Below are 72,089 nucleotides of genomic sequence, written 5' to 3' on the forward strand. Positions count from 1 at the left end.
ATATCGCAGACTGTAAGGTGATTTAGTGTCTAGATCAGTGTTTCTCAACCTTGGCAACTTGAAGATGTCCGGACTTCAACTCCCAGAATTCCCCAGCCAGCATTTGCTGGCTGGGGAATTCTGGGAGTTGAAGTCCGGACATCTTCAAGTTGCCAAGGTTGAGAAACACTGGTCTAGATAGTCCTCAACTTACAACCATTCAGTTAGTGACCATTCAAAGTTACAACAGCACTGAAAAAAGTGATTTATGACCATTTTCACACTTAACGACCATTGCAGCATCCCCATGGCCACTTCATCATAATTCGGCTGCTTGCCAACCGGTTCATAATTATGACCATTACTGTGTCCCGGGGTCACGTGGTTCCCCTTTTGCCACCTTTTGACAAGCAAAATCAATGGGGGAGTCAGATTCACTTAGCAGCCATGTTAATAGTTTAACAACTGCAGTGATTTAATGAACAACTCTGGCAAGAAAAGTCATAAAATGGGGCAGAACTCACTTAACAGTTGCCTTACTCAGCAATGCGAATTTTGAGCTCAACTGCTGTTGTAAGTCAAGGATTACCTGCACATATTCTCTCATTTCCAACCCTACATCTATAAGAAAGGGACCTGACCATTAGGAAACTCACTCATGTGCCCTTTGTAGCAGGGATGAAATTCAGCAGGTTCTGACTTCAGACAGGTTCTGGAGAACCGGTAGCGGAAAATTTGAGTAGTTTGGAAAACCGGCAAATACCACCTCTAGCTGGACCCAGATTAGGGAGGGAGTGGGGTGGGAATGAAGATTTTGCAGTATCCTTCCCCCTGTAGTGGGGAGGAAATGCGGATTTTGCAGTATCCTTCCCCTGAAAAGGAGAGGGAATGGGGATTTTGCAGTACAGTATCCTTCCCCTGGAGTGGAGAGGGAATGGGGATTTTGCAGTATCCTTTCCCTGGAGTGGGGAGGGAATGGGGATTTTGCAGTATCCTTCCCCTGGAGTGGAGAGGGAATGGGGATTTTGCAGTATCCTTCCTCTGGGGTAGAAAGGGAATGGGGATTTTGCAGTATCTTTTCCCTGGAGTGGGGAGGGAATGGAGATTTTGCAGTATCCTTCCCCTGGATGGGGAGAGAATGGAGATTTTGCAGTATCCTTCCACCTGGAGTGGGGAGGGAATGGAGATTTTGCAGTATCCTTCCCCTGCCACATCCACCAAGCCACACCCACAGAACCGATAGTAAAAAATATTGAATTTCACCACGTCTTTGCAGGCCTCGAGGGGCACATAACTACCTCCACCAAATGAAGATAGAGGTGAAGGATATCAGGAAGCAGAGAAGATGTCAGGCCCCAGCTGATGCCCCCACAGAACAGGCCAGGTGAACTCCATTGGCAGCAAATTCTCCATTCATACATTCAATAGTGTTTCTCCACCTTGAAAACTCTAGGATGTGTGAGCTTTAACTTGCAAAATTCCGCAGCTAGGTGCTGATCACCTTAGAAAAGGTACTAAAATTTAGTGGGTCATGTGAGTGACCCAATTTATGAAAATCAAGAGAAAGGACTGCGAGATCAAGATAAGCTTTATTTTGGCCAAAAGGTCCAGATAGAGGTAACAATTTCTAACATTTCGACAAAAACTTATAGAAAAGACAGTTTCTTATATATCTTTCTAAGAGCAACGTACACAGAAATGCTTAACTTCACTTCTTATTGGTTACCTTGAGGAAAAAGCCTTGTAAGTAGATAGGGTCTTACTTCTCCTTTTGTCTTGGGCCATAGGTACTGACTACGTGTCTCTAAGCGAATTTTAACCAAACCTTGTGGTTTTGTTATTGAACTCTGCAGTTAGGCACTCACTTCCTGTTCTTTTGCAAGCTGCAACTCTGCCTATGTGGCCTTTTAATAAAGAAGCAAAGGGGCCCCGAGAGGCTGTCCAGCCTGACCCAGTAAGTTCGCTCTTAATGCCCAAATCTCATTTTACTTCCTACTTTATCATGAACCTAAGTTGAGGATTATTTGTAACTAGAATTCTTAAATTCCTACTGTCCATAATAGTTACTTTGCTAGAATTACAGAATTTCAGAATTCTGAGTAAATGTTGTACTAAGTCCACACATCTTAAAGTTATGGAGCTTGAAAAAACACTGATGTAGATAATGGTAGACTTTACAAGACCTCTGGCTGACCAAGAATTTTTCTAATTTTATTTTTCCCACCTCTTTAAAAGATCTATCTCCTGCTCAGAATTCACGGAGGGAACTAGTGTCTTCTACTTGTTTTACTATGCCATTTCTAAATAAACAGAAAGCAGGAGAAGTAAGATTTATCCGGCCTACTAAATCTATACGTTAATATGACTGAAGGAGAAAGATAACAGAATATCATAATTGGAAGGGATCTTGGAGGTCTTCTAATCCTAACTTCCGCCAAGTGATGGCAAACCTATTGTACGTGTGCCACAGGGGACATGCGGAGCCATCTCTGCAGGCACATGAGCCCATCACCCAGGTCAGGTGCACTGCGCATGGACACGTGCCTCCCGCTATCCAGCTGATTTTCGGGTCTCTGCTGGGAGACCTGCACACATGCATGGGGGGGGAGGCTCCCCCATTGCACCGCATTTTTGGTTCCAGGAGGCTTCAGGGTGTGACCCCCAACCCCCATTTGGTGCTTGCAAGCCTCCCTGAAGATCCTGGGAACAAAAATGAGGGGGGGGGCACCCGAGGAAAAAACGGTTTTCCATCACTGCCCTACATCATTTCAGACAAATGGCTGTCCAACATCTTCTTAAAGACTTCCAGTGTTGGGGCATTCACAACTTCTGGAGGCAGGTTTTTCTACTGATTTTGGTAATTGTTCTAACTGTCAGGAAATTTCTCCTCAGTTCTAAGTTGCTTCTCTCCTTGATTAGTTTCCACCTGTTCTGTAGGGAGAATGAGGCAGATAGGAACGGAGGCAAGGCAGGTTGAAGCTAACACAGCCTTTATTTACAGTATAACAAGGCAAAATGAAGGCAAACCTCGAAATGGAAAACAGCAACATTTGACAGCTGACAGCCCTTTTTATACTAGAGCTGTCAGGCGCTGAACCAATAGAATGCCTGCATTCTCCCGCCAGCTGGCTGCTCGCGTCTCAACCAATCAGGGGCCGGCAATGATAGTCAATGGCATCGTAGCCTCGAGGACTTAATACTTAATTGCTTCTTTTTCCTGCCTTCAGGCACCGTGAAGAATAGGATGACACCCCCCCCCTTCTTTGGGGCAGTCCCTGAGATATTGGAACACTGCTATCGTGAAAACTCAGTTCGCTCCGTAAAACTTTGTAGATGAAAAAGAACTGAACATCAGGTTTCTCTGATGTATCTTGCATCAGAGGCAGTCCTCATTTAACCATCTAGCACAGTGTTTCTCAACCTTGGCAACTTGAAGATGTCTGGACTTCAACTCCCAGTTGTGAATGCTGGCTGGGGAATTCTGGGAGTTGAAGTCCAGACATCTTCAAGTTGCCAAGGTTGAGAAACACTGGGCTAGCAACAGTTTGAAGTTATGACAAACTCACCAAATTTGGTTCAAACAGCACACATGTACGGCCCATATTGGTCACATGGTCACAATTTGGCAGAATTAAGAGGCAATCCCATTCCCCCCCTTCACATATACACTCACATCCTGTTCCTTCCCTCCCTCCCTCATGTTTTTATTATAATTGTATCAGTACAGGGACTTCTATTTTTATTGTTTTTGATATATTTATATGTGACGATTTTAATGTTTTACGTTGCAAGCCATCTGGGGTCATTTCATTACAAAGATAGGCAGCAAATAAATTTAATAATAAATAATAATTCCCTCAACAGCACTGAGAAAATCCTCAAATTTCTCGGTGCTAGGATCTCCGTTCTGTAGAATCTCTTTCACCTTAAACTAATAAATGGTACAATTGCAAAAAAAGAAGTACAAAAAGAAATAAAGTAATTATAGTGTAAGCGCCATCCTATTTAAAATTCTTTTACACCAAACAAACAGATGGTCACTTGGGAACCATCTCACTTTTATAGACAATGTGTTCATGTGATCTCATTTTGCCACCTTTTTCGCCAGTCTCTGATTTTTTCAGCCAATTTCCAGCAACAATACCCATAGGAATGCAGAGATTCACTTTATGACCAAAATTCAATTTTGCAACCACTGAATTCAGTTAACAACCACTGCAGAACAAGGTCGTAAACTTGGGTCAGTCAGGCGGGTGCCTCAGTTGATGAACATAACGATTTGCGACAGGAATTCCAACCTAGTTGTAAATTTTGGACTACTCGTATCTCAATGATAGCATCATACTGCTGAGTAACTCCAGCAGTGGCATCTGCAAGGGAGGTCAAATCAGGCCAGATGGCCCTTACAGCATAGCAATGGAGCCCCCCCACACATGTGCAAAAGGGGCTGGGCTTTAATTATGATGCCACAGCTGCCATCTTATCTGTTTTGACCCCTTTGCTAGCAAAGGCTTGTTGGAAGAAATGTCCAACTGGGTTCAGTTCCAAGTGGGGGAAAAGACACTGGATTCATGAAGGCTGCTTGGAAAGATGGTTTTAATGGTGGACAGGACCACATGGTTTGAGGTGCTGGGGGAAAAGGCACAAGGCGAGTGGGGAGGGAGAGATATTAATACCCTCTCTTCAGTGTTGGCTTTCAAAAATTTTTAGAACCTCTTCTGTAGGTGTGGCCTGCTTTGTGGGAGTGGCTTGCCGGCCATGTGACTGGCTGGGAGTGGCTTGCCAGCCATGTGACTGGGTGGGAGTGGCTTGCCAGCCATGTGACTGGGTGGGCATGGCCAACTTGTAAAATGTGGTGAAACTCACTTAACAACGCTCTTGCTTAGCAACCAAAATGTTAGCTCAGAAACTCTGGCATTTGAAGCACGCAAGTCTTAAAGTTGTCAAGTTCAAGACCCCTAACCCCTTGCACCCCTAACCCTTTAGGAAAAAAAACCCAGGGGTATTCAAAATTGACAGATTTAAGACTTGTGGACTTCAACTCCCAGAATTCCTCCTCTCGCTCTTCATCTTGATGATGTGCGGACGGTTGGTGGGGAGGGAGCTGGAACCGGTTCTAAACGGCACTGTAGATTTGTGGAACCTCTTCTATAGAAGAGGTTAGAACTGGCAGGAACCCACCCCTGCCTCTGTTGGGCTTTTAATTTAAGATTGTATTCTGATTGGTTGTCAGACTCCCATGGGGCCATGCAGGGGCAACTCTGCAGGCTGTGTTTTGGGTTCCAGGTTTGGTTGAGCCTTGATGGGTGATGATGTAATGAAAGAGCTTTGGGATTCCTCCTATGCCTCTGCCTGAAGGAAGTAGATCTTTGTTATGTAGAATAGACTGGCCCAGGCCTTAATGGCCCATTGACAAAGATGGGGGGAGGCTGAGTTTCTGCCACTCATTTAGGGGAAATATTCTTCCCTTTTAATATTTCCTAAGATATTTCATTTTCCTAGGAGAGGGGTGGGTGCTAACTTCCTACAGGCTTAGTGTCAGCCTTGTGAGGCAGTCCAGACAAGAAGCATACCCAGGACAGAAGTGAGTTCCTACCAGTTCAAGCCAGTTCGGCTGAGTAAGTAGTAACTTGGCCAGCCATGCCCCGAACTGGTTCTATCAGTGGTGCCATAAGCACCGCCATATTGTGTTTTTTTTTTTAACCACTGTGCATGTACACGTGCTTTCCCCGAAGCGCATCGCTTTGAGCAAACCAGAAGTAACTGAAGTCGGAACCCATCCCTAACCCAAGAGTACCAGCTGTAACTTTATTCTAAGGTAACTGTCAGCCTGCAGCCGATTCCTTTTGGGATCTTTGGCCTGCCACACTAACATTCTTTTATATTATGCTGTTTCATTAGTGGAGTATTGCGAAGGGGAATAGTAAGGAGTAGAATGTGATGTTGCCAAAATAAAATTCCTTTCTAGAAAGCCAAGGTCATCCTTTGTCTCTCTACCGCTGCACCTGACTGGAACTGGATGGGTGGAACTGCCAGCATGGCAGTGGGAGATTGGACCATGGGATGGGCTTGTGGATATGGGGGCAAGATCTTGAACTTTCAACTGGGTGGGGAAAACTGGGAAGCTTTCAGATTTGGGTTTCCCCAGATGAGCCAACATGGCTCTCTTAATAAATTGAAACTTTGAGGAATCCTTTGCCTTGGACTCTGATTTAATTTTGGATGCTATTTGGAACCCTGACTTTAACATTTACAAAATCTTGCAGGTCTGAAAATACACTTTTACAGCCTGAGGAACTAGAGAGGATTCCTTCTGCGATGTTTACACAGAAGGACCCCCTCATCTGCCCCTTCTTACATCTGTCCCCTTTGTCTGTGACTCTTCCTCTTGTCCCATGATGTCATTCCCACCTGCCATTACACATAGGGTGTAAAAAGTCTCTTCACTATCCTCTGTGGACTTTTTTAGAAGCTTTTGCACTGAATTCTCTACCAAGTCCCCAGGGAGAGCAATTCATCAATGTGTTTATGCTGAGAGGTTATTTTTATGGCTATAACCATCAAGAAGGGACTTAAGGGTTGAAACAACAAGGCCTTTCATGGTTTTTTTTCTCCTTCATTCCATCTTGGATCCCCAGCCAAGCATCTAAGGATATAAAGCAAATAGGAATCCTTTTTCCTCAATTTTTTCTTTTGCCAATAACCTGAACATAGACATGGCTCCTCCTAGTGTTCACAACTGCTCACTACAGCTTTCTTTTCGAAATAAAGGTTAGGGACTGTAAGGCTAAAACATATAAAGAACGGTTGCTGGAATTGGGTATGTCTAGTTTAACTAAAAGAAGGACTAGGGGTCACATGATAACAGTGTTCCAATATCTCAGGGGTTGCCACAAAGAAGAGGGAGTCAAGCTATTCTCCAAAGCACCTGAGGACAGGACAAGAAGCAATGGGTGGAAACTATTTCAAGGAGAGAAGCAACCTAGAATTAAGGAGAAATTTCCTGACAGTTAGAACAATTAAGACCTCCAAGGTCCCTTCCAACTCTGTTTCTATTCTGTTTCTATTCCGTTCCATTCCATTCCATTCTATTCTACTCTATTCTATTCTGTATTTAGGTAAAACATTTGTCAGGCCACCCACCTTAAATATTTAACCTTGGGAGGCTGGCAACAATCCACAAATGTACAGAGGGAAATCTCAGTTTAAATTACCATAATTGTCAGGTCTTTGAGATAAACCCCTCAAGAAGACTAGAAGTGAGCTATATATATATATTTTGCAACCTCAGCAACTTTAAAAGGGAAAACTTCAACCCCCAGAATTTCCTAGCCAATATGTTGGATGGGGATTTCTGGGAGTTGAAGTCCACCCATTTTTCAATGTTCTCTTAGTGAATACACATGAACCCATTCTCCTACACATTCTCCCAACATTTGGACATAGTATCTGTATGATTTCCTGTCTGCGCAAATGCTAATAGATGATCTGGTCTCCACATCTCATGGGGTTCTGGAGTTCCTGCTCTGACGTCTTGTGAAAGACAGGAGAGATGAAATACAAAAGCGGAAATATTGCAAGGGTTAGACCCTGCATACTATTGACATCTCAACAACCATAACTAGAAACAGCCTTGTAGTTCTTGAATTAATCACTGGAATTTAGTGCTTAATGCCATTTGTTCTATGTTAAAACAAGCCTTTTAACTAGGAAAAGGGATACATATGTACATACGTACGTACGTATGTATATATTTTCAGGGAAACGGGACACACATGCATGCAGTGTGAGCAATGCACGCATGCGTACTTACCGCCTGCGACACTCCATGATGCCTCTGCGATGCTCCAGCTGCTCGGTGGAATGTTGTGCAAGCATCGTACATTCCGTGCGTGTGAGCAGAAGCCCCAAACAGCTCAAATACCAGTAAGGAGAGTAGGCGGCCGGTGGGCCCTCCGAACCACCGTGCCAGAACGGTACCTGGTGCTCCTAGCTGGCACCGGTACGCCCGTACTGGGGTGTACTGCCTGCAACCCACCACTGACACACACACACACACACACACACACCAGGGACGTGCAGTCAGGGGAGGCAGGGGAGATGCGAATCTTTTAGAAAGGCAGAAGGGTATCAAACAAATTTGTATGGGCAGGAAAGAAGCCGAGGGTAAAGATGAAAATAATGCAAGATGTACGTGAGAGAGGAGGCTTGAAACTACCTAACTTAAAACTATATTATGATGCAGTGGCACAATCTGTAATTAGTGACTCATTTAACTAATGATAGAATATTGAATATTGAGGGACACGATCTGGTATATGGTTGGCATGCTTACCTGTTATTCAACAACAAATTGGATAAGAATTTTAAAAGTCATATTTTAAGAAATGCTTTACTGCGGGTCTGGAAAAAATACCAATATGAATTAAATGACAAGATACCCATGTGGGCAATTCCTAGACACACAATTGAAAATATGAATATAGCACAAAAACAGGATAGAATTACTTACAGACAGCTTCTTATTTCGGAAAGGGGGGTACTACAATTAAAATCTTTAGAGGTATTAAAAGAGGAGAAGGTAGTTCAGACATGGTTCCAGTATGGGCAATTACAGGCTAGGTGGAAAATAGATCAAAAAATTGGTTTTATTCAAGTTGAGGATAATCTGTTTAAACAAATAAGAGATCAAAGTTTAATGCATATAAAGAGGATATATAATGTATTAATACAGATGGATTCGGAAACAGAATTAGTTAAAGATTGTATGATAAAGTGGGCTCAAAACATTGAAGAACCAATAATGCTGGATACATGGGAAAGAATCTGGGTAAGAAATGTGAAATTTACACAAGCTCAAAACCTGAGAGAAAATTTTTATAAGATGTTCTATAGATGGCATTTAGATCCTAAAAAGCTGGCTTCTATGTATCCGAACTTACAGCCTAAATGTTGGAGATGTGGCTCTCTCGATGCTACATATCATCATATATGGTGGACCTGCCAAAAGGTTAAGGCATTTTGGATAAAAATATGGTGGATTATGCAAAATATCTTTAAAAGAAGGATAAAGTTTACTCCTCAGCTATTCTTACTAGGTATAGGTACTGACTTTACAGTGGTAGAGACTAACTTGATTCTGCACCTAATAACGGCAGCAAGACTGTTGGTGGCGCAATACTGAAAGAAGGAAGACTTGCCTACAACTCAAGAATGGACATTGAAAGTTACAAACTTAGCCGAGATGGCTAAAATATCGGCATATCTTAAAGATCACTCAAATGAGAGATATAAACAAGACTGGAAAAAATGGATTGACTATATACAAAATAAATATGGGACCAAGAAATTCCAGTTAGCCTATGCTTAAGATCAGAAATGGTTTAAATTGTTTAAAGTTGGTTCAGCAAGAAGAAGCTAAGGTCAATGTAGAATGTTATTAATTTTTTTTATTTCTTTTTTTTTTCTCAATAGATTTTAGACTGTGTTTGTTAGAAATCCATTCCGTGTACGGGTTCTGGGAAGTCGGGGGGGGAAGGTGGAGGGGGGTTGGGGGAGAGGGTGGAGGGAGGGAGGGGTATATATTAGGCTAGACAAGAATTTGGTGGTAAACTAGAATTATTTTGATATACAAGAAATTGTACTTTGATGTCTTACTGATTGAGGAATGATGAAATGTTTGCCTTAAAAGAATAAAACTTTTGAAACAGGGGAGGCAGGGGAGGGGCGTGGCGGCGGAGTGCAGCAGCGACAGGGCAGTGGGGTCGGAGGAGGTGGGGGGCAAGGTAGCGGAGCGTGGCAGCGGCAGAGACGTTCTCACCGCTGTGTCCGACAGGTCAGGTATCTCGCGTTTATGTCACCATAAATGTGAGACGCCTGGCTTGCCGGACACAATGGTGGGGTCAGAGGAGGCGGGGGCGAGGCAGCGGAGCGCGGCAGCGGCAGGGACGTTCTCGCCGCTGTGTCCAACAGGCGTCTCATGTTTATGTCCACCATAAATGCGAGACACCTGGCCTGTGGGACACAGCGGCGGTGACGTTGCTTCTTGCCGCTGCCACACTCTTGCCTCACCAACCATAATCCTCACCGCACGTCACTGACACACAAACACACCACCCTGTTTCCCTGAAAATAGGACTTCCCTGGATAATAAACCTAATTGGACTTTTGAGCGCATGTGGTAAAATTAGCCCACCCCAAAAAATAAGCCCTCCCCAAAAATATTGCAACACAGCAGCAGCCATGAGATGATCATGCTCACCGCCTCCTGCACCTCAAAAATAATAAGACGTTTGTGTGTGTGTGTGTGTGTGTGTGTGTGTGTGTGTGTGTGTGTTTGTGTGTGTGTTATGTCAAAGCACCTGGTATGTCCAAATATGGGAGGGAGCATACTGCTTCCCTTTTGCCTTTCAGCTCCACCCTAGGAGCTAACAACCAACTTCCCTTTCTGGACGTCCTAATCTACAAAAATACATTGGTAATTAATACGTTTGTGAGAGTGTGTAATTCAGTTTTCAGATGGTCTTTGTCGGCTAGGCATTTGGTTCTGGAGGTGAGGGTCTTGGCTACGGAGTTGATCTGTGCAGGATGGTGATGGGATTGTGCGTTTAAGTAGCGGTTGGTGTGTGTTTTTTTCCGGTAGATGGTGTGTACTGGGGAGCCATTGGGTTTTTTGTAGATTAGGACATCCAGAAAGGGAAGTTGGTTGTTAGCTTCTATTTCCATAGTAAATTGTATTTTGGGGTGTAGGCTGTTGAGTTGTGTGAGGAAGTTGTCCAGTTTTTCCCGCCCATTTGGCCCATGTGGCCAAATTATGAAAGTGTCATCTACATATCTAAGCCAGAGTTTGGGTTTGTGTTCAGATTTATCTAAGGTTGGTTTGGTTTCAAAATGTTCCACGTATAGGTTTGCGATGACGGGTGAGAGGGGTGATCCCATAGGTGCTCCTTCTATCTGTTTGTATCTTTGTCCATTGTGGATAAAGTATGTGTTGGATAGGCAGTGGTTGGTCAGATCTAGGATGTGCTTGGGGGGGTTGATTTGTTTTGGATAGCTCTCAAGGCTTCTTTAATAGGCACTTGGGTGAAGAGGGATATGACATCGAAGCTCACGAGTAGGTTTTGTTTCTTTATTGTTTCTATGAAGTGGAGTGAGTTTTGTACATGTGAGGTGATGGATTCTGTGTAGGGTTAGAGTTCTTTGGCAAGAAATTTGGCTAGATTCTGTAGAGGTGAGCCTATGGAGCTGACTATAGGTCTGAGTGGTGTTCCTTCTTTGTGTATCTTGGGGAGGCCATAGAGCTTGGGGCATCTGGATGATTTCTCCCTGGGGATGATTCTTTGCTGGATCTCTTCATTGATTTATTTTGCATTTGGTGGTTTTTTCCAGGTAGGTGGCGGGATCTGTGTTTAGAGATTTGTAAGCGGGGTCTTGGAGTAGGTTGGATAGTTTGGCTTGGTAGTCAGATGTGTTCATCACCACTGTGGCGTTACCTTTGTCTGCTGGGAGAATGATTATGTTGTTCTCTTTCCTCAAGTTGGTGAGTGCTTTTTGTTCTTCTTTATGTAAGTTGCTTCTGGGTGGATTGCTGGAGCAGAGGACGTTGGTGACTTCAAGTCTGATTTTATTGGCTTCATCTGGGTTGATTTTGGTTAGGGTAGCTTCAACTCTGCATATGATGTTTTCAGTGGGGAGGTGCTTAGGGGCGACTGCAAAGTTGAATCTTTTGGAAAGGACATTGGTTTCTGCTATGGTGAGGGTCCTGTCTGATATGTTGTGTACTGTTTGTTTCATGAGTTGCTGTGGAGGTGGGTTGGGCTTCTGGTGTTTTTCTAGTCTGAGGAGTTTGTTGGTGTGTGTGTCTGTCTTGTGGGAGGTTTCTGTTTCGGCTCTCCAGAGGGCTAGTTGTTTAGATTTGTCCCAGAGTGCTGGGTGGATTTTGTTGCTGAGTTTGAGGTGAAGAGTGAGCAGGTCCCTGTTGGTTTGGTCTAGTAGGAATCTTTTCCTGTGGAGTTCATTTCTGATTAGGGCTAATTCAGTTCTTTTCAGGATCCTTTTGGCGGCTGAGGTTTTAGAATGTAATTTTAGTTGGAAGCATGTGGGGATCACGTTTCTGCCTCGGCAGTTGCGTAGGAATGTGAGGTCACATAAGATGGTGGCTCTTTGGACTTTGAGTTTCTTGTAGGTCCTGAAGGATCCTGAAAAGGATCCTGAAAAAGATATATATGCTGGTCTTGTTGTAGTTGGGTCTTTTCCCATGTAAGATTGAGATTGTCTTGGCAACGTTTCGGCTAGGTCTCACTCGCCATCCTCAGGCTGGTGTTTTTGGCTTAAAGCGTGTCCGGAGCTGCCGTCTTTCTATAAATCTTGGTGGGTGGGTGCGTGTAGTGCTGGCGTTTTTCAGTAAGTGGATTGATTGGATATGTGGCTGTATCATGATTGGTAGATTGGTGTTGATTGGTGCTGGCTGTTGGTCTGTTGTTGTTTTGTGTTGTAACGGCCTGGGTGGTGGGTGGGGCTCATTTGTTTACCAGGGCTGGTTTCCAGATGTCTGGTAGGTGGGAGGTATCGTTACGTTTATTCATTTGTGGGGGTGTTTCCCTATTTCGATAGCTATATATATTTCCCCCAACAGACTGCCTTGAAAATAATTGACAGGTATTTTTAAAAAATGAGTCAGTAAAGGTCACTCATAAATGAGGGTACAGGGAGAACAGTAAAGAGTTGATAGGTGGATTCCCTTGTACCCCAATTCTGTGAACAGCAGAAACACAGCACAGTACAAAATAGATTTTTTTTAAAGAAATTAGTTAAAAATAAGCAATTCATACCTACATAAAATGGTTTTTTCAAGACATCTTGAGAGGGGACACTTCAATGAACAGAATTCCAAAATACCAATACCAATCAATTTATCCAAAAGGTTCAAATGACAAGTTTTTAAAATTAGAAACAGCAAAACAAAAACAAAAAAAATCGCAGCAGTAACTTTGCAAACTCTTTAAATCTGCTGCTATATTGTCACAAAAAGTAGGCTTAAGGAAGGGTCACTTGGTCACTGAAAACTCTTCCCTAGCAGCGTTCCACCTTCCTAGACCATATTTCTCCAAAGCCAGAAAAATCCAACTTAGAGAAGTTAAAAAGGAGAATCTCTGATAGCAGAAAAGTTATATCTCTTTCTGCCCTGCCTTGTCCTCAAACTAGCCACTGTAGATATATTCTTGACAATGGGAGGGGGAAATCTCTACTTTCAGATGAAGGCAAAAAGAAATCACCAGGAGGGTTGAGGAAAGGCAGATATGTTCTCTCTCACTTTCGATTTCTTGGTAGGAATTTAGCCAACCAGTCAAAGGCAGGCAATTTTCTCTGACTGGGGGATTTTTTTAAAAATCCCATTTTTGTGGAGAGATTAAGTGACCATGTAGATCTTCTCCAGGAAGATCTGTCCCCAGCTTGGTTCTTCAGTCCTTTCAATGGTGTGCCTATCATCATTGCAACTGAGTCTACCCGCCCTGCTGCTGGTCATCCTCTTCTCTTACCTTCTACCTTTCCAAGAACTTCACAGAGCCAGGTCTTTGCATAATGAAATTTAGGGAAAGCAAATCTCTAAAAATGAAGCTGAATAATATTGGTTTAACCCCAAGCAGATAATAGTCTTGACTTGCCTTCTGAGATCAACTAAGATCAAACATACGAAGAACGGTTGCAGGAACTGTGTATGTCTAGTTTAATAGAAAAAAGGACTAGGGGAGACATGATAGCAGTCTTCCAATATCTCAGGGGTTGCCACAAAGAAGAGGGAGTCAAACTATTCTCCAAAGTAACTGAAGGGCAGGACAAGAAGCAATGGGTGGAAACTAATCAAGGAGAGAAGCAACTTAGAACTGAGGAGAAATTTCCTGACAGTTAGAACAATTCATCAGTGGAACAGAAGTTGCCTCCAGAAGTTGTGAATGCCCCAACACTGGAAGTCTTTAAGAAGATGTTGGATAGCCATTTGTCTGAAATGGTATAGGATTTCCTGCCTAGGCAGGGGGTTGGACTAGAAGACCTCCAAGGTCCCTTCCAACTCTGCTATTGTATTATTGTATTGTAAGATCTCCTCACTGCTGACAGCTAACTGAACTAAGTCAATGACTAACAATCACTTTTGATATTTGGCACATAATAACAATAATTTCTACTTAAATACTGACACACTAAGATTTTCCCAACTAAAATCAATGTGAAAAGTATCGCAATACCAAAATTCAATATTTAATACCTGTTATTTGTATAGAAAAGTGAGGTTGGTGTAATAAAAATGAATATTACAGGTTAAGGAATACAACACTATATTTCAGAATAAAATACCAGTATCGAAAGCCAATGAATAAGTAAATTCAATTTTTTGAACAAACTAATTTTAGGCACAAGATGGCAGCAAAGGCCAAATTGGGTGTCCTTAACATCAAACTGTTCAGTGACTAAAAAGTGTTTAAGTTGATTCCCTCCCCCCTCCCCCCCCGTGAATATTGCACATTAATTTTATGTTTGTATTGTGATATTCTTTGCACATTCATTTTCTTAGTTTATTATAGATAATGTTTTCCTAGCACTGTAGCAATTTAAGTTTTTTTTTTTTCCCAGAAAGGAAAAGAAAGATTATTTGTGAGGTTCTCCATAGCTTTTCCTCATAGGAATTTAGCTTCCTGTATGTCTCCCATCTGTTGACAGTATATGTATTCTGAAGATTTTTAGTACTCCTGGATATTGTTCCAGAATGAAGTGCTCTGTACCTCATATGAGCTCAGTAATTCTCAACTATTAATCAAAACAGCGCATTTTTTCCAAGCCTTTTCGAGCCTGAAACAAAGGTGCCAATTCTTTAAAACCTGTCTTAGCCTGAATTAATGGATTCCTGAAAACTAAGGATTAAATGTGTCAACTCAACTCAAACGATTCCTTATGTATTGTGCAACAATAATCATGTGCCAAGTGTGTCTGTGAGGGGAAATATAGTTAGGATAAACTAGTAAAGGTAAGGGAATAAGAAATGATACTAAATTATATCTGGGTTGGCGGAAGTACCATCTCAACATAAACTGAGATTTAAAATAGAAACACCAATAATAGTAGAAGAAGAAAGGGGAAAAGGGGGTGAGATTGAAAGGAAGATGGGGGAAAGAAGAAAGAGGTAAGAAGAGGAGGAGAAAGGGGAAGAGGAAGAGTAGGAATAGGAGAAAGGTACGGGAAGAAGGAAGGGGAAGGAGAGGAGGAAGGAGGAATGTAGAGAAGGGAGAGAGGGAGAAAGGAAAGGGAAAGGAAAGGAAGATGGAAGGGCAAGAAAAGGAAGGAGAGAGGGTAGGAAGGGAAAAAGGAAGAGTAGGAGCGAAAAAGAGGCAAGGGAAGAAGGAAGGGGAAGGAGAGGAGGAAGGAAGAAAGTAGAGAAGGGAGAGAGGGAGAAAGGAAAGGGAAAGGAAAGGAAGATGGAAGGGCAAGAAAAGGAAGGAGAGAGGGTAGGAAGGGAAAAAGGAAGAGTAGGAGCGAAAAAGAGGCAAGGGAAGAAGGAAGGGGAAGGAGAGGAGGAAGGAAGAAAGTAGAGAAGGGAGAGAGGGTGAAAAGAAAGAGGTAAGGAGAGGAGGATGGAAAGGAGAGAAAGAGGGGGAGAGAGGGTAGGAAGGGGATGAGGAAGAGCAGGAGTAGGAGAAAGGTACAGGAAGAAGGAAGGGAAAGGAGAGCAGGAAGGAGGAAAGTAGAAAAGGAAGGGAGGGAGAAAGGAAAGGGAAAGGAAAGGAAGATGGAAGGGCAAGAAAAGGAAGGAGAGAGGGTAGGAAGGGAAAGAGGAAGAGTAGGAGTAAAGGAGAGGTAAGGGAAGAAGGAAGGGGAAGGAGAGGAGGAAGGAAGTAGAGAAGGGAGAGAGGGTGAAAAGAAAGAGGTAAGGAGAGGAGGATGGAAAGGAGAGAAAGAGGGGGAGAGAGGGTAGGAAGGGGATGAGGAAGAGCAGGAGTAGGAGAAAGGTATAGGAAGAAGGAAGGGAAAGGAAGGCAGGAAGGAAGAAAGTAGAGAAGGGAGGAAGGGAGAAAAGAAAGGGAAAATAAGGTGGTGTTATAACAGGAGGAAGGGATGGTAAACAAAGCAACCCAAACTGTTTATTACCTATTAAATGAAATAATAAATGTATAAGAATGATAAATGTTAAAACACCTGTAACCAAATGACATGCTATATGTGATGATGGTTTTTTTTCTTCTCTGTTTTGTTTCTTGTTCTTTTTTTTCTCTCCATTGTTGTGGGTATGTGTTATTTATGTAACAAAAAATAAATAAAATAATTTTTTAAAAAAAATAATCATGTGCCATCCAGTAGCAAGAAAACAGATTATTGAATCCAATGTTTGGTTACTTAGAATACAATAGAATAACAGAGTTGGAAGGGATCTTGGAGGTCTTCTAGTCCAACCCCCTGCCTAGGCAGGAAACCCTACACCACTTCAGACAAATGGTTATCCAATCTCTTCTTTAAAACGTCCAGAGTTGGGGCATTCACAACTTCTGGAGGCAAGCTGTTCCACTGATTAATTGTTTCTAACTGTCAGGAAAGTTCTCCTGAGTTCTAGTTTGCTTCCTTCCTTGATTAGTTTCCATCTGTGCTTCTTGTCCTGCCTTCAGGTGCTTTGGAGAATAGCTTGACCCTCTCATCTGCTATCCTGTCACCCTGGGTCCTTTTCTCTACCCAGTTCCCTCTTCCCACAGAGAAACCCTACAGAGTCTTTTCTTGAGTCATCTCAACTTTTAAGATTCTTAAACTTCAAGATGTGTGGACTTCAACTCCCAGAATTCCACAGCTAGCATTGCTGCACCAGAAACCCTAGTGGCTTTTAAGTGGCCAAAATTGAGAAGCCATGATCCAATCTGGCTTGGTGCAACTGATGGCAGATCCTTCTGTTTAAAGACTGCCCAGCCTTTAATGAGATTTTGTTTCATTTTTAGGCCTTTGTGACTATTTGAAGAACTTATTAGAATCACCCAATCATTTTTCTCAGACTAGACTATTAGTTATTGGTATTACTATATTCTTTAAAATACATGGATGTTAGCAAAAGTAGAGGTGTGAGACATTTTGATTAGTGTTCAATTCCTTGTCGTTTTGACCAATTACTTATCAAGCACAGAGAAAAGTTTGCAGGTTTCAGCATTTCTATGTAATACAATATTCATTGTCAGTAGAACATTTTTGCTCCTTCTGTCTTTCTGAAATGAGCCAACTAGATCTCCATATTATGATATAGATTGACACAATAATCAGATTATAATTAGGCTTTGTAGCTGTCGTTTCCTAGTCTCCTATTTCTAATGCAGACAAAACTGAATGTTGCGATAAAATTGCAATAAAATTACAAACGTCAGTTTACAAGTAATCCTTGATTTACAGTCATAAATTTAATGACCATTCAAAATTACAAAGGCACTGGAAAAAGTGATTTACAACTGGCCATCATACTTAGTACCTTTGCAGCATTACTACAGCCACATGATCAAAATTTGGGCACTTAGCGACTGTCATGATGGTTGCGGCATCCCAGGGTCATGTGATCATCATTTGTGACCTTCCCAGTTGGCAAAGTCACTGGGGGAAGCTGGATTCATGATTAAAGACCACACAATTCACTTAAACCTTTGGCAAAAAAGGTAATAAAATAGGTTGTGACTCACTTAATTAAACTTGGGTCCCAATAGTGGTCATAAGTCAATACTACCTGTACTGCATTTTTTAAAAATGCAATGCTGAAATAGTCCATTACGAATTTATACACGCACAGAAAGCTGACAGCGATTAGAAAATGTCTTACCATCCACTGTAACCCTAATTGTCAGATTAAATATGTTCTGTTTAAAAAAGTCATCACACATCTTACTTCAGAAGCCTGTAGCAAACTGGCTGTTGCAGTAAATGAATGTAGCATATGGCACCACCGCCATGCATAGTATCTGCGTGGGTAAAAGGACCGATTAGGCTGGTGTTCTTCAGAGTTAGGGAAAATAAACTGCCTGCTGCCAGTTTCATTTAAAACTAAGCATTAAACATGCTGTTTTGTGACTAGCAACTCAACAGGGCTTGTAAAGTGCCCAAGAGCAAAATGTATACATTTATTTCTATTAACAGCCTTAAGAGATTGGATTTTTTTACAAGCTGAAGTTTCTGAACAAGCTCCAAGTGCTAATCCAAAAGCAATATAGCCGCCCAGAGTCCCTAGGGAGTGGGTGGCATACAAATGTAATAAATAAATAAATAAATCCTGCAATCCAGTGGTGGGATACAACCGGTACACCCCGGTACAGGCATACCGGTGCCTGCTGGAAGCACTGGGTACCGGTCAGGTACGGTGCTCCAGAGGGCCACCTGCCCGCCCGCGCTCCTTACCTGTGTTTGAGCTGTTCGGGGCTTGCATGCACAGAATGTATGGCACCTGTGCGATGCTCCACCGAAACAGCTGGAGTGTCATGGAGGCATTGCAGAGCATTGCGAGCGGTAAGTACATATGTACTGTGTGTGTGTGCACGCATGCTCCGGGCGTTCATATGGTGGACTCCCAGCCCCGTTGTACCGTACCAGTTGCAAAGGGATCCGGAACCCACCACTGCTGCAGTCCCACCCCATAACTGGGTGGCCTCTGATCCTTAAAAGCAATATAGCCATTCCAACATTTTCTCCTGCTTCCCGAGTGTCTATCAGTTGTGCTTCTGTCAAAATCAACAGAGGCCTCTGGGAGCCAATATTTTAAGAAGCCACTGGGGGCAAATCGCTTTCCTAACATGTTAAAAAGCCTGAAAATAATTGCTATGGCATCTGTAGAGTTTCTCAGTCATCCAGGTCATGGTTGTCCCAAAGATGCTATTTCAGGAGGCAACTGGACTGTTTTTTTCTTTTGAAAACATTTCATTTCTCATCCAAGAAGCTTCTTCAGCTCTGACAGAATAGTGAGGAATGGAAGGATTTATATTCCTTGCAGACAGCTGTTAATTTGCATCCTTTTAGAGGGTCGTTGAAGCAAGGTGGTTTACCTGTGTCCTCAGGGTCACCTGAGTGGCGCTCCGGGTTCCTGTAGTCTGCAAGAAAGTCCAGCTGCCTCCTGAAAAAGCAGCCTTGGGACCACCATGACCTGGATGACTGAGAATCTCTACAGACCTTTAGCTATACTATTTGGGATGAAGACCCTTGGAATGGTGTGTGAGTGGGAATGATTTCCAGAGGAAAAATTAGCAGACTACAGCAACCAGGAGCACCACTCAGGTGATCCTGAAGACACAGATAAATCTTCAAGGATTTCCACAACCCTCTCAAAGGATGCAAATGACCAGCTGTCATTTGTCATTTATACAAAGAACCTTCCAATAGACTAGCCCCAAGATAAACTTGTGGGGGGAGGACAGGACGAGAGCAGTCACCATTTCTCCTGGCTATCATTGTTCATATACACACACAAAGGGACCCCCATCCAGGGAAAGTTCAGCTTCTCTGCATTTCTGTCCATCTCCAAAATCTTGAGCTCAGAAAATCCTGTGGGTAGGCAATACCAAGATCCCACCCTATTCTTATCAAATTGTGTATACAGTGCATGACTCCTACCACGTCAGCATGGTTGTCAAAGATTCATAAGTGGTTACTTTTGAATTTAGTGTGTGACAGTAATTCCACTTTCTACCTTTAGCCCTTGGGAAGCCATGAGCAAAGGCACACAGGCTCTCTGCAATGTGCCACCAACAGAGCGTGAATATTCGCAAACTAAACTTCTCTCCTAGCGTCCTATTTTTCTTCCCCCACCACATTGGTTATTGTGGTCAGCTTCTAATCCCTTGTCTCCAGTCAAAAGGCTGGTCTTCACCTTCATTCCTCCCTGAAGAGATTCCTACATAAAACTTCCTGACAAGACAATGTCCTTCTTTTGCTTCAGAACTTGACCAAGATTGCTGGGAAGTTCTTGATGGAAAGTGCATCTTTTTGGGTCAGCTGCTGATTTTTCAGCCTGAGCAAAAAGGAAAAATGTTTTTTGTGGTGTAAACGAGAGGAAGGATACAATATGGGCAAGTGAGTGAGGAGGCTTGGCTCTGCAGGGTGTGTCTCTTCTGCCTGGGAAGAAGGTTCTGCCTCTGGTTATGGGTTAGGTAACACTGCCATGGCCCATCTTTCTAGAGGAATGAAACTCTGGGCCAGAGTCCCCATCTAAAGAGAAGGTTCTCCATCTATGCAATATACTCACCTGCAATTTGGGCTTAATAATGGTGGTGGTGATGAAAAAACCAGAAAAGCAAACCAGTTCCAATAGAGGCAACTGATAGCCATAGAAACTTTGACACATTAAATAGCAGTCCTGCTTCCTTTCAAGGAGACAGAATATAATCAGTGTTATGATTTAAAAATGAGTTTTATTAAAAAAAAGAAAAAAAAAAGAAGGAAAAATTTATTTTTAGCTTGCAAATCAGCTGCCAATCTTGAGAGGTGTGAGCCTATACATTTCAACCTACAAGAGGTTGTAAAGCCTGCCACCTTTAAAAAAAAACACCTCATTTGGCTGCCACAGCTTTAATTTTTTTTTAAAGCACACATGACCAAAGATACTGATGTAATTTGGTATTTTCATTTCCTTGAAAACATGTATGGTCCCAGAATGAGAAACGTTACCTAACTTAACTGATGGAAATTAAAGTACTGTCTTCAAAATTACATAAGTTTTCAGTAAATAATGGTAAATTGCTAAATCATTCTTATCAGATTCAACCAGTCACCAGATGTTTTGGTAGATTTTCTATGTGAAGACATGGTGCCATACATGCAATGGTGGGTTGCAGGCAGTATGCCCTGGTATGGGCATACCGGATCCTGCCTGGAGCATCAGGTACCATTCCAGTACGGTGCTCCGAAAGGCCCACCTGTGCTCCTTTCCTATGCTTTATGCTTTTGGGTGCTTCCGCATACGCACATGTGCGATGCTCCGTGGAACAGCTGGAGCGTCACAGAGGCTTGCGGAAGTGTTGGAACGGAATCCGGAACCCACCACTGCATACATGGCTCTTTTCTAAGAGCCACATTTAGAAATATACAATTATTTCAGCCTATGTAAATTGCTAGTACTTCCTAAGTACTTTTAAATACAAAGGCACCAAATTACTTAGAACTATGAGAAATCTGTTGTCAATTCAAAGATAATCAATAGAGACTCATGTGTTACCATAATTGCAAACATGAAAAATATATTTTAAAAAGAAAGCCAAACACATAGAAATGATTTTAACATTTTATCTATTCAACAAGTCTTTAAAACCAGATAAAATTGCAAGCTAACTGGAACTTATGCAAACTTGCTGAAATAGCTACATTTGAATTACTCCTAAAATGATGAATATCCAATTTAAAATTAAATGGATTAAATTAACAATAGATTAACAATAACATTTTAAGACTGACACTTGAATGAAATAACTGCCTCCATAAATTCCATTTTGCATATTTATTCCATAAAAATTACAAATGAAGTATATATATCACTGCAGAATATGAGTGAATTCAATCTAACTGCGGCAGGAACACACATAACATTAATAAACTGCTTAAAATACGCAGATTTTAATATTCAAACACATCTGGTAAAATAAATGGAAGAATATCTTACACCACTTGAGAGAACAGAGTGTTTACTCTTACCAGAAAGTGCTATAATTGCACAACATTTAAAAAATAAAAACAACCACTAAATTTTAAGGAAACATCATTTAAAACTACGTTTATTTTAAACATGAGATAGTATTAATAAAACAGCATAATAAAATAAGTACAAAATCTTTGCTTCCTTAATTTAAACATGCCACAAGCCCTTCTTCCTTTACATTTTAATTATGATTTTGGTTGAATACTGCAGATTATTAAAACTTAAAAAAATTAGGAAACTATTTTGCAATATAAAAAGTAATCTCTCTGGTCTACCTTATAGTATAAAACATAGTTAGTTTAATAATAAAAGATGACACATCCTAAACAGATGCAGTAAAATTTTCCTTTCCTGCTTCAACTGTTCTTCACTCTTCAGCAAAACAAGAGAAAACAAGAATTCAACAAAGTCCTGATTAAATAATCCACAGGCTGGAAAAGCTCAGACGAAGGCTTCAAAAAATTTGAAGCAAAATAAGGCATTTTACTTAGAGTCAAGTAAATTTATATGTAGATTTAGTTAAGGGAAAAATTCACTGTCAAAATAGATGCTAGAGAGAGATGATAGAGATAGACAGACAGATTACAGATACATAGATATATAATGAATAAACTTGTTAAACAAGCCTCAGGTATGTGAGGCAAATAATTTATTTCTGGCAACATCAAGTTATGATAGAAGTACATAATTTCAGTATTCGTCTCATGACAAACCATCATTTTGATATAATCATGCTTCGTCACATATGCCATTATGTTATGTAATAACATAAACCAATTTGGTCTAGTGGTTAAGACACCAGGCTAGAAACCAGGAGACTGTGAGTTCTACTTCTGCTTTAGCCATCAAGGTTGGCAGGGTGACTTTGGGCCAATCACTAGGAGAGTGGGTTCTAGTCCCGTCCTAGGCACGAAAACGCCTGGGTGATTTTGGGCCAGTCAGCCAAATCCACCTCATAGGGTTATTACTATGGGGAAAAGAATAGGAGGAATGAGTATTATGTAGATCTTTGGGATGCCTTGGGCAGGTGGGCCTGATTCTGTGCTAGGCCTCCAAGGGTCTCCTCCACCCCAGAGATCCTGTGCCCCACCTAATGACCTGCACATTCATTTAATAGCTCCATCACGGAGAGCAGGGATTTGCTTAATGGCCATTGTGGTATGAGATCCTAATGGCAGGCTCCATTATGGTGGTATCTCAAGGATTACCTGTAATGCATTATAATTTCCAGTCTGCATATATCTATTTTATACAATACCCATTACGACAAACACCGAAAACCAAACCTATTTAATTGAGCTTGGTGTTCTTGCAGAAATCAGTGTAATATTTAAAGAGAGAAGTGGCATACAAAAGGATATGAATCATAATCCAGTGTTTGAGTGAGGACTCCAGTCAGAACAAATTCTGCACCATGAACATCTGCAAAATATCAAAAGAACATACAAATATGATGGATATTAATATAAAATTTTAATCAGTTAGGGAAACCTAGCAGCTGGATCCCAATAAAAGATGGCTAAAAGGCAGATGGTGCATTTGACCAGATTAAATCAGTGGCAAGTCATATCCTGGGCATCTGCCAGATGCACCCAAGCAGTGCCTCGGTTAACAAATAAATATACCACACCTAAGAATTCTCTTGGTTTCAAGTCATAAAATGACCTTGCACAAAAGTCAAATGTTTTTTTCCTATTCAAACTACCTTAGTAGTCTGTTTAATGACTAACAATAGTATTAGCCTTTCCTAACAGTAGGTTTTAAATGGTGACTGTTAAACTTTCATATAATTGTCAATAACAGCATGTTTGGCAACTCATTTCAACTTTTTATTTTCTATTCTGTTACATTAATCCATCTCCCTTTCACACTAATATGTGTAATGGCATTTAATTTTGTTGTACAAGGTGACATGATAAAGTAAACTTAAGCTCAACTTGGAACAAAATAGTACTTACTATATTTGATACTCAGTAACTGTCTAGAGATGCTGGGAATCAGGCAGCATATAAATTTAATAATGATAATCATCCTTAATATTAAAAAAATGTTTGTTATTTCTAATTATTAACAGTGCAAAGAAATATAATTAAATTATAATTTGCAACATTTTCAGAATAAGAAAATGACAAAAAAAGAAATATTTCATTACAGAATGCACGAAAATAGAATACAGTTCCTGACTTACAAGCACAACTGAGCCCAAAATGTCCATTAATAAGTAAGGTAGTTTAGTGAGCTTTGCTCCATTTTACAACATTTCTTGCAACAGCTGTTAAGTGAATCACTGCAGCTAAGTTAGTAACATAGATGAATCTAGCTTCCAAATAGATTTTGCTTGTCAGAAGGTCACAAAAAGTGATGATATGACCACAGGACCCTACAACCATCATAAATATGTGTCAGTTGCCAAGCGTCCAGATTTTAATCACATGACCATGGGGATGCTGCAACATTTCTGAATTTGAAAATGGTTCTAAGTTATTTTTTCCAGTGCCACTGTAATTTAGAACAATCACTAAATGAATGGTTGTAAGTCTAGGACTACCTGTATTTTATCTGGCCAGAAGGAATTTGCCAAAGTAAGACTGAAATGGAAATACTGTCTGCAGGTACTGTAATATTTTTTTCCTATCAAATTTTTTTTCCAGCAATCTCTTTAAAATCATCCCAATAGTCAATTGTTATGTAGGCTGCCAATCCTATCTATTCTTGCTGCCCTGAAATGAAAAATAGCAGTACCAAAATTGTTCCAAGCATCGACTGTTTCTTATGGCCAGAACAATTTATCCCAAAATTGTCCTTTTGGATCACAGCCAACTGTAATGTTCAAATGAAACTGCATTCAGGCTTGAAATAAAACACAAATAAATAGGTAATATTAAAAAAGAAAGACAAAGGCACAATTATTATCTAATCCATTTCAAAAAGATGTTCTGGCTGTTAATATTGATTACTGCATTAATATTTAGATGTTGTATTTATACTGAATATTTAGGTGTTGTATTTATACTTTTGAAAATAAATAAGACAAATTAAGAGCAGATTCATGTAAATTCATGAAGTGGCATGTGGCTTGGGGCAACTGTAAAAAAATTAAGAACTGTGTGATAAGCAATATATTCATCTCTACATCCTAACCACTAAGTATGCCTTTATTTATTTATGAAATCTAGATGCTGCCTGAATCCGAAGCGACTCTGGCAGCTTACATTAATAGCAAACAAAATTTGTTGCATGCTCCTGCCAACACTCTGGTCACATCCTAAAACCAAAGGGCAGCTGAGGCTTGGGACAGAATTGTGCCTGAGGGGCTTCTCATGACCAGATTCACATGGAGGAGGAGATGCAAGGTTCTGAAAAGGATAATAAACACTTTGAGCACTGCTGGAGAAAAAAGAGGAATGAAGCCAACGAGACACAATTCAGAGCTGCTACCTCTTGGCAATAACAGCAGCAAAATACCATTATTTATCAGCCCTTATTGCGTCCCATAGTGTCACTTGGTGGCTCTGTTCGGGATCACCCGGTCCTTCCTGGAACATGAAGGCTCAGGTGATCATCTTCAGAGTCACGTGAAGGAATTTGATGGACAGATCGCGAAGATTCATTCCCAGTTGAAACCTAAGCGTGGTGCAGCTCGGCGTGAGATGCCTAAGGAAAGGTCTTACATGGTTTATCTGGGAACAGTTCAATTCTGTTGAACCTGACGAAATGGACACCTTCCTCAATACTATCAGTGCAACCACCTGCCAATTAGATCCCTGTCCCTCTCCTGGTCGGTGAAATCCTCCAGAACAGCAACAGCCAGGTAAGTTCAGGTAATGATAGAGGAAGGCACATTTTCAGGACCTTTTAAGGAAGTATTGGTTGCCCCCTCCTCAAAAAAAAAAAAATCAATGATTGATTCTACCTGTCTGGACAATTTTCGTATAGTTTCCCATTCTCCCTTTTAGGGAAGGTGGTAGAAAAGGTGATTTGCTTGGCAGCTTCAGAGGGTCCTGGATGAAATGAATTATCTCGACCTCTTCCAGTTAGGTTTTGGACCTGGGTATGGGGCAGGAAAAGCAAGAGCGGGATGGAGATAGTACATTCATCATTGCTCTCCTTGACCTCTTAATGATTTTCTATACCATTGACCATAGTATCCTTTGAGGCCAGCTGTGGGATTTGGGGTTGGGCTGCGTAGTTTTCACTGATTTGGCTTCTTCCTCCAAAGCCAGTCCCAATCGGTGTTGCTAGGGAGAGAGAGATCCAGTCCACAGGGCTTGGTACTCTCTCCACTCTTTTTCAACATCTACATGAAGCCCTTGGGTGAGGTCTTTCACCATCATGGGGTGAGGTACTAACAGTTTGCTGATGATATTCAAATTTCCATCTCCATCCCAGGAGACCCAAGCACTGTCTTGAGGCTGAGAGGGTGTGGATGAAGGAAAACAGAATAGAACTGGAAGGGACCCTGGAGGACACTCTAGTCCAGCCCCCTGCTCAAGCAGGAGTTCCTATACTATTTCAGATAAGTAGCTGTCTAATCTCTTCTTAAAACTTCCAGTAATGTAGCGTCCACGATTTCTGAATACTATTCCACTGATTAATTATCCTCACTGTTAGGAAGTTTCTCCTTAATTCCAGAATGCTTCTCTCTTTGGTTAGTTTCCATCCACTGTTTCTTGTCCTGCCCTCTGGTGCTTTGGAGAATAAGTTGACCTCTTCTTCTTTGTGGCAGCCCCTCAAATACTGGAACACTGCTAACATGTCTCCCCTAGTCCTCCTTTTCTTTAGACAAGCCAAACCCAAATCCTGCAGCTGTTCTTCATGTTTTATTCTCCAGACCTTGATGTTGCTCTTCCCTGAACTTTTTTCAGACATCAGCTCGACCTTGGTAAGAGTAAGCTTTGGGTGCGTTAGAGCTTCCAGCTCCAGGATTTAACATATTTAGTTCTGGATGGGATTTGTTCTATCACTGACATACCCAGTGCATAATCTGGTAGTTTTCCTGAACTTGCAACTCCTCCTCAATGAGCAGGTGGTGGTCATGTTTAGGAGGGCCTTTGTGTTGTGCACCAGTTGCACCCTTTTCTGGATTGGGACTCCCTGTGCTCAGTCACCTCATGGTTGGACTTCTACAATGAATTCTACATGGGGGTGCCCTTGAAGAGTATCAGAAGCTTCAGCCATTGCAGAATGCAGCTGTGCAGGCAATTCTCATGTTACACCACTGTTTTTGCAAGTTTAATAAATAAATAGCAAAACAGAACCAACCGTTAAGAAAATCCTATGCACAGTTTTAGCATTTGTATTATGGTGAAGCTCTGGAGTCTGAGAGAGCATGATGAGGCAAAATGCAATACATAAATAAATCCCAAATGTTTAAACATGTAAGTATCACCTAAGGACAGTAAGGACCTACCTATGTTCCTGGTAAAGTATTCACGACATAAGTGTAGATCATTTTCACAAGAAATAAGGATAATCTCTGACAAGCTCTACATTAAAAAAAAAAGGAACTGAATTAGTTGATACAGTTTACAGTGAAATATTCCATAAAAAGATAGAGATAACACCTACCTTATTTTGTTTGTGTTCCATAACTGTTCTGAAAGAAGGTTGTTTAGATAACAACTTGCCACCTGCCGACTCCACAATAGATTTCATAGTATATAGGCTAGGACAAATTCCAGGAGTAATATAGAAATATTTCCCCTAAAACAAGAAAAGTTCAAAGAACATTTACATTTTACCCATTTCTATGTATGTATTTAAAAGTATTTATATGTTTCTACTTTTTTTTAGGGACGTTTACAGGCACAAAAGCCTTTGTAACAAATACGTTTTTTGTCTTAGAAAATGTATTTATGGACTTGTTTGATCATGGAAAATTGTGATTTTATGTGACCCTGAATGGTAAGAACATATATGGAAGATGTATGAGAACGGGCTGCCACAAGAAACGTATTTTCTCCAACATTGTATATACGAATGATCAACTAATCCCCTACAAATAAATGTCTATTCATCTATGCAGATGATATAGCACTGGGTTCACCAGGATCAACTTTTGATGAGATAGTTGGGAGACATATGGTAGCATTGAAGAATTAGGATGATATTGCACCATCAACAATTTAAAGCCCAACCCAAACAAGACCCAAGTGTTGCTTTCCACCTCCGAAATCAAGATTCAATGGAAGAGTTGGATGCTATGGGGCAAGGGAACCGACTATAGCCCTGTCCAACAGCAAAATATCTCGGTGTGACACCTGATAGGATGCTTTTTTTTAAAACCAGCCTTGCCTGAACTCTAAAGCTAAATCTGCTCGAAAAACAGAATCATCAGGAAATTGATAAGCTATACATAGGTAATGTAACCATCTATGTTGCGCACATCAGTATGCTGCTCCAATGTGGCGTTTCTCTGCATATACAAAATAAGTTGATGTAGCTGTCAATGAACAATACACATAGTGACAGGTGGTCTCAAACCTACACCAATTGAGAAAATGTATCCTCTCGCTGGCATTGCCCCAGCTAAAATCAGGGCAGAAGTAGCTGAGAGAACTAAGCAAGAGAATGATTCTCGATATTCTCTAAATGGCCATGTGCCCCGAGCCCGCTGGCTCAGATATAGGAACATTATGGCAAGGGGAAAAAACATTATTGGGGGTACACAAGAAACAAAACTGAATTAAAAGATGGAGGAAGTAGACCACTGAGCAAGAAATAACAGTAGAGAATATGGCTCGAGGATATGACATCCCTTATATGACACGGAGGACCCTGACAGTTGGACTGCCTAAATTTAAGACCAATATGCTCAAGTGGTGTGAATGTGGAGAGACACAGAGCCTAGCCCATCTGCTGGTATGTCAGCTACTACCAGAAACATATATAATGACTTCTTTTTGGCCAACAACAAAGCCAAACAAGTGGTCTTGTTCTGGCAGTATAAAGTTTGATCTAGATGTGAAAGAAGATGGGGCACATATCCATTCAGAGAGTCACAGAAAAGACAATATCTACATTTATTCATGACCCATGTGGACTTTTGCAAAAAAAGAGAAAAAGTTGAACTTATGATTTTGAAGACCAGATAGCATAGATTATAGAAAGAAATGAAGATAAATTTAGAATTGTACTTATAACTGTTATAAAGATCAGAAGTCATTTTTTGTACCTTTTTTCTTCTACTTTGACTTTTTTCTTTCCACTTTTAGCTTTCTCTTTGATTTCTATTTTTTCTTCCTTATTCTATAATAGTTTATATTAGTTTTTACTTGCGTGTGTGTGTGTGTGTGTGTGTGTGTGTGTGTGTGTGTGTGTGTGTCTATATGGGGGTGTAATGCTTGTAACTTTTTTGCCAAGCAGAAAATAATGCATCCTTTACACTTTAACATTTTAGAAAATTTTTAATAATGACTTCTCTGTTCACTATTTTGTGGAAACTCTAAATGAATCTTGTGCTCTAGAATGAAACCTGACTAGGAACATTTCCGGCAAATAGGTGGTTTTAGTGCATAAAGTACAATTGATTGATTTATTTGAAATTGTTTGTTTTATATGCCACTCTTTCCTTCAGAAATTTATGAGGTTTCCAAGGGATCATTCTCCCCTAAAACACCCTTCACTATGAGGGACGTTGGGAAGACACTGAGTGACTAGCCCAAACACATTTATTTTTACTTTCTGATTTTTTTATTACATTACCAGGCTGCTTAAAAGCATTTGTAACAGAATATGGCAAGTGCTCTGACAAAGTTAATTGGCTTAGAAGCTAGAGTTGTCAACCATACAATTCTTTCAACACATCCAAGAAAAATGTGTTTAAATTAGACATGTGATCATAGGTGAGATGCAAACAATGCTCTGAATCACCTTTTCTCCTACAAATCCAGTTTTGAGGCACAATCCTACCTGCTAGGACTTTTTAACATGTTACTAAAGCTAACAGTTGTTCCTTTAAACACAAATGGAATGCTCCACAAATCAAAATGTCACTAGATAATTTTATAAATGTTGCAACATATTAGAAGTTGTTTATACAAGCAATTTCCTAGTAGGTCTTGTTTTCAATTAATTCTCCATCATAAACTTTAAACAAAGAATTCACACTGCCACTAAGAGTCAATGTATAAAACTACCATACATATATTCTATATATAGAAAATATATAGATTTTTCTGAAATTAACTGTCCCTACAGAATTTTTCTGGAGAAGTCATTGATTCCACTTTATGACTTCCTAAGCACAATAGTCATGCCACACATGTCAAACTAAGACAGTGACTTGTGACTGGCTGGTAAACAGAATTAATAAATAAAGGACAATATTTCTGGCTCAGGATTGAAATGTGGGGTCCTTGGTGCTTGCTTGTTTTCTTGCACATGTCATTATCCTAACTAGGTAACATCATCAGTGCTAGTAAGGGGTGCTGTTTGCTGTCAGTTTATATTCTGGTGACTTGCCTGTCTGTGTGGGAGAGAGCAGTCTTAGAGATTATTTGGTTGGGCTGTTTATTAAGCAGGCTCATTTAAACACACTGCAGCAACACAGAATAGCAGAAAAAGGAAATGGAGCATCTATACAACACATTTCAACCAATGGATAGCCAAGCAACTTTATCAGAAAGTCCCTGATCATTCAACCCAATACAGCACAACCTACACACACCCTAAAAAGAGTTACACTGCCATACATCAAGAATATCTTAGAAACCACCAACAGACTACTACAATCACATGGAATCAGCATAGCATTCAAGCCAACTAAAGCCCTTCATAACATCCTAAGCCAATCAAAAGACCCAGCAACTCCAGAAGAAAAAACAGGAGTCATCTATAACATACAATGTAAGAACTGCAACAATCACTATGTAGGACAAGCAGGCAGAAGACTGGCTGAACACATCCATGAACACCAACTGTCAGTCAGAAAACATGATGAACAAGAACAAAACACAGGTATCTATTTAAAAAAAAAAGAAGTATATCAGCTGGTTACAACATGCTTTGGTGCTTCTCTTCCATTAATTCATATTAATTCAAATATCTTAACTCAAATGTTTACCATATTAACATCATTATACCTCCAGTTTTAATTACCTATAGTTATTTAAACATCCTTCATCCAGCTATACCAAAGAATTAATCCATAACACATGCTGACATTTCATTTACTACTTATAAAGTCCTCTATTTACATCAAATCCTCATATCCTATTTTAGCTGGACATCCATAATATTTAGTTATATCATATATCATAACATTTTCCCAGTGTTGATTAACATTTGATTGTATGTATTTTATTTAGTTTTTATAATAGTGATAGTTATTGTAATTAATACTCTTTATGTATAATCCAGAAATGTTTTCTCATATCCAATTGTTATTTATCATATCGACTCCACATTATATACATTACTATCAATATCAATTATTATTCAGCTATATCTGTTACAAAGAGAGCAATTAGATTAGCTAGATTTCTTCAATCTATCAGCCAATTCCACATTATATACATTACCATCAATATCAATTATTATTCAGCTGTATCTATTACAAATTAAAATAATCAGATTTAGCTAATTTTAAGTTATATTCTTGCATCTGTCAGCCTGTGTCCCTCCAACAGCAAAATATTCTTAATCCAGTTGCCATTCGTTGAATAAATTTACCAAATGTTTTTATAAGCAAGTCCAAACAAAAATATCTTAGCACCTTTTGGCTCTGAATGTCAGTGATGTAATAATAATGTTGTCCCGGGCTTGTAAAATTTTTCAGATTGACTTTAATTCTCCAGGGTGGAGTTTCCATTTCTCCTGCACTCTGTCTCTTTAAATGAATCTTCTTTATGGCTCCCCCCCTCCTTTCTTCCTCTGAGATAGACCAGACGCCATTTCTCACATTTTCCATTTGTATTTCAGGAACATTCAAACATTCAACAATCTCAGTTTTTCCTTCATATTTTAAAATCATATGATCCAGTTTTCTTTCCAATTTTTGAAGAGAGTCAAAAAGCTCTTGACATGCAGAGAAAAGAATCTGAAATGAGGCTTCAGACGCCATGATGTGTCGTAGTTAGAAATTCCAAATATAAACACGCTGAAAACTGTGCAATCTTATCTGATCGTAAACACAGCCAGGTAGTAAAGATGTCAGATCGTGACAGGCTAGTTAGTAGAAAGTTGACTTTACGATCCACTTAAAAAGAGTCAGTGAGGGGGGTTGCCGAAGCATTCCTTGAAGTATTTAAGAAATAAGGTAGCCACCAGCCATAAATCCATTAGAAAAAGACCAATTCAGCGCTAGATTCTTCTATTTTATGGTTTCAATTAGTTTAGGCTTTTAACGCGGACAGTCTCTCTTGAGTAATAAAATCAGCTTACCAGATGACATCACTTCTGCCATTCTTAGGGGCAACCTGCAGTTTCAGTTAACACGCAGCTAATCCAGAAAGGAATTGGCACGAGGAGTTAATACCCCCCCCCCCCCGAGACTTTGCGGGTGTCTCTGAGGTCCTGGGTCTCTCCTCATCTTCACTGTCGTCTCCGGGACAGCTAGGGTTCAAAGAACCCGTCCAAAAATCCTTCAGAATAGAGGAATTTCAGGAATAGCCTGAAACTCCGTCTTCTCACTGCTAAGCCCCGCCTTCTTCCCAAATCCAAAAATGCCAGGGAATTTCTAGAAGCATGTCACTCTGACAAATCAGCCATCAATAGACACATAGACCTTAACAACATCTACACACTATGCAAAAGGGAAACTTTCCAGCATCTCTCCCTCAGCTATCAACACTCAGATCAGCACAAATTAACTCCAAGGTTAACTTCAGACTAACAATCAAGAAACTGCAAAAGAGCCATCGGTAAACAGTCCAACCCAGTCTCCGCCCCGACCCACAGCACTGATGATGCTACCTAGTTTGGTTGATGAAACGTCTGTAAGAAAGCAAACAAGCTCAGAAAACACAGAGGATCCCTCATTTCATGCTACAAATATTCTTTTATTAGTAACACTAATGCAGTTCTAATCCACACTGTTTTTAGAAACTAAAAGCATGAATTCCAAATAATTTTGGAATTATTGGTTATTTGTGCTTGGATATATATGTAGATTCACTTTTGAAGCAAATGGTGCCCTGCTTAAGACATTAAATTCTATTTCCTTTCCAACTTGGTTTTCTGGTTCCCAATTTCTTTCAGGTTAGTCTTCCTGTGGGTTTTTTTTAGATTAAATGACATCGGTTTCTCCCTCGGAATTATCCTTAAAAATCTGTTTTTTGTTTTGTTTCTGTAAACTATGTTGCTGATCTTACCCTCCAATATGTGACGATATATGAATCTGTAGCTCTCAGTAAGCAAACAGAATTGTACCTTAAAGAGTGGTGCTGCATGCGCTCTCTTTAGAGATTCTTCCAAACTGAAACAGAAAAGGACTTCAGCCTCTGCATCTCGGAGCAGGTAGCTTTGTTCTTCTATAAAAAGGTGTAGGTGGAGGGAACATAACTTTAATTTTTCAAAACAGGAGATGGTGAAAGCATTTACTCATTCTTAAGAATTATTCTGAGAAAGTTTGAGATGCTTAAAAGTCACCTTACCACTAGCAGTCAAAATACTTCACTTTAAATACTTCACTGATGTTCACTAAATTTACAGAGTGGAAGATCACCCATTGGATTGACTAAATAAAATTGCATTAATGCCTTTAAAGCATGCATGTAAAAACTGCAAGACAGGAACTTCTTGGATTAGGAGTATAGTCACTAAGCAGTGCAGCATGAAGTGCAACATCACTTGATCACAATGCTTACAGACAGCCATCATGGCAGTATGAGTTGCCATCATAAGCCCAGGACCATGCTAACTGTTAAGAGGCAGGGAATGAGGAATGCTATGGAAGAAAGTGGGGGATGTGGCCAAGTGCTATAAAGTGCAAATGGACTGGTAAAACTACGGCTAAGTGGGAGGCTGCTATGGGCGGGCAGGCACTATGGAAGGCGGATGAGTGTTAGAGTACAAGATCCCTGGGGATAATTTACCAGATCAACTTATGACCTTCTCTGCCAGCTTTGCCACTAATTTTTCCTGTGAGAAGCTGATACAAAAGGTCACAAACGGTAAATACATGATCGTGGCTCACTGCAATATTGTAACTTGTCTTTTTATGTACACTGAGAGCGTATGCGCCAAAGACAAATTCCTTGTGTATCCAATCATACTTGTCCAATAAAGAATTCAATTCAATTTGCAAGAAGGGCACCCAAGTGCCTTGATTGCAATCGTGTTACCATGGAAATGCAACGGCCAGAAGTTCAAGGTTTGGTCCTACTTCTCTTCTTTTAGCACTGCTAAACTCTGAACAATCACTGACAAAAGAACATAAGCCAAGGACCACATGAAAGATGAAGAATGAAGAGGAGGGGGGAAGGACAAAGAAGAAGGGGTCAACATAGTCTTCAAAGCACCTGAGGGTAGAACAAGAAGCAATGGATGAAAACTAATCAAGGAGAGATCTCTCTAGAATTAAGGAGAAATTTCCTGACAATTACAATTAATCAGTGGAATGACTTGTCTCCACTATGAATGCTCCAACACTGGAAGTTTTAAGAAAAGATTGGGCAATTATGTCTGAAGTGATAAAGGGTTTCCTCCTTGAGCAGGGGGTTGGATTAGAAGATCTCCAAGGTCCCTTCCAACCCTACTTTTCTATTATATCACACTCTTTAGATTACTAAAACAGAGTGGTTAGAGGGAGAGTAAAAAATGGATTTTTGGATGAATTGACTTGTAAGAGGCCAGTTTCAAAATAACACAGCAGTTATTCTATTCTAGTCAAAGATAATAAAAATAGTATTTTAGAGGAAAAATTCTTCAGTGAAGTTAATTTACTTGTAAACCAAAGGACACCAGTTCCAATCAAAGTTCCACAGTCATATTTGAAGGAAGGACTCCACAATAAACTCTTACTTTGTTCAACATGGCCATTTACTAACCTATAAATTTCTGACACTTGTAACATTCTTCCAACCATTCTGGTGTTACAATATGTTTTGCAACTGAAACTGCTGTCAGGAACTTTACAGTGCGGGTTACTTTACTAGCTATCACATGAGTACACTTCTGAGCAGACTCTGCTACGTCACCTCCAAGAACATAGACTTTCTAAAAATGAAAGAAAAAGAGGGGGGAAAACAGAGTTTTAGAACTTTTAGTCATAGGACAACAGACTAGAGAATGAATTGTTATTATACAATCAATGGACAGCCATGTACATGAAAAAAAATACTTTTGGAAAACAATGCTCAATTATTACAAAGTGATGTTTTGATACACGGCCTGATCCAGTCACCAATTCCAATTTGTCAGTAGAGATAACCAGCACATTGTGAAATCAACCTTAAAGTCACATGAAATATTTTAATTCAAGAAGGAATTCACCTTTATGTACTGATGTACTTGATTAGGCTCAAATCCTGTAAAAAGAATCACTGGTGTCAATTCTGGTGGCAGTTTTTTTGTAGGTGTTGGCAAGTCTTCAATTCTAGAAATATAAAATTAACTTAATGTTATTTTTAACCTTCAATCAAATAACTTAATAATTATTTCCTAAATTCAAAATTAGGACAACTCATATAGTTCTCTAAATGTCTAAATGTCTAAATTAAAGATTTTTTTTCTCATTTAGTAAATTATAAAATAAAAGGGACACGTCTGCTTTTGCTGTGATGTTTCATATTCCTTTGACATGTATCTCACTTCCAAATATTTGCTGCTTGATTTGTCCCCATGGTTATACTTTTTTCCAGATAGGTGTAATTCAAAAATGTATAATGCTTAAAATATAAAAATAATTTCATTTCAGTAACAATACCATTTCCAAGCAAATATTGAACTGCTTAAGCATTGTCATTTTCTTACCTTGGCCTCTTGATTGTAGGTTGAATTACTGGTTCATTCTGCTTTGGTTTAAGTGGTAATCTCACATTCTACAATTAGAAGGTATACATTTGGCTTTCTTAAGCACTGTTTAGAGTTTTGTATCAATATATTTAAATATATATAAAAACACATACTGTACTAAAATCATGTAAGTATACAGAACAACCCTCCCCCTGCCAACTCATAAAATTAAATTCCAGGAAAATAATAATATTTTAGTAATAATGCTGCAGTAGAAAAAGATACATGGATTATGTACTTAAACATTTTGTAATGCTTTCTAAACAATTTTCTTTATTTAAAGTATGCTATCTAGTTTAGTTCATCAATTATTACTTAAGCCCCTAAAATACTCATAGTAGAAAAGTCAAGTCCCCAAGACATGAACAGAGACTCACCTTCATATATATTGCAAGTTCAGGATGTGGCATTATGCGCACAAGTAGAAATATGCCTATGCAAAATGCTGAGCTCAAGCAACTGGGAAGATGACATGGGATACTTAATGTGATGGCTCCTCTTTCTATACTGGGAGATCCATGGTATCTTCCTGGTTTGCTGAGCTCTGGGAGATGTAGTTGCAGAAGCAATGCTTGCAGCAATGGTGCAGGAAGACCATAAGGGATCTGACCAAGCACAAATATAACCTCAAAACTAGACCGTAGTAGCAAGAGGCAACGTAAATGTAGTTGTTCTCTCAAATTGTGCTATAGGCTATCAACTGTTAGTGCTGCTCAGGGTGAGCAGTTCACTTCTTGGGGGTGAATTAGATGTTAGGTTGCCCATTTGATTGTTGCAACTAATTTGCACAGCACTTTTTTGACGATGTTGCCAATTCTTCCTGGGTGAGTCTGATGTGGTTACTGGGGTTGAATCTTGCCCTGTTATTTGGGACATTTTATGGCCTGGGAGTCTTGGACAGGATACTCCTTTATTCCTAGTCACTTGTAAGCTGGAGACACATTACTCTTAAGAATGAAAGTGTGTAATACACTGCATTGGGAGATGACCGGTCAACATCTCATTTCAGAATGAACTGATGCTGGCATCCCTTCCCCCCTCCCCCTCAGAAAACCGTTCCTGGATTTGCTCCCTCTTCATCATTGTGTAGAATAAAGTAGAATTTCATTTCATGCCAAGAAAATCATAGATTTAAATGGGGGGAATGAGGGTGCAACATTAATGCAAAAGAGCGTACAACAGATTCCAGGAGCTTGCACTTTATGGAACCTCCTTCTTACTGGCAGTCTTTTTGTCCCAATTAGTGATCATAACCAAGCTGGAAATTTTCAGTCAACTGGGCAAGTATTTATACAGACACTGCATCTGATTTCCAAAGAAGGAAAGAAATATAATAATCAGGTATAGCAAAATTTTAACTAAAGATTAATACAAAATATTTTAAGCAATGTAAGTATTTTATAGTCCAGGACCTCTTCATTTTGTTCACATGCATTCTTTTTTCTGTTCCCCACATATAAAGATGTTTAAAGCAACACTACGTACCATTTGAAGTTCAGGTGACACCTTTAAAGGCACCCTCCAAGCATCTGGAATTAATGAACAGAAAGAAGAAATTCTTACACCAAGGCATGGTTTTTGGGATGCTTCAGTACCTGGGTCAATATCCATTTGGCACATCACTCTTTGTCACCAATTAAGGCGTACAATAAAAGCGCATAGAATTGGGATAGTGAAAGCCTCTGGAGCCTGGGGAGGGCGAAAAAAAGCGCACCAAATGCAGGGGGGGGGGAAAATCGCGTGCATAGTATTATGGGTGTGGGCACGCCAGCGCTTGAATCCCCCCTGCGTTCCCCCCGCTTTTGACACGTGATGCAATTGGCAAACATGATGCAATTGGCCTAGGTTGGATGAATATATAATGTAGTTTCATGTAGTTCTTCCTATCAGTTCCCTCTCTCCCTTAAACTGGGTTAATGGAAAAGGAGAAATTAATGGATTAAATTAATTGACGAATTAAAATGATAAAGACAACTCAGAGCAATTAATTACATCACAAGAAAAAAGGCTACATTTAAAAACTCTGCTTTATTTCAGATTGCTCATTAATAATCTGTAGAGTTAGATGATGCTGTCGTAAGACATAATTCATATTTAAAGGACGTTTCAGGAAATCTTCCCTTTCAATTGAATCTTCCATTTCTTCTTCTTTTGGCTAAGCTATACTTTTGCAGGAAGAAGTGAAAAATGAAATGCCTATGAAATAAAATATAGTCGGACTAAAATTTCTTTTCTTCAAATGGACATGTTTATTTGTTTCTAAGAAATGATGTAAAAGGTTTTATTTATTCGTTTACAGATTAATAAGGTTAACATAACTACCACTAATCAAATATTACTTTACCACCTGCTCTAAAAAAAGATATATACTTAAAAAAATAGATTTGAAACTAAAGACAATCAATGGTTAATTTAGTTTTAAAATTATTTTTATGCATATTACGAATAAATCTCATTAAACTTTAAGATCCTCATTTTTGTCAACATGCTTATAGTAGTTCATACTATCAAAAGGAGCACCCATAGTGAATATAATGGAATGTCCAAAAGAAACAACAAATTATTATTTTTCACTGAAACACAATGTTTGTAAAGTTTTGCAAGTCTTCTTACCAAGAAGGTTTGGAACTAGATGCTGATTAGGAGCAAAGGGTTCTTGAAGATTGAAAACTGTGTATCGATTGTGCTGCATTTGCCGCAAAGCCTCAAAATTTCCAAGTAAGATATCACAGAGCCATTGTACATTAACGCAAGGTATCCTCCACTCTTTGGCCTTTTCATACTTTACACCAGTTGGCCTTGAAATAAGCAAAAAAGTCAATGACAGGAAGTAAGTCAGAACAGCTTTTCCTAAGATGATGTTCTCCAAATATATTAGGATTGCACCCCCAAATTCTCAACCCAGACAGCTTTCAGTAGAGTGCAGAAGACTGTAATATTGCTAATTTGTTAAACTTTTTTATAAAAATGAAAAATGATGTTAAATCCTCTTAAACCATTGGAACATACAATTTTGAGGGCTGCAGTGCTAGTTTTTATAGAATAAAAATAGACAGTAAAACTTAAAACACTGCAATTGAAGAAGAATCTATTCCAAAATTTTAAATATATTATAGCATAACAAAGTCAGGAAAACTAAATGCTTTTATTCTGAAAAACAGCTGTTAGAAAAGCAGACATAAAACTGGACCCATTCAGTGTTATCCACATTATTATTCCGAACAGCACTTACGCTTTACAGATAAGAATGGTGTTACTGCGACAAAGATAGCCTGTGTATTTTGCTCCTGCTAGGTAGGCCATCAACTTGAGATCGCCTCTGTCACCATCCACAAAACCTGTTACAGCAATTATCTGGACAGAAGCAAATGAAACAACTGTAAATACATTGGTTATTTTGCTTTTCTTTAAGTGACACTAACCTTTAACTAATTCAGTATTTCTCAAAATAAGATGCAATTGCAACTCCCAAAATAGATATAATCTATTCAGAATAGAATAGGATAGGGCATGCATAAGTGCACCAGCATGCCTAACATTCCTGTCCTACTGTCCCCATTTATTTGTACCCATTTCGTGTGTTCTTATTCATGTTTATTCTTTCCTGTTATCTTATACATGAGTGACAAACTAAATAAATAAAATAAGTAAGTTCCAGATTTCCTGTACATGGGCAGAACAAAAGACATTCAACTTTTTTAACAGGAAGCCTGTCTTAGTGAGTTAACTCCAAAAGACGAGAAGAAAGATTAAACTTCTATGCTTCCAGGTTGCTGGGCTAGATGGTTGCATTATAAATCAAGACAGTTTTAAGGCAGAGAGGCAACCAGCCTTTTCTCTTTGCTGTCATTAAGTCAAAATACAGGGGGCAAGACCCCTTTCTCTCTCATGCACCGAGTTTAGGTGTAAAGTCAGTCCAGACCACCTGAAAAACAGATGGTGGGAAGAGGAATGACTAAGCTACTATTCCAATACTAGGAGATTGGGCTCACACTCTCCAGAAAAGATAAAATTTGAGGGTCCTTCTGATTTGAAATCTCCCTTTGGTTTCCTGGATTGAGATAATAGCCAGGAGTATCTTTTAATAGCTCTGATTCTCTAATTCTATTCCTCATGAAGAAAATTACTTTAGGATTTGGGTTCCAGGGGGTAAATACTATCAACATACTTCACATTGCCTTTACAATTAGTAAAGAAAATTCACTAGGAAAAAATACAGAAGTTGAAGAGACCACACTGTATCAATGCTAAAAGTTTTAAGCTGACTGGCAATTTCCAAATTGCCAGTCCTATGGTGCAGGTAGTCCTAGTTGAACAACCATTCATTCACATAAAACAACCAGTTACAATGCTGAATGCAGTTATAATGCGTTCTTATAAACTGTGACCATCGCAGCATCTCTGTGGTTACATGATTGCGATTCGGACACTTGACAAAAGTTCACAATGGCTGCACTATTCCACAATCATGTGATGGCATTTTCCACCTTTACGACCAGATTCTGACAAGCAAAGTCAGTGGGAAAGCTTGCAGGAGGTCATAAATGGCAATTCTGTGATTGTGGGATACTGCGATGATGTGGGATTCACCTAACAATAGCATCTGGGAGTGTCACAATTGTTGGTGTAAATCAGTGCAATCACATGACACTGCACTTTATAATATCACAGTGATGGGAGTTCCCAGTCCCAATTACCACTCCTAAGCAAGGATTAGCTGCAGTCATTACTTGTTTCCAGCATATTAATGATTGAAAATGACCACATTTTAGCAATGCCCCGTTAAATATTAATAGCAGTCCCACACCATCTCTTAACCACCCAACTGTTCTCAAATTCTCCTGAATTGTCATTTTTTCAGGCAGATTTCTGACTTCTGGGGAGGGATATTTTCACAGCTTTAAAGCTGTGAATAGTAGTGGGAGAACTGTAGGAGGCAAACCAGCAAAATTGTATTGTCCAACTGTGTTAGATTTTCTAAAAATGGAGCACCATGTATTTACTCATTTTTGAACTCTAAATAACAGCAGCAGTAAACAAAACAAAAACTTAACATTAAGCTTCCTTACATGCTGAGAACATGGTTTTCCTCCAGGTGGAAATGCTACAGGAAAATGAAGAGCTCGATGGGGTGGTACCATTTTCTTCTTTTTTAGCACAGAATTCAGCCAGTGGGCAGTGATGCATCTTTTCCTTTCTTTCAAAGCCTACAATATTCACAAGTGCAGCAGAACATTGTTACTATAGGTTTTAATTTACCACATTTTATAAGCACTACATAAAAATATTTTTAAAACGATGAATAAAATGCATTCCTGGAGTATTAAGTTTTCAGTTATAACTTTTAAATCAACACTGGAGTCTGAAAGTTTAGATATGTATGCTATAGTACGTAACACCAAATGTTGTATGGCATTTACTTCTTAAATTTATCTCTTGACTTATGTAGTATCACTTCTTCTATTTTTTTCTCCATAATAATAACCAGTAGATAAATTGATTTTAGAAAAAGCAACTGCCTTCTTCATCTATTGCTGTCAGTAAATTTCCTAGTTCTCACTCATCACCTTAAACATTACATTATTATGTCCCAAAGGTGCTTTTTCAAGAGGCAACTGTACTTTCTGGTTTTTCTTTGAAGACATTTTGTTTTTTACCTAAGAAGTTTCTTCAGTTCAGGTCATCAATTTCATTTGGAAATGAAAAGTAGAGGCACTTGCCTCACAAACATGATATAAGACAACATTATCACATTAGCTTTCATGGACTACAGGCTCTCATAAAGGTATAAAAATCTGGCTGTGTTCCTGAGCCTGGGATGCTAAATGTATTGGAGCTCAGTTTCCTGCGTTTATTGTTAAGTAGCCAAATATCTTAGCTGCTATACGATATGTCTTTTAGATAAATATTTTACTTCATTTTTAAATTTTATTTTAAAATATAATGGTAACCCTATCAGAATTATTGAGTTGAGCTGTAGAATTTGAATGAATACATTTAAAAACATCTCTATTATTATTGTTTTGTATTGTAAGATAATACAGAGAGAGAACCCCACTATTTATTTTTTGTTAACTGCTTTTCATTTTTCATCTTTATTTCAAGAATATTTTTCATCTTTATTTCAAGAATACTTAAGTCTGTATTCTACACATTTGCCTGCAAGTAATTTATTTATTTACTTGGATCCCACCTTTATTATTTATATGAATAACCAAGACACTTTCCTCCTCCTATTTCCTCAACAATAATCCTGGGAAGTAGGTTGGGTTGAGAAACAGTGAGTGGTCTAAGGTCACCCAGACAGCTTTCATGGGTAACATGAAACAGAGCAGAATAACAGAGTTGAAAGGGACCTTGGAGTTATTCTAGTCCAACCCCTTGCTTAGGCAGGATTCCCTATACCATTTTAGACAAATGGTTAGCCAATCTCTTCTTAAAAACTTCCAGTATTGGAGCATTTACAACTTTTGGAGGCAAGTTGTTCCACAGATGAATTGTTCTAATTATCAGGAAATTTCTCCTTAGTTCTAAGTTGCTTCTCTCCTTGATTAGTTTCCATCCATTGTTTCTTGTCCTGTCCTCAGGTGCTTTGGAGAATACCTTGAGTCCCTCTTCTTTGTGGCAGCCCCTGAGATATTGGAACACTGCTATCATGTCTCTCCTAGTCCTTCTTTTCATTAAACTAGACATACCCAGTTCCTGCAACTATTCTTCATATGTTTTAGCCTCCAGTCCCCTAATCATCTTTGTTGCTTTTCTCTGCACTCTTTCTAGAGTCTCAACATCTTTTTTATATTGTCGTGACCAAAACTGAGTTTGCAATATTCCAAAGGTGGCCTTACCAAGGCATTATAAAGTGGTATTCACATTTCACGTGATCTTGATTCTATCCCTGTTTATGTAGCCTAGAACCGTGTTGGCTTTTTTGGCAGCTGCTGCACACTGCTGGCTCATATTTAAGTGATTGTCCACTAGGCCTCCATGATCCCCCTCACAATTACTACTATTGAACAGGGTATCACAATCTACCTGTTCATTTTGTTTTTCTTGCAGAAACTTTCTTAAATGCAGAACCTTATTTTTTTTCACCACTGAATCTCATTTTCATGGTATCCTAGTTTCTAGACCAAGCTGATTCCTATGCACTGTGGAAAAGCATTTGCTTTGAAAAATTGCAGGCACATATCCTGTGTTATTCCTCATATTTAATTCTTCTCTCCAGAGTCAGCATAACCGAGTTATTAATGAAGCTGCAAGCCTGAAACATGTGCAGGAGACTGGAGATGGGTGTTTTGGAACAACCAGCAAACAAAGTAAAGTTTTTTCCCTTAACATTAGCAGAAAAAATTTCTGGATTTAATTCAGGTTTACTTTAATTTTGTTTGTTTTACTCTTGAACCAATGAGACCCTTACTATCTTGTGTTTGAGCCAACAAAAAATTTTCCATGGTAGTTAAATATTATGGACGAAAAGGGCAATATATTAAGCTTCAAACTTCAAGATCTCATGTTTGAAGAGTTACATATTAATTGGATGCACTCTCTGCTACTGATAATAAAAACTATACAAACTATATTTTAAAAACCTAGAAAGAGTTATCAGACTTTTACCTTAACTAGAAATGATACATGGTGTTCTGACATACCTGTGCATACATATTGCTAAGTTGACTTTCACAAAGAAGATGTGTACATCGGCTTGTAAGTGTAGGATCAACTGTACCACCATGAATATGGATTACCTAAAATAAAAATTAAGAAAACTGAAAAGACATGTCAGTGTAACATAATAAATATAGAAATGTTTGAAGTTACCCAATCAACAGGGGGGAAACCCTAAATCAGTGGTGAAATACTGCATCTTTTGGTAAAAACAGATATACATTTTGTTATAATTCATTTGTTACAAAGAAACTACTGCAAATTTATTTTTAAAATAGGTTAATTTGATTTTTCATTAAAAATGTACTTAGAAATTCTGATTTGAAAAATATTCACAAATAGAACTGATATTCACCCTTTTCCAAGTTCCCAGCAGATGTTTATCAGATACATGTTCAGGATAATCAGCAATTGCAAAGACACAACCCAGTAAGAAATATTCTTCAGGAACTGAAAAAAACAATGCAGTTGAAATTAATCTAAAACACTTTTTTCTCTTAAATTATAATTAATGCAACAATGTTATGTACATTTAAAACTTGGTTCCTCTCAAACCGATCAATATTGAAATGCAGATGTCTGGTCTTGTCTTTCAAACGCAGCAAGAGGCTTTCTTGCTAAATATGTGCAAAGCATCTCAATTCCCAAATAGCCATTTTACAGATTCCAAGATTGAAAGAAAGTTCAACCTTGAGAATTGTGTTTGAGAACAAATTACATTGTTTTGCTCTATATTTTGACCAATAATATCCCAAGGTTCCAAAAATACTAACAACAATTAGACTGCTACTTTGTGATTTGCACATTGCATCCCTGTCATCCAGTACCTTAGCAGACAGCAGCGGAAATCAGTTGTGTCCGTATAGTCGTTAGTTTAGAATGAAACAGGAAATGTGGGAATGGATTGTTGAGAAAGGAGTCCCATGAGGCAGAAGTTAAGCATGTCTACCTGTCTGATACTGCTATAAGAAAGTTGCAATCCATGCGAATGTGTGGACTGAATGTTTTGAGAGGACAAGGTTTGACAGATATACTCGATATTAAAAAAAAAAAACTGACAGAAGGAAACATATTGGATTCAAGTGCTAACTGCATTCACAATTTAACCATTATATTTGAGAAATCACTATTTGAAGCACAATGCAACTGAGTAATTTGATTTTGTTCTAGTGGTTCTAGTATGAAGTTAGGTAGGCCAGAAATTATTTCTAGGTCAATCCAATTGATGACACTTAAAGAACTAAACAGAGGTCCAAAAGTCCTAAGAGCAATATTTTAAGCATTTTATCTATGTATAAGAACTTCCTCAGGACAGTAGCTGTCTTTGATTTCTTTGGTTCTTCATATATAACTGGTTACAGCACAGCCGTTTTAGAAATGCTCTGCTTATCTACTAACACGGCTTCCTTCTTTCAGAAATCCACTGAAGGGAAAAGGCTTGCCTTTTGTACTAGTCATGGATACTGTGCTTGCTAATATATTCTTACCAAGTTTACTATAGCTGATTTACTACTAACCAATAATTTAACAGCCAAAATCTCCCCCCCCCCTCATTTAAAAATTTTTTGCCTCAATGTGCAAGAACAAAATAGATTAATCACTAATCTATCTCACAGGGTTGATCTTTTGGGGAAAATAGGATGAAACACTAACCACAAGTTAGGATGCATATAACTAATTAACCTACTTTCTACAGATGGGTCATGTCCAAACAGTTGGTGCTGTTGCAGTTGTTGCTGCTGGGGATTCTGTTGGGTCTGAATTGGAACTTGATGGTGTAGTGTTTGAGATGTTGGAGTCAAGTGTTGTGGTGCCTGATTTTGCATTTGCATTTGCATTTGCTGCTGCTGCTGCTGCATTTGTTGTAAGTGCTGCTGCTGGAGTTGTTGCTGCTGAAGTTGCTGTTGCTGCTGATGCTGATGCTGTAACTGCTGGAGGTTTTGCTGCTGAAGCTGCAATTGTTGCTGCCGCTGCTGCTGCTGCTGCAGGTGCTGCTGTTGCAATCGATGCAACTGCTGAAATGGCATGGGTTGTGGGGGGCGGTGCATTTGTTGCTGGGAGTGTACCAGTTGGGAAGGGAAGGGGAGTTGCTGCTGTTGCTGCTGCTGTGGCTGCTGCTGCTGCTGTGGCTGCTGCTGCTGCTGAGGAAACTGGTGCTGATGGACTTGCTGCTGTTGGGCAAACTGATGCGGCTGCTGTTGGAAAGGCGATTGGGGAATTTGAGCCTGTGGCGGCTGGGACTGTTGCAGCTGCAGGAGCTGCTGGGCTTGGAGATGCAAGAGATGGTGATGCTGTTGCTGCTGCTGCTGCTGCTGCTGCTGCTGCGGTGGCGGCTGTTGCTGAGGCTGGTGATGCTGAGGCGGAGGCGGCTGCACTAAGCGTGTTTCTGGTGCCAGTTTGACCTGGCTAAGCAAGACTGTGTTGGGATGCCCCTGCTGGCTGTGGTTCATCTGTGGCTCCAAAGTTTTTGTGGGTGCTGAAAGTGACTGCAAGATCTAGAAAACAACACAGAAGCTTTATTATAGTTATAGTTCTATTTTTTCCTAATATTTCTAATAAAGCTATCTAATAAAGCTACCAGGATAATTCAGAACGAATCAAATAATAAAAACATAAATACAGTAAGACTGAATTAAATATATTCAAAGAACATTAAAAGCAAAATGAAAGCAAATATTCTAGCACACGGGTGTCAAACTTGCGGCATCACACAGTCGTCATGTGACATATCACGACTTTTTCCCTGTTCGCTGTACTGGGGGTGAGCATAGCCAATGCATGATGCATCTGGCCTGCGAGTTTGTCACCCCTCTTCTGGCATGCTTTCAAAAGCTGAGTATGGGAGACATTACAATTCTGAATAAAGTGCGTCACTCCCATAACTTTGAAAAGCGATATTACTGTCAAGGGGACTTTCCTAAATCTTAGTAAACGAGGCACATATAATAAAATAAAAATTTCCTTAGTTTATTAGATACTAGCTGGATATCCGTCCTTCACTACGAAGCTATGTGATTGGGCTTGATAAATTGATACGTAAAACCCACAGGCTGGATGAGTCACGCACTGGCCACGCCCACGCCCGATCTACCGAGGGGAAGTAGAACATCTAACTCCTTAGTAATGACACTTGTTAAATAATATAATACTGTATAAGGAATACTGATGATCTGATGGTCACTTCAAAAAATCCTTTCTTAGTGAGCACCTAGAAGCCAAGAGAAATGTACGTTCCAAATTTCAAGTTTATATGCTTTACCATTGTGGAGATTTTCTGATGAGTGAGTGGTAGTTGACTTTTATATATATAGATTTTGATAGACCAATATTTGGAGTTTAATCTGAAAAATAACTTGTACCGCTGAGACCTGCAACACTGCTGTAGAAATGCTTTCTTGATACTATGCCTAGGTTAATTACACTTAGAACGACTTGAAGACTGAAGGTTCTTAAAGAGCTGTCCTAATTAGGCTGTGGATAATTGCTTCTAGCTAAGACTTCAAAAATGTTACAGGTAGTTCACTAAAACATATATAAGCAAATAGAATTCTTACCATGTAAACATCCAAGACTGTGTTGAAAAGAAAAATGCCATCTTAAATTATATTTTTATACTCCCCTAGACTTTCAGAAAACATCCTACATTTTAACAACAAAACAATCATTTTTCTCTTCAAAATGCTCCTTTTATTTCTGACGTTCACAGACCAGTTAGGATCCTTTTGTATTCAAAAAATCCAGGGTGATCAAGAGAGGTCTAAGAACTCCAAACAGAAAATCTTAAACCAACAACAAAATCTTCATTATGATAGGTGACAAGTGTGTTGCACAAGTGTGCAATTCGGCACGGGTTACTTCAGGAAAATCCCAACTACTGATATAACATTAAGAGAGAAAGTGTTCATTTTCAAGAAATGTTTTATCAACATATACTTTAAAAGTACTTACATGTGCTACATTTGATTGCCTATTAACCTGCTGAATATCAGCATTATTGGTAATATTTCTTAGTGTCCGGACTGCAGGACTCCATGTTGTCATCATTTCAGGATGTCCAGAACTTTGCGGAGTTTGTACTGAAGCCATTATATTACTTCTGATATCAGGGGACAAAATATTGCCTGGGACAGGTGGGACATTGGCACACAAATTAATCAATCCAGAGTCCTTGCCTGGAGTCAATGTGTGCTTTCTGGCAACAGTCTGTGGGACTTCAGCTGTGGTCCAGTTCAAATTTCTTTCATGCTTTTCAGGAGAGGAATCTGATGAATCATCAAACATAAGTTCTCCTTTGTTTCTGTCAGCATCAATAGACTTAGGAGAAAAAGTTCGATTGCCCAAAGGAGACCCTTCTTGAGAAGATGGTGGACTTGATAACTTTTCATCAGTACTCCCTTCATTTTGGGAATCTTGTTCTTCATTTTCTTCCTCCTCCTCTTCCTCTTCCTCTTCTTCCTCATATATTATTAAACGGGGGTGATAGGGAACCTCATCTTTTTTGGTTTTATCAGCTATAGAATCTAGAATCCAATCAGGTGTCACAATTTTAATGTTCTCTCGTTTAATGGCACATTCATATTTTTCCTGGAAAGAACAAAAATATTTGAAATGTAAATATTATAAATGCAAACAATGAATTCAAAAAGTTTCAAATGTCAGATTGCTGATAGGTGAAACTTACTTTCTCTGTAATTGGTCAACTGGCTGCTCCTACTGACAGGTATTTCAGCTGAATTCATAATGCTAGTCATTACTTACCAAACCCTACAAGGCACAGCATCAGACTATATTGGGGACCCCTTTCCTGTCCATCCTATGAGGTTATCTAGAGAGGACCTGTTTAGAATCTTATCTTCTCAAAAGATGAGAGGAGCATGTATCTGAAAGGAGATGTCTTTGATCAAGGGCCTAATGCTATAGAACAAATTGACATGATAACTGTATCCAGCCTGCTCGCTTCTGAAATGCCATGGGGTATTAAAAATGCTTGTTTTTCAATGGCCAATCAATTGCTAACCTGGTTATTACTGGTGGCTAATTAGGTTTTTTTATGCTACTTTAATTGGGGGAGAGGAAGTTGTGGTCTGGGAAAATGCCTTGATTTACATAGATCTTTTTACTTTATAAATAATTACCCAAAGTCTACCCCTACTCCTACTCCTAATTTAGATAGAACTATGTAATAGTTAATTAATAAAAGGTAAATAAAATTTCAACTAAACAAATGGATGGTAAAATCTGTGGCATTTGGATTATGCAACAGTCTTTCCTTAGTAAATAGCAGGTATTCCAGTCCTGTTACTGTTTTCACCTCCTTTTTTCTCACACCTTCCAGAGAAAAAGCTCCATACCCCCCTACTACTAATGATATTACCCAGCGGGGTAATGAAACATCTGCAAGAAAACAACCAAACTCAGAGCACCAAAGGCCCCACAGTTCAACCCTGAGCTATTCTATACTATTCTCTTTATTGGTAACACCTATTTTAGCTGTGACACCAATTATTTGAAAATAACATAAGCTAAAATGTTAGTCTTCTGAGAGTGGGCGGCATACAAAACTAATAAACTAAAATGCATTATCATTCATCAGAATATTTTATCAGTCCCCAAAACATAATTTTGCCTAGGAATATCTTAGCCAAATGTATGAAATGACTTCCACATTACTCTACTTACATATTGCTGAAACCTCTTAAAATGGTAACATACTTACAAGCCATTGATTTGCATTCCATATGCTAAAACAACATTAACATGCATTAAAATTCTTACCCCTTTTGGTTCAGGCACAATCAAATGAGTACATTTTTTATTCAGGCTCAAACGGCAATCCCCACCATAAAACGTAATCAAAGCCCACAACATAGTCCGATCTTCAGAGGATACCTACCAAAAAATGCAAGGTACTTTAGCTAAAAATATTTTGAATTTATTTTGAATATCATTTAGCTGCTTTGTAAAATATTTTACCTGAGACAGACAAGCAGCAACTCCAAAAAAGATCTGACAGGATTCTGGAGAAAAGCCATTTACTCTGACAAAATTAAGTCAAGGAAATAACATAAATAAAATGTAAAATGTATTAACATAAACAAATGAAAAATTTTCCAAACTTCATAAGAAACTATGTATAGATTTGTGCATACCAAGTTTTCTAAAAAGAGAGAGCAGAAAGAAAACTAATCTAGCATTATGCAATCAAGAAATGAATTTGGTAGAGTTGAGATCACAACCCTTCTGCTATAAAATTATCAGATTATTTGAGTGAATAGTTTGTCTTTTGAACAAACAGGAATTTCAATATACATTCTCTCAAAAATTTCAAAGGACTAGCAAAGAAAGAAAAAATAAATGTTTCAATTAAGCAACTGGACCTCGCAAGAGCATTAAAATATAGGAGGACCTTCCTTTAATTAATTCTCTTAAACAATTTCTTGCCTAGCTAAAAAGCAAGTTATATTAAAAACATCAAATGTTATATAATTTCTTAACATATTCACTGGAAAGGATACGGCAGAAGAGCTCCACACTGAACAGACAAAGTCACCCAGGAAGGCTAGAATAGGTTTTTAAAAATAATAAGTAAATATTTATATATCTGAGAATAGCTATCTAATTATAAACATAAGCATATACACTCACCTGATTATTATTCATTCATTATATTTAATTGTTGGGGGCAATATGCTGACTTCTTAAACCACTTAGATAGGGCTGTAAATCACTGTGAAGTAGTATATAAGACTAAGTGCTATTGCTATTAAGCTATCTTATCAGGCTTAAAAGGATTGTTTATGTCTGTATTATCTTTGTTAATTGGAAACAGCTGTGTGTTTTCAAACAATTTCTCCCAGGCCTATCTGTAGATATAAAGTACTGAATAGGAACCCTCTACATGTAAACAATTAATAATCTGTGGGTTTTACGTTCATGTTAGTATTTCAAACTATGCTGATGTGATTATAATAAAATTGATTTATTATTAAGGTTCCAAATATTGAAAGGGATTGGATATTATTGAAACATATGATAACTTGTACAAGGCAACAGTAAGGATATTTCTTTATAAGTATGTTCATTAAACATCAATGCCCTTCTTAGCCAGCTAGATAACTGGGACTATCAATCCTAAGTCCAATAACGTAGGGGTTTTTTGGGGTGGTGGTGGTGGTGTGCCAGGGATCTGAGATAAGGCTTTAACTTGCTGTTTACCAGTAGTCTCATAATGGACAAAACAGTGCTCAAAGTGATGGACTTGACCCTTTTCTCCCTTCTCAACACACACAAATAGCATTTCTTTGCATGCAAATCTGGAAACATTTATGTTCTGTATCAAAATATTAATTGTACTAAAACAATAGAATACAATAGAATAACATAGTTGGAAGGGACCATGGAGGTCTTCCAGTCAACCCCCTGCTCAGGCAGGAAACTCTATACCATTTCAGACAAATGGTTGTCCAATCTCTTCTTAAAAACTTCCAGTGTTGGAGCACCACAACTTCTGGAGGCAAGTTGTTCCACTGGTTAATTGTTCTAATTGTCAGGAAATTTCTTGTTAGTTCTAGGTTGCTTCTATCCTTGAGTAGTTTCCATCCATTGCTTCTTGTCCTGCCCATCCATTATAACAATAGTTACAATGCTTTAAATATTTACTTTTACTACTGGAAGATCAAACACTTCACGAGATTCACCAACTTCTGGATTATCCCCATCTTCTGAAATGATGTGTGAAGCTAGAGCGTTGTAGGAAACTTCCTTTGCCTTCCCATCTTTCAGAAGTTGAATAACCTATATAACATGAAAGTGAAAAGTTACTTTTTTCAGTTTCAGAAAAATGCTTAGGTACAACAAATCACATTTTCCCACACATACATTGCGTACATTCATGCTAATATTATCACCTTTCCCAGAGAATTTCAATCAAGCCAAACAACAAACTTGTTGCTGGACATCAGTGAACGATATAAGACATCTGGTTTGTATAAGCCGTTTCCCTAACTGCTGGGGAGAAAGGCTATAATTCCTAGGTCTTTGCTTAGTTTTTTTTTAAAGACCTTTTGGTTGGGAGCAGGAAAGGGAAGAAAAGCACTGAGTTATCCTACCAACCCTATTTCACCCCATGTGATCATGTGGAAGGGAATTAAAATAGAAATAAAAGAGCTTTTGAAATCACTCCAAGTTGGGGGGGGGGGGCAGCATTCTAGGTGTTATTGCCAGAAACTGAATAAAAACCTCTCTCTCATTAGTTCATGACATGACCGATCAGAGAAAGACCTCTAGGGTTCTTTGGGCTAACATTTAACTCCCCAATCCTACTGTTGATCTGCTAGTTTTTCTCCAATACATTTAAACATGCTGTATGAATACCACAGCTCATTAAAACTGGACTATATGAAGCCTTCCTTTAAAAAAAAACCCAGCTCTTGCTCTCTCAACATAATAAACACATAGTTGACCAAAGACAGCAATAAATAAAATGTAAAATAATGAAAAATGAAATGTAGCACGATAAGAAAGTTTTACTTCTACCATCTTTCCCCTGGATGTAAGTATCGCATGAAAGATGCTTGTATTTCACATTTATTTCGTTAAAAACAAGTATGTATTCAGTGCACCAAATACTCTATAAATGTGTCTAGATCTCTAAAAACTTCATTCCTTCTTATTATGCCATATAGAATTACGATATATAAGATAATTTGGTATCTGTTGAAACTTCTAGGAAAAGAACATATGATAATTCTTTCTTGCACTGAACTCATTTTATTTCTCATCAAATAAATTGCCTAGGAACACTTCATTTTACATGTTGAAAGGCAGAAATTTTGGAAATGAAAAACCAGAAAAAATCCTAATTTAGCTTAGTTCTTGCAAAGAAAACTGCTTTATTATAAGATATATTTATTTAGTCTCACATATTCCCCATCTCATTTCATTTATATAAAGAGATTTAGAGTGAAACTACCCATAATTCCTTCTGATTTCAATGCCCAGGAAACTATTATTCTTCATTTTGGTTTCAACCAGACCTTATTTTTCCAAGCCTGGACATCACAGAAAATTATGTTTTCTTCAAAAATGATATTTCATCAGGGGAGGAAGAAAAGTTGCTGTATCCTGAATGAAATTTACTCCAGCATTAAATTGCAATCATTTTGTGCCCCAGATCCACATTTGTAACATTGAAATGGTTGAAAAAATAAAAGTTTCAGAACAGAAAAGCAAAACAGATTTGGTATGTGTGAGGACCTTGGTGCTCTATTGAGATTGGTTGTTTACTTGAAAATGGGTAATAAAACGTAATGAAAATGGGTAAAGAAAATAATTCAAGAGAGCAACAAAGACTCCCCCATTTCAATCCTAAACTACACATATTTTCTATTGGTGCAGATGATTTGATGAGTCCATGGGTCTTATTACAAACAAATTGAGAATGCATTTTAGGCACACAGCATGAGCTTCTCTTTCGGGATGTTTTTCAGCCTCCCAATCTATCCTGCAGCCTGTGATCACCTAGTGGTCTCCCATCGAAAAGCTAAGCAGTTCCAGCTGCATTTCACTTCCCAGTCGGGATCAGCCAGCAACTGCCATCTTTCACATCCAGAAGAGGCAAGTTAGACCTTGTCAGATTGGATGGCATGATGTGGCTACTGGCTCTCTCCCACTGACAGAAGGAATCTTTCCCGCCTGCAGAAGACTATCGGCTCAGGGAAAAGAAGATTCGGAGTCATGTCTTTTTTTTCCTTTATTTTTTAATACGAGGGATCTGTTTCTGTAGAAGAGGAGGACAAATCGGGGATTCCCTCTTGTTCTCCTGGGGGGAAGTAATCCTTTCCTGCCATGAGATTTTAACAGATAACAGATTAACAAAGTTGGAAGGGACCTGTAGATCATCTAGTTCAATCCTCCTCTCAAGGAGAAGATCCTACACCATTTCTGACGGATGGCAGTCCAATCTCTTCTTGAAAGCCTCCAGTGATGAACCTCCTACAACTTCCAAAGGCAAACTGCTCCATTGGTTGATTGTTCTGTCAGAAAATTTCTCCTTATTTATAAGTTGATATCTCCTTGATTAGTTTCTATTCATTATTCCTTGTCTGGCCTTCAGGTGCCTTGGAAAATAGCTTGACCTCCTCCTCTCTGCTATCATGTCTCCCCTGGTCCTTCCCTTCATTAGACTAGACATAACCAATTCCAGCAACCATTCTTCATATGTTTTAGTCTCCAATGCCGAGGTGGCGCAGTGGTTAGAGTGCAGCACTGCAGGCTACTTCAGCTGACTGCAGTTCTGCAGTTCGGCTGTTCAAATCTCACCGGCTCAAGGTTGACTCAGCCTTCCATCCTTCCGAGGTGGGTAAAATGAGGACCCGGATTGTTGGGGGCAATATGCTGACTCTGTAAACCGCTTAGAGAGGGCTGAAAGCCCTATGAAGCGGTATGTAAGTCTAACTGCTATTGCTATTGCTATCTTTATTGCTCTTCTCTGCACTCTTTCTAGAGTCTCCACATCTTTTTTATAGTGTGGTGACCAAAACAGAACGCAGTACTCAAGGTGTGGTCTTACTAGGGCTTTATAGAGTGGTATTAGTACTTCACTTGATCTTGATTGTATCCCTCACTTAAAGCAACTTAGGATCGCATTGGCTTTTTTGGCTGCAGCTACACACTGCTGGCTCTTATTCAGCTGATTGTCCACTAAGACTCCAAGATCCCTCCCACAGTCTCTGCTATTAAGAAGTCTGGTTTCACCCAGTTTACATGTAAAGCGTGGTTTAAAAGCTCATTCACCAGCAGGCGACAGAAATGAGGAAACGGCAAGCAAGAGAAGAGGAGCGCCAGAGGCCTACTCCGAGCCCCCTTCCCGTGCGGGGACTACAAGCAACAGCGACACCGGGAAGACCACCCGGGCCTCAGATTGCCCCTCGCCATGCTTTTCCCGCCCCCCAAAACCCTCTCAATCCGAAGCAGAGGCCTGCCGAGCTTCCCTAGCAGCAAACGCGGGACTGACTGACTGACTGACTGACAGGAGGGGGAGGAGATCACGTCAGTCCCAGGCCGGCCGCTGCGAACCGTTAACGGCTGATCTCCCTGCCCTAAACCTCCCCCACTTCCAGCACGCGCGAGGGGCAACAATGCCCCCCTGTCCCGCTCTCTGGAAAGGGTTCTCGCAAGAGCGCATGCGCTTTCCTCCCTTCTCTCCCCCCCCCCGCCTCACGAGCCGCTGTCATCGCTTGGTCCCAATAAGGTTTGCGGGGGGAGGAAGATCGGGAGGAACAGTCCAGGAGGCGGAAGAGCTCGCGCCCCCCTCCGCGGCGATCTCCCCTCGGTTACCTTGGAGTCGATGTCTCCCACCACGAAGAACTTGACATCCTTGAACATCTCCTCGGGGACCTTCATCTCGCCCTTGTCTTCCTCCTTCGCCATGATCCCGCCCGGCGTTTGCAGCCGCTTCGGCTTCCAAGCGCGATGAAAGCCCGCCGAACCCCCGGATCACCTTGTCCGCTTCCCCCACCCCCTAACAACCGCCCAGACAGCCGCCGAATCGTGGGAGAGGTGCGCGCTCTTTAGAATGGACGATCTCCGGCCAGCGGAGGGGGGGAGGAAAAGCAGGAGGGTCGGGAGCGGGCGCCCCTCGTTCGCTTGGGACGTCCCGAAAGCCTCTTCCTATCTCTCTCATTGAATGGGGCAGAGTGTGTATTGATAAACGTGCGGATCGGTTAAAGGCAAGGTTCGGTTGGTCGAACCGAGAGACATCCGTCCTCCCCTTCGGTTCGACAAAGTGGGTTCACCCCAATCTCCGCCTACTAACAAAACAAGCGGCAGAAATGCCAAATTGCAGGCCCCGCCTACTGTTGCCTCCCCCGCCTGTGCTAGCTCCGCCCATCGTCTTTCTCCCGCCGGCGGGGAGTTGTTATATAGGTTTTGCAAGTCTTAAATAATAGCCATGAATCAAAAGTTTAAAAAAACCAAAATGAACCATGATTGCAGTGAAGACTTAATGGGATCTGCATCCAACGAAATTGTATTAATGTATGCCAATTAGTGTACATTTAAAGTGACAAAATTAAGTTTAGCTAGCTATCTAGCTATATTTGTCCTTCCTGGACAATTATTATCTATCTAATATTATCGAGGCCTAAGGGGGATGGAGTGAGAAGAAAATCTTGATGCATTCTTCCTGAACGGTGTAATTAATATTTTAAGGAAGTGATTGAAAATGATCGTTGCAAGTTGGCTCTGCATTTTTCTGCATCCCAAAATCTGCTCCTACTTGGCTTTCTGGTTCCAAAAAAAAGGAATGTAAAACGAATGCAAGCTACCTTTTCCAGCAAGATGTTAAATCTCGATTTAACAATCATTTATTGGTGCTTTGAAATTCTGAAGGGCAACAGAATGGATGCTTAATGGCCTGTAAAGCACTTCTGGACATCTGGACATCATAAAATGTGCCACATAAAAACAAGTGTGCCCATATACATGTGCCTGCACGCACACGACACACAAATGGAGAGATGGCTCATCTTTATGATCAATTGTTACATAACCATGATTTGTGGCTCTTTTTTTTTTTTTTGCTAGTTTCTGACAAAAACTCCCACTCAAAATAAAACATTTGCCCTTGCAATTGCTTAACAGCCAACTCACAATGCCTCAATTTATAATCATAATAACTTATGACCAGGAATGTGATCTCAATTCTGGTCTTAAATTGAGGCTACTTGTACGGTAGTTTGCATATATTATTAAGAACTCCACCTGCATCCTTTCTATTTTCAGATTGCAGGCAGTCTTCAGCTAACAACCAGTCACTTAGAAGTATTCTACATTACAACATAATCCCAAAAGGTATTTTTGATCCAAAATTAACTTCTGCTGCAATATTCCTGTGGTCTTTTAGGAATCGGTCCGGCTGGAGAATTCTGGGAGTTGAAGATCTCCAGGCCTAAAGTTGCCAAGGTTGGAAACCCCTGGTTTAGGACCTCATGACTGCAGAAACACAACAGCACCTCCCCACCGAGTAATTCTCCCATCCTGTCCCTTGAGGTCCGCATAAGCCCGGGAACTGCTTTGCTACTCCACTGCTCCACACACTCTCCCCCCCACCTTTCCCATCACTGACCACTCATTCACTTTTCAGAACTCCGGAGCTCAGGCGATTGGGGTAGAGAACGAGGGGCGAGTGGATCCATTGCTGGGGCACAATCCCACAAGGGGCCATCTTTTTCTGGGTGAAAAACAATCTTGGCCAAGTTCTTAGCCGGGCAGAGGCTAAGGCTAGCTTTTAGCAAGAGAAAGAAAACCCTGAGAATTTTATTTTTCCCTGGCTAAAACTAACTAAAAGCTAGCTATTACTTTCCTCCGGCCAGGCCAACCTTGGCAGAGCTGTAGCTAACAATAGAGAAATGATTGTGGGGAGTAGAGCATGGGACATGTCAGAGAGGGAAGGAGGCCTTGGCAGGCCCAAGGAAGGTGGGTTTGTGCCTACACCTAGTCTCTCCATGCCTGAGATATCACATGGCCCACTTAACAACCCCCACATTTGTTTAATGAAAGGTTTCCAAACTTGGCAACTTTAAGACTTGTGGACTTCAACTCTCAGAATTCTCCAGCCAGCTCTGCTGGCTGGAGAATTCTGAGAGTTGAAGTCCACAAGTCTTAAAATTGTTAAGTTTGGGAATCACTGGTTTAATGAATGGTTTGGGAGAGCAGGGATTGTGGGGATCATTAAGTTCACTTAGTGGCCTTCTAGTTGTTTAACAGATTGTCAGAGTTGGAAGGGACCTTGTAAGTCATCTAGTCCCAACCCCCGCTCAAGCAGGAGACCCTACACCATTTCTGACAAATGGCAGTCCAATCTCTTCTTAAAAACTTCCAGTGTTTGGAGGAGCCACAACTTCTTGTGGCAAGCTGTTCCACTGGTTAATTGTTCTCACGGTCAGGAAATTCCTTTAGTCCTAGCTTGCCTCTCTCCTTGATTAGTTTCCACCTGTCGCTGGCAAAAGAGGATCACATGACCCTGAGGCACAGCAACATATGAAGTATAAGTATGAACCAGTTGCCAAGCACCTGGATGTAAATCATATGGGGATGCTGCAAAGATTGCTAATAAGTCTGACAAAGTGGCCATAATTCACATCTTTCAGTGCCGTTGTCACTTCGGCCACTAAATGAACTGTCGTAAGTTCATTTAAAATTCATTCATAAAGTTCATTCAAATTGTAATGGACAGCCCATTATGATCATAACTTGAGGACTGCCTGTTTATAAGGCTTTCTGCTGGGATATATAGCCTTCAGAGTCCTCTGCAAACATTTACTATATATTTATTTAGCGTACAGCTGCAAACTTTTGTAATAGGTGGGACGAAACACCAAAGAGAACACAGAGAAGGCTGGAAGACATTTAAGAGAGGAAACAAGGCCTTCGCAAAATCTTATCCTTGAACCCGGGAGTGAGTAAAGTATGAGAAGGACCTTGAGGAGGAGAAATTGAGGGTCTCCACTTTAATTATAGGCTGTGCAGAATTAATTTACGAGGCTTTCAAGTGAAGTTTCTGTGACTTTACTCTACTAGCCATAAAGATCTTTCCAAACTTCCAAGTCATTCTTGTTCCCTGATTTTTCCAACCTCTTTATATTCATCCCCCAAATTATTTGTGCATATGTGTCATTCATACAAGTTCAATGTCATTTACCAGCAGGAGTCACTATAAGCGGAGTTTCGTCCTGTTTGGGAAGTGTCAGAAGTAGATAGCCAGATGTTATTCAGTTCCATTCATAAAACCTCCTATCAGGGATTGAACTCATTAGGCCTGCAAGCACATTAGTTTACTAACTATGCAGGAAGTCCTCAATTTACAACCGGTCACTTAGTGTCTTGTTAGAACAGACCACCCTCCCCCAAAAAGCTACTTATAAGATCAGTTCTGAAGACGCTGTCCCCACTTCCCCATTGTCACATCACATTTTAGATGCTCTCATTCATAGCCTTTTGCAGCATCCACAATCATGTGACTTCAATTTGCAATGGTTTTTTTTTCTTTTCTTTTCTGAAAATGGCCATTTACTTCTACTTTTTAGCAAAAGCACCCCATAGCCAACAATAGGTTTGGTTAACAATCATGGCCTTTCACTTTACGACTAGTGTGTTTTAGAGGTAGGTCTCTCCCAGTTCAGCCTGGATCGGGCAAACTGGTAGTAGTGGCGGCGGGAGGCTTCGCCCACTTGCCCAGACGCTTCTGCGCATGTGCAGAAGCTCGCACACCCGAACCGGTAGTAAAAAAAATTGGCAACCTAACACTGGCAGGTTTGCTTAATAACAGCTTAATCAAGCCATAAAACGGTGAAATAATGGAAATTTCCCAGATTGCATTTCTTGCGTTCAGACAACAGGTTGTTTTTCAAGATAAATTGCTAGTGAAATTAAATACTGAGATATATAAAAGAAAATTTTAAAACAAAATAACGGTTACACTGACTAAAGTCAATGTGCGGGTTTTAAAAAAATCCCAGTTTTGTCGATGTGCAAAGGATCATTTGCGCAACTTCACAATAACAAACCAATCATTTTTACATTCCCACTGAGTTTCTATGCACAACTTGTGACCTTGGCCTGAAACTATTTGCAAAGGCACAGGTTGTGCGTATAGTATAGCCAGTTGCTGCTCCCATGGCTCTCTAGACTGAGATGGCTGGCTATAATACTCTGCTATGCGTATATAATTACACTGAAAATTGCTTTGATCCACTTGGGCGGAACTAGGCATTAACAACCATAAAAAGTCAAGTAAAGGCACTACTGCTATCACAAATCCAAAACAGAATATATCGGTTAAAAGCTCAATTTGAAAAATGTTTTTGCAACTTTTTGCTTTTATCTAGGAAACAGTTTAAATCGAAATAGCTAATAACTCCTGCCCAATTATTTATTTGTTTATTTTGGGAACTTTATATGGCCGTCCACTCACTTTTAGTGATTTGGGGCAGTTTGCAAAAAAGTTGCCTGAGGAGAATGCGTCATACTGAAGCTTAAATAGACTCCAGAGGAGGGTAGAGGACAGGAAGGCCTGGAGGAGTGTTGTCCATGGGTCGGACACGACTTCGCAACTAACAACAACAACAAAATTAAAACCCCATATACAATAACAATAAAAACAATAACAACAACAACACCCCACCCACCAGCAACAGCAATCAGTCAAATAACCCACTTGATGGGCTCCATCCAGTGTTGGGTTCCTACCAGTTCGGCCAAACGGTAGTGGTATGGTGGTCTGTCAGCTTCTGCTTCGCTGCTGCTTTTCGGCTGCCATTGAAACGGAGAGGGGGAGCATGGTATTTGGGAAGGGAATCATTCTGTACTGGAGGACGGTTTATTAGGGAGTTATTCTCACCATCTCTTTGCGCATGTGGAAGGAAGGGAGTTTCCCGCCAAGGCCAACTGTCCAGCATTCCATCCTGATGATGATTTTTGAAGATGTCTCCCACCTGACAGTTGGGTGAAATATGATTGGACTATGGACTGGGGTACCAAGGGGAGGGGAATGAATCTTGTATTGATATCTATTGCTTTCGCGCCTTTTTATTCAGATTCAGCTTTGCTTTGCTTCTTTTCGTTTGTAGCCAGTAAAAGCACTTAATTCTGAAATATGGAGTTGAGTGGTTTCTTTCTTGGTTATTAAATGAAGGGGCAGTAACAGGATCACTGGAAGTGGCAGTGACCCAGGCCTGTCACGCCTCTGAACCCTTGTCGCTGCCATTGCTGCTGCCATCTTGCTTTTTTAGTTCCACGCATGGCGCAGAACAGTTTTAATTGAACTGCATCCAGCACACATGTGCACGCAAAGCGAGCGAGTAAACTGGCAGTAAAGCAGGGCAGAACCCACCCCTGACTCCATCCCACTCTGGATTCCTCAGGTTTGATGGTAAAACTAGGTCTTCAAGGCCTTGCTAAAGAATGTCAAAGTAGAGACCAGTCTAATCTCTGGGGAGATGATATTCCAAGGGGAGGGAGCCACCACCGAGAAGGCCCTTCTTTTGTGTCCCACCAGAGGTATCTCCTTAGCAGTGGTGGGTTTGAAGAATTTTTAGAACCTCTTCTGTAGGTGTGGCCTGCTTTGTGGGAGTGGTTTGCTGGGTGGGAGTGGCTTGCCAGCCATGTGACTGGGTGGGCATGGCCAACTTGTAAAATGTGGTGAAACTCACTTAACAACGCTCTTGCTTAGCAACCAAAATGTTGGCTCAGAAACTCTGGCATTGAAGTGTGCAAGTGTGCAAATCTTAAAGCTGTCAAGTTACAAGACCCTTGCACCCCTAACCCTTTAGAAAAAAAAAACCCAAGGGTGTTTAAACTTGACAGCTTTAAGACTTGTGGACTTCAACTCCCAGAATTCCTCCTCTCGCTCTTCATCTTGATGATGTGCGGACGGGCGGGAGGAGGGAGCTGGAACCGGTTCTAAACGGCACTGTAGATTTATGGAACCTCTTCTATAGAAGAGGTTAGGACTGGCAGGAACCCACCCCTGCTCCTTAGGAGACGAGAGCCACAATATTCCCTGCCTCTATGCTGTGGTGGATCCTCTTAGACGTAACTGTGAAGAGACTGTCCTTCAAATAACCTGGCCACAGGCCATGTAGGGTTATAAAGGTGACAACCAGCATCTTGAATTGTACCCAGAAGAAAACAGATTTCTTGTCTGAGTGGAGTCCTCATTGGTCATTTTGTTATCCACTCATAAATGGTAAAAAAAAACCTGGTCAGTTTACCTCAAAAATCATAAAGAGCCATTTTATAGCACTAAGGAAAGTTTCAGATTACATTGCTATCCAAACTGTCCCCCGACGTATAGGTACCTGGTTTCAGTATTTTGTGTACCATTGTGGTTGATCTTTTATCTCCCCTGATAGTTTGCATGTATTTCAATTTTTTTTTAGTATTGTGACTCGAGGATCACCTGCATTGCTAAAGCAGAATTATAATCTCACACTGTTCAGATACAGAGTCCTCAATTTACAACCACAGTTAAGTGCAAATTTCAAAGAAAGAAAAAGAAGGAAGGAAGGAAGGAAGGAAGGAAGGAAGGAAGGAAGGAAGGAAGGAAGGAAGGAAGGGGCGAGGGAGGGAGGGACGGGGGAAAGTAGTTCTTAAATGAGTTTTTCCCCATTTTACGACCTTTTTTGCCCCAGTGGTTAAGAAAATCATCGAAGTTGTTAAATGAGTCATGTGTTCATTAAGTGAATCTGGCTTCCCGCACTGACTTTGCTTGTGAGAAGCTGGCAGGGAAGGTTACAAATGGTGAGCACATGATCTCAGGAACAATAAAGCTGTCAAACACATGCCAAAGGTTCAAAGTTCCATTATAGGACCATTGGGGATGTTACAACGGTTGTGTGAAAACTGGTCATAAATCATTTTTTTTCAGTGCTGTCGTAACTTTGAATGGTCAATGAACGAATGGCCGTACATTAAAGATCTCCTGTTATGATCTGCATAAGCTTATAATTGGTTCTAAATCTGTCATATGCAGGTAGTCCTTGACTTATAGCCGCGACTGAGCCCGAACTTTATGTTGTTAAGTGAAGCATTTGTTAAGTGAACTGTGTCTGGCTTTATTACCTTTCTTGCCTCAGTTGTTAAGTGAATCACAGCAGTTGGCAAGTTAGTAACACAGTTGTTAAGTGAATCTGTCTTTCCCATTCACTTCGCTTGTCAGAAGGTCAATCATCTGAATTTTGATCATGGGAATGCTGGAAAGGTTGTAACTGTGAAAAACGGTCATTAATCAGTGCCGTTGTAATTTTGAATGATCACTAAATGAACTGTTGTAAGCCGATTTATATATCAACTTGAACTTTCCAAAAGACTCAGTTCCCACTATATTCACCAGAGTTATTGTCAAGTAAGGGACGTGGCGGCTCATTGGCTAAGACGCTGAGCTTGTCGATCAGAAAGGTTGGCAGTTCGGTGGTTCAAATCCCTTGTGAGTGAGCTCCCGTGACTTGTCCCAGCTTCTGCCAACCTAGCAGTTTGAAAGCATGTAAAAATGAAAGTAGAAAAATAGGAACCACCTTTGGTGGGAAGGTAACAGCGTTCCGTGCGCGTTCAGTGTTTAGTCATGCGGGCCATATGACCACAGAGATATCTTTGGACAGCGCTGGCTCTTCGGCTTTGAAACAGAGATGTGCACCATCCCCTAGAGTCAGGAACGACTAGCACATATGTGCAAGGGGAACATTTGCCTTTACCTTATTGTCAATTAAAGGTGCACAGGATTAAAACCTGAAGCAATAACTCACCAACTCTAATATTAGTTCTTATCTCCTTTAGACAGTAATAGAGTTATTTCAATTTTCCTTATTACCAAAAAGTTTGCATATGTTTCTGCTTGATTAGCATAATGCTAAAGCCATAATAAACCCTTTAGTCTGCCAATATTGACACAGCAGAGGAGAAAACAAGAGAAAACACCCATCTGATATTTAAAATTCCATTCAAGCTGACATCCATCTTTAAAATATCAAATGTTAACCATGCTAGGTCAAGGCACCATGCATGTTCAAATCATTGAGAAATGTCTCCATGTCAGTTGCAGCAAGGCAAAATTATATTAATAAGATGTCAATCACTTTGCTGGTTGGCCAATTATAATAAAGAACTCAGAAGGAATATCCTCAGCATGGATATTTAATGAGTCAAAAAAGAGAGAAGAAAAACCCACAAACAAAACTCAGATTCACATTACTGCATTCATTTCAAAGAGGAATTTATTCTAAATAAAGAGGACATGAAATTCAGGTTGCTTTTTTTTAACATGTTATCTTTATTTACTCTCTGTGGAGAGCTTTCCTTTAAAATGTGTTCAGATTTCCAATGAAATGTAAATTAAAGCCAGTGAATTATTCACGATATGATTAGAGGATAAATGCTTTCCCTAGTAACACAGAAAAAAGTGGGAGTAAGTACTGTTTTAAAACATGTTCAGAATATTATTTTGTGAGATTAAAAATGAATCAAGAAGACTACTACCAAATGATTAATTAAGGCTTTTGCTTGTATACTAACTAAAAAACAGAGGAAAATTGGCCATTATAAAAATCTTACCTATTCTAAATTCTTCTCCACTTTAGCATCTGCTGCTAATGTCATTCATTCATTCATTCATTCATTCATTCATTCATTCATTCATTCATTCATTCATTCATTCATTCATTCATTCAGTGTACCTGCCCATCTCATATTTGTGACTCTGGGCAGCTTATATAATTACAATTAAACATCCAAACAGCACGGTTACTATATAAAATAGAAAGGTCAATAAAAACTTACAACCCTCTTAAACACCAATTAAAACACAATTGAAATACCATTGAAACAAAAAGTTAAAATTAGGAAACTGAATACGCAGTCAAGTGCAAGTCATGCATCAATTTTAATCTTTTTTCAAATTTCACGTTTCAAAATAAGGGTAGTCTAGATCAGTGTTTTTCAACCTTTTTTGTGCAAAGGCACACTTTTTTCATGAAAAAAATCACGAGGCACACCACCATTAGAAAAAGTTAAATTTTTTTAACTCTGTGCCTATATTGACTATAGGCAGGTGTTTTTCCCACGGCACACCTTACACTATGTCACGGCACACTAGTGTGCCACGGCACAGTGGTTGAAAAACACTGGTCTAGATGACTAGCCATTCTGAAAATTGTTTATTGCTTTTAAAACCTCCCAAGCATCCTCTTTCCTTCTAACTTTCAGAATTCTTCCCCAGAATCTCCAATTCTTTCCAACCCAAAGTAGAGATAATTGAAAAGATTTACCTCCACTTACGACCACAATTGAGTCCAAAATTTATGTTGCTAAGTGAGACATTTGTTAAGTGAATTTTCCCCCGATTTACGACCTCCTTGCTACAGGGTTTAAGTGAATCACTGCAGTTGTTTAGTAACACAGTTGTTAAGTAAATCTGGCTTCCCCATTGACTTTGCTTGTCAAAAGGTCACCAAAGGTGATTCCCATGACTTTGGGACACAGCAACGGTCATAGTTATGAATCAGTTGCCAAGGGTCTAAATTTTGATCAAATGACAGGGGATGCTGCAATGGTTATATGAAAAATAGTCATAAATCACACTTTTAGTGCTATTATAACTTTCAATTGTCACTAACTGAATGCTTGTTATGTCAAGGACTAACTGTATCACCCTACAATCACCCTACAATCTGCCATATTTGACAGGTTATTTGTTATTTGTCACTTCCCTTTGTGGCCTAAAGATATTTTAACTAGCTTTTAGGTCTCAGTTGTTGTGTTTTGGTCTGATAACCTTTGACTTGATCTGTGTTCATAATACATAATCTCAGCCACAGATGGTGTCATCAACATTATTTCACAGCTGAGGGCCATTTATTAAACGTCATGCAAATATATTTAGAAATTTCAGTCTGTTTTCAGTTCCTATGGGAAACCATCAAGCTGACTTATTCCTTGTAGAAAGAAAAAATATTAGAAGTAAATGTAATACTTTTAAATTATTTTTCACTTCACGCTTCATGGGCCAATCTAGGCCAAATATATATATTAATCTACCAGAAATATATTGATTCTTCATGCACTTGCTCCTGATTATAAATTGCTTTTCTAAAATTGGGGAGGAAAGCTTTTTTTTGCAAATGCAAAGTTCCCCATTGCAAATTTGAATGTGAAAAAATCAAGTTGAGTGAAAAAAGGCATGGAGTACAGGTGATTCTCATCTTACGACTGCAATTGGGGTCAGAATTTCTGGTGCTAAGCAAAGTGGTTATAGAGTGATTTGCACCTATTTTATGACCTTTTTTTTTGCCCTGGTTGCTAAGCAAATCTCTGCATTTGTTCAGTGAATCAGGAAGTTGTTAAGCAAATCCAGATTATCCCATTAAGGTTGCTCGTTGGAAGCCGGCTGAGGAGGTCACACCAAGTTGTCACATGATGCTGCAATTGTCATAAGCAGATGCCAGTTGCCAAACGGTCTTATTTTGATCACCTGATTGTAGGGTAATATTGTAGTGGTCATAAGTGTGAGGACTGTTCATAAGTACCTTTTTCTGTGCTGCTATAATTTCAAACAGTTACCAAAAGAATGGTTGTAAATCAAGGAGTGCCTGGAGTTGGTTTCCAGTGAATTGCTTTTTTTAAAAATCAGGAATGCATCACGAATCCAGGTGGATCTGGGGAAATCTAAGGGTGTGTTCAGTCAGGACTCAATTCAGGCATCATTCGGCAAATACATTAATGCCAATCAGAGGTGGTATTCGGTCGGTTCCCTCCGGTTTGGTGAACTGGTAGCGGCGGCTGTGGGACCCTCCACCCACCTGCCCCAACATAATGCGTGAGCACTGCGCATACACAGGAGGCAGTGCGCATGGGTAGATGCGGTGCGTGCACTCATATTTGCAAAACGGTAGGGAAGGTAAGTGAGGCCCACTGCTGATGCCAATGCAGGCTCAATCTTTTCTTTAAAAATTATCCTCCTTTCTCCCTCTCTGTTCAAAACATTTTAACAATAAAAAAGAATGTGCCCTGTTTGATCATCCATCAGCAGAAAAGGAACAAGCAGTCATGAAATATCTAGCACAGAGCTATCAAATGCGATTTCATTGAGGGCCGCATCAAGGTGGTGTTTGGCTTCAATGAAATCGTAGCTGGGGTGGGCATGGCCAGCTCAATATCACTTGTGTCGGGGTGCGCTGCCAGTGAAAACGAAGCTCAGGAGGGCCACATGCACTGTGGGCTGGTCCGTTGTTTCCACGGGCCAGATCTAACCAGCCCACGGGCCAGATCTGGCTAGCAGGATTTGAGTTTGACACCCCTGCCCTAGCAGACTAGCACTTGGTAGAATATCCATGAAGGCTATTGGAAAGATCTTCAAATGCCATAAGATCAGCAAGCTCCTGCAAAGATCGGAATTTTGCAAGCCATTTAATTCCCCGTGGTATATACATTGGAAGTGGAAATTAGACTTTAAAAAGCAGGGAAGGATAAGAATTGACACTTTTGAACTTTGGTGTGGGAGAAGATACACCTGAGAATTACCACAGGCCAAAGAAGAAACCAAACCAATGGATCGTCAAATAAATCAACCCAAAGTCAAGGTATAAACAACCCGGCTCAAATTGTCCTACTTTTGACTCGTCAATTCGAGCAGATCTCTGAGCCCCTTCCAGCTTTGTGAGTCTAAGTGAAGACCCAGTTCTCTGGAAAAGGCTCTAATGTTGGGAAAGATAGAAGAAAGAAGAAGAGGACAACCAGTATCAAGGTGGGTAGACTCGTGACCCGACAAAAGCGCGAACGTCAAAAGCGCACCGACAAAACCGCAGCGCTAAAACCGCAATGTCAAAAGTGCGCCTACAACAGCGCGCCGACAAAAGCTCACCGACAGAAGCGCGATTTAAGTTAAGGTAAGGTTTAGGATTAGGTTTAGGGTTAGGTTTAGAGTTAGGGTTAGGGTTAGGGTTACAGCGCGCTGTTGTCGGCGCGCTTCAGTGCTCATTCATCGGCGCGGTTTTGTCGGTGTGGTTTTGTCACCGCAGTTTAGTCAGCCGTGCTTTTGTCGTTCGCGCATTTGTGGTGGAACCGGGTAGACTCTGTTAATAGTGACAATGAGTGCGCCATTGGAAGACTTGAAATAATAACAGTAGATTGTCATGCAGAAAAATCTATCTATGTGGTCATTGGGAATTCAAAATGGATTTCATGGCACATGATCATAATAAATGGGGGGGGAGCATAGCCATGAAAAGGAGAGAGAGAGAAAGATACTCAAGACTAACTTTGATTGTCTTCAGTATAAGATGAGGGAGAGGAAATCACTGAGGTTTTCAAAATTGATGCCGGTCCTTGGAGATAGACCAGCTCAAAATACAGATGCCACAAGATCTACTGACACGCTGTTGTTGCAAGAAATAGTGTATTTATTTATTTTATTTATTTAGTTTGTCAAACATGTACAAGATAGCAAGTATGTATGAACATGGATATGAACAAAGGAAATGAATACAAATAAATGGGGAGAGTAGGACAGGGATGGTAGGCACCAGCAAAACACCCTCTCAGCGAACCAATAGTAAACTGGCTAGGAACCCACCACTGGTAGACACGCTGGGGTGCTTATGCAGGCCCCCTTTACAGACCTCTTAGGAATGGTGTGAGGTCCACGGTAGACAGTTTAAGGTTGAAGCTGTGGGGGGTTTGAGGATGTAACAACGGAGTCAGGTAGAGCATTCCAGGCGTTGACCACTCTGTTGCTGAAGTCGTATTTTCTGCAATTGAGTTTGGAGCAATTTATTTGTATCTATTAGTTTCTCAAACATGTACAAGATAGCAGGTATAAATGTAAACAAGGATATAAACAAAATAAATGAATACAAATAGATGGGGACAGTAGGACGGAGACATTAGGCATGATTTACCTTGAGTTTGTATCTATTGTTTGCCCATGTATTATTGAGGTTGAAGCTGAAGTAGTCATTGATAGGTAGGACGTTGTAGCAGACAATTTTGTGTACTATGCTTAGATTAGACCATAGGCGGCATGTCCAAGCCCAAAATTTCGAGCCTGGTGGCATAAGGGATTCTATTGTGAGCAGAGGAGTGGAGGGCTCATCTCGTGAAACACGAGAATAACGGCAAAATTTTGAATGGCTATTGAATTCCTTCTTCAGGGGTATCTGCATTATTCTTCTAAATTCTCTAGATCCGTTTTTTTTTTTTTAAAAAAAAAGCATGAGTCAAAAAGCATGAAAAGTGAGTCAAGAAACTGTATTGCAAAACTCATTCTAAAACCAAAGGTCATAACTAGGGAGGTGGGGGAGAGAAACTTTTATTGACACACACACTCCTCTGTGGATTCAGAGTAGAACTCCCAAGCTAAGCTGGTTGTGTCTTCTGGGAGTAGTAGATCCAACACATCTGGAAAGTGCCAGATGGGAGAATGCTGAATTCAACCCAGGAAAAATAAGTTCAAAGTACTGTAAAGGGTGCAGATGGTGGAGATAACAAAGCCTCTGAATGTCTGCCTCTTCCTTTGATCTTTTCGAGCAAACCATCCTTACATGATGTCAGCATTTTCCTGATGGGCTCCACCGCTAGATGCTTTCCAACTTGCCAACAATGAACAAATCAACCCCTTTTCTTGGCACGCAGAAGAAAGGCTCCCCAAATCAACGGCAATTGAGTTTCAGGGCATCATCAGTTCTCTGTGATGAGCGCCATCTGTTTTCCTTGACAGGTTTTTAGTAGCTTCACCTGTCCAAACTCTAGGCATTGGCCAGCCCCCACTTGCTGCACTTCGCAATCTGGAATGAAAGAATCCTAACAGAAGTGTTTCAAAAATGTGTGTGAGAATGATAGTTTATGCTGAATGATGAATCGAAATACATGTGGTTTTAGGGAATAAAGATGAAAAAGAAATCATAAATGATGTGGGAAGGTTAAAAAAAATAGCAAGGTTGCAGGAATAGGTAGCATAATGGAACAAAGTTAAAATATAGAAGGGGTTTTCTAAAATAATGTAAGACTGTAAATATTGAAAGATGATGTTTAATGGTGTGTGAAGACAGTATTTGTGCCTGAGGTCTGGAAAAATGCCTTACTTGTTCCCCGGTGCAAAGGAAATGCTAGTAAGAGATAATGTGAAAACGGGAATAATTGGAGAAACCACCTATAACAGTGATGACTAACCATTTTCTTGTTGCGTGCCAAAAGTATGAACAAACACGTGTGACAGCATGTGTACGTGCCTGCACCCATAATACACTGCATGTTGCAGCCTCCTGGGACCAAAAATGACCTGTGGGGGGCGGGGAGGGGTGTGCCGCATTCTCCCATGCTCTGTTTTTGGCCTAGTAGGTGTCCCTGCAGACTCCTGGGACTAAAAACAGACTGCATGAGGGTGTGTGCCCTCCTTGCACCTCTTGCATGCACTTGTGCTCCCACATGCACCCCATGCCCCGCACATGTGAGGCAGAGAAAATCAGCCGGCTGGCAGGAGGTGCATTCTCATGCGCGGTGGAGCTGAACTGGGATGATAGCACATGTGCCCGCAGAGAAGGCTCTGCATGCCACCTATGGCACAAGTGCCATAGGTTCACCATTATAGACCTATAAGGATATTTCACAGAATTCTAATGAAAAAGGACACAATATGATGGTTCATTATGTGCATCGCATTAGCGTTAATTTTATTTTTATCCTGCCTTTTTTCATAGGTTGCAGGAACTGGGTATGTATAGTTTAATGAAAAGAAGGACCAGGGGAGACATAATAGCAGTCTTCCAATATCTCAGGGGTTGCCACAAAGAAGAGGGAGTCAAGCTACTCTCCAAAGCACCTGAGGGCAGAACGAGAAGCAATGGGTGGAAACTAATCAAGCAGAGAAGCAACTTAGAACTGAGGAGGAATTTCCTGACATTTAGAACAATTAATCAGTGGAACAGAAGTTGCCTCCAGAAGTTGTGAGCACCCCAACACTGGAAGTCTTTAAGAAGATGTTGGATAGCCATTTGTCTGAAACGGTATAGGGTTTCCTGCCTAGGCCGGGGGTTGGCCTAGAAGACCTCCAAGGTCCCTTCCAACTCTGCTATTGTATTATTGTATTGTTTTATAAATAACTCAAGGTGGCAAATGTATTCCTTCCTCCTATAGTTTTCATACTAAAACAACCCTGTGAAGTTGGTTGGATTGAGAGAGAGTACCAGCCCCAAGTCATCTCACTGATTTTCATGCTTAAGGCAGGTCTAGAACTCACAGTATCCTGCTGATTGGCCCAAAGTCACCCAGTCAGCTTTCAGGCTGAAGGCAGGACTAGAACAGTCTCCTGGTGATTGGCCCAAAGTCATCCAGTCAGCTTTCATGCCAAAGGTGGGACTAGAACTCACAGTCTCCTGACTTTTTGCCCTGTGTCTTAGACCACACAGATTGACTTTCTCCAAGATTCTCTATTCCCAATCATAACAATGCACTCATCACTGATAGAATTGATTCTATCCCTTTTGTTGCTGATCATCTCTCTCCCTCCCTCCCCCCTCTCTCTCGATCTATATCTATCTATCTATCTATCTATCTATCTATCTATCTATCTATCTATCTATCTATCTATCTATCTATCTATCTATCTATCTATCATCTATCTATCTATCTTCCATTTCCAAGAGGTTTCTCCATAACCACGTCTCCCACTGGATAGGTTACTTTTGAGAGTTTCCAAGGTCACACAGAAATTACCGGATTCACACATCCCACAGCAGCATGTTGTGTTTCGGCTCCAATAATCTACAAATCCACCCATTGTGCTTGTTAAACATCACGATCATTTGGCATGATGTGCAACCTCAGCCAGTGGGGCCTTTCGAAGGAACCATGTTCGTAAGCTGCCCAGTGAACTGGTGGGATGGGTACTATAGAATAGATAGTAAATAAATAAGCCATGGTTTGGCACACTGTGAAAGAAATTGAGTTGGGGAAGTAGAAGTTCAGGCAAGAAAAGAGCTGCCTTACTCCAAAAGTTGCCCTTTAAAAAAAAAAAGAGGGAGAGGGGTTTAAAAGAGATTGAATCTTTCCTCTCTGCCCCTTTTCATTTGGCCTCCTTCCTTTTCACTTTACGTCACTTTCTAACGTCACGTAGGACGTTAAAATCCATCCCTCTGCTAGAAAAAATGAAATATGCTGGGAAATATTAAGAAGGCAGAATATTATATTTCCCTGGATCAGAAATGGAGAAACGTGTTTTTAGGCAGGAAGCAGACTCACTCTTAATAGCCTCCACCTTTTAATGGGTCATTAAAAAGCCTGGGCCAGTGTATTCTACATAACAAAGATATCCCCTTTCAGCTCCAGGGTGATGGGATTAAGGCATGATAGTAGGGCACTTGGGAAGAAGCAATGCTCAACCAAACTTGGACTCAAAACACAGCCTACAGAGTTGCCCCTGCATGGCTCCCTGGGAGTCTGACAACCAGTCAGAATACAAGCTCAAGATCAAAGGCCAGAGAGAGCATAAAACCAGGGACTTTCAGTATCTCGCTCTCTCTTTTCTTCTTCACCCCACATCTGGAAGCATCTGATCCCCCTTTTCTGTTCAGGAGCTAAAGCCATGTGATCCTGCCCACCATTAAAACCATCTTTCCAAGCAGCCTCCATGTTTCCAGTGCCTTTTTCCCCACTTGGAACTGAACCCAGAAGGACATTTCTTCCAACATCACCCTACCTACATTTTTGGTTTCATTTTCAGAGGTTGAACCAGTGGTGGGTTGCAGGCGGTACGCTCCAGTACGGGCTTACTGGAGCCAGCCCAGAGCACCGGATACCGTTCTGGTATGCTTCTCCGGAGGGCTCACCTGCCTGCCCGAGTTCATTACCGGAGTTTAAAGGCTTCTGTACTTCCGCGCAGGTGCATGGCGCATGCAGCACCTGCACAACGCCCTGCAGAGCAACTGGAGTGTTGTATAGCATTATGGAGATGCTTGAATGCATGCGCATGCTATGTGTGTGTGCGCACACACTGCGCATATCCATGAGGATGCTGTCGGCCCCGTTCCAACCGTACTGGTTAGAATGGGATTTGCAACCCGCCACTGGGTTGAACCCTGAGATGGCACTTAAGCATCCGAAGAACCACCAGTTTTCTCAACCACTTGCCAGTCAGCTTCAAGGATATGTGACAGGGGTTTTAATGATGGGTGGGGGGAGGCACTTGGATACCCTTTTGTGGAATTTTTCTCTCTTAGACTTGTTTAGTGCCAATGCTCCTTCTGCTCTCAAGTGAATACCT

At 40.1% G+C, this 72,089-nt stretch overlaps 1 protein-coding gene across 4 annotated transcripts; it reads right to left on the minus strand.

The window, feature by feature from the left end:
* Nucleotides 1-21,453: 21,453 nt before the first annotated feature.
* On the minus strand, nucleotides 21,454-54,813 carry PAXIP1 (PAX interacting protein 1). 4 transcript variants are annotated; one of them, XR_001313607.2, is made up of 22 exons: nucleotides 54,623-54,813; nucleotides 50,945-51,079; nucleotides 49,801-49,844; nucleotides 49,259-49,322; nucleotides 49,061-49,174; nucleotides 47,234-47,869; nucleotides 44,973-45,780; nucleotides 43,641-43,735; nucleotides 43,270-43,365; nucleotides 40,690-40,827; nucleotides 38,853-38,974; nucleotides 38,234-38,418; nucleotides 37,106-37,149; nucleotides 35,579-35,646; nucleotides 35,099-35,201; nucleotides 34,654-34,822; nucleotides 33,035-33,135; nucleotides 27,233-27,367; nucleotides 27,075-27,150; nucleotides 25,578-25,711; nucleotides 24,407-24,514; nucleotides 23,022-23,086 (listed from the first exon to the last, which is right to left on the minus strand). XR_001313607.2 is itself a non-coding variant. In XM_014067460.2 (21 exons), exons 1-21 carry the CDS (start codon nucleotides 54,713-54,715, stop codon nucleotides 22,158-22,160), a joined length of 3,303 nt encoding a protein of 1,100 aa, XP_013922935.2. In that variant the 5' UTR covers nucleotides 54,716-54,813; the 3' UTR covers nucleotides 21,454-22,157. The 4 variants fall into 4 exon arrangements, 1 of the variants encoding a protein (XP_013922935.2); XM_014067460.2 differs by lacking the exons at nucleotides 24,407-24,514; nucleotides 25,578-25,711 and adding an exon at nucleotides 21,454-22,169; XR_015696314.1 differs by lacking the exon at nucleotides 25,578-25,711.
* Nucleotides 54,814-72,089: the final 17,276 nt, after the last annotated feature.

Source organism: Thamnophis sirtalis, unplaced genomic scaffold, assembly GCF_051295495.1.
Source record: "Thamnophis sirtalis isolate CommonGarterSnake01/CBP01778 unplaced genomic scaffold, rThaSir2_p1.2 scaffold_4, whole genome shotgun sequence".
In the NCBI taxonomy this organism is placed as follows: Eukaryota; Metazoa; Chordata; class Lepidosauria; order Squamata; family Natricidae; genus Thamnophis; species Thamnophis sirtalis.

Coding starts and splice junctions, on each gene's coding strand:
- PAXIP1 (XM_014067460.2), bottom strand. CDS start 54,715: ATGGCGAAGGAGGAAGACAAGGGCGAGATGAAGGTCCCCGAGGAGATG. Junction 49,323..49,800: donor CAGTGTGGAGCTCTTCTGCC/GTATCCTTTCCA, acceptor TAATTTTGTCAG/AGTAAATGGCTTTTCTCCAG. Junction 40,828..43,269: donor TTAGCAATATGTATGCACAG/GTATGTCAGAAC, acceptor TGAATATTGTAG/GCTTTGAAAGAAAGGAAAAG.